Source organism: Oreochromis niloticus, linkage group LG3 (assembly GCF_001858045.2).
Source record: "Oreochromis niloticus isolate F11D_XX linkage group LG3, O_niloticus_UMD_NMBU, whole genome shotgun sequence".
In the NCBI taxonomy this organism is placed as follows: Eukaryota; Metazoa; Chordata; class Actinopteri; order Cichliformes; family Cichlidae; genus Oreochromis; species Oreochromis niloticus.
Genome location: NC_031967.2, coordinates 15,013,043 through 15,084,700, shown reverse-complemented (window position 1 = coordinate 15,084,700; position 71,658 = coordinate 15,013,043). Strand labels below are relative to the sequence as shown.

Sequence of the window (71,658 nt, the reverse complement as noted above, 5' to 3'; positions counted from 1 at the left end):
TACATAAACTCAATAAGCAGCCTATCTATCTTAATCACTAAGTAGGCTGCAGGTGTAGTGCTACTGTCATAAAAAATAGCAATTTCCTGATCTTAAAAAAAGTGAATCTTTTCTTGAAATTATATTCTCTTCATTTGTTTTTTTAAGTCTACTTCTGACTCAAGAAATGTAGTACAGTTTGGTAGCATTGAAAAAATCTTGTACTATGGCATGTTAAAAACATTTTTCTGTGTATTGATTTGTATTTTCTATGTAGTCTTCACATAGACACAATGTATACCCTGCATACCCTGGTGCTTTCCAGACTCAAGGAAACAAAAAGAGTACACTTAATTTAATATTTTCTTTTCTAAAAATAATTTTAAAAAATAATATTTTTATATTTTTGTAATTAATGTTAGGTCTGCCTTGTAGCTACCTGGAAGTGAAACAATTTCTTACATACTCATTACAAACCTACATGAGTCTACAGGAACAGATTGGTCATGGAAATCTTTGACATGAAGCTCCTGGTGCATATTTTTGTGTTGATGTTTATGCGAAACAAAGTTTAGAAATATGGTTATTCAGTCAGCAGAGCCTTTGTGACTTTCGTGCACTATGTTTTAACACTAGACAGCTGCACGCTGTAACTTTACATGATCTGTCACTTTGTAGCTAAATACTTGTGGTTCCTAAACACTTCCACTTTGCCATAATACCACTTACAGTTGATCATGTAATATCTAGAAAGCAGAAAATTTCACAAACTGCTTGTTGCAAGGGTGGCGTCATACATTTGAACTGATGTTGGCCAACAGCGAGATCAGTTGATCTGCAAAGATTGCAGCTGAGTCTGTCTGCCAGACCTGCCAGAAATAACTCTGTTCTTGATTTGTGGCTTCAGTATTTAATTAAATCTGTTCCACTTTTGCAGACTGAGTTACTGAAGCTCATTTTGTGGTTTTGAATTAGCCAAGGAATAGACAAATTATGCTACTGCCAATCAAAGCTTGCATAAATTGCCTAACAATAAGGTTCAGGACTGATTTAATAACATAAACACTTGAACAAACATAAAGAAAGGCCTTTTGTCTGGATAAAAGTAATCATCCTTCATTAACAAGCATTATTTATCCATGAATGATGTTTGAGATCTAGTATGGTTATGTAAGCAGTTGTTTTAATGTTTATTTTTAGAATTGAGCAGGTACATGTGCGTCACTTTCATTATTAGGTGGGGTTCTTTCTTGTGAAACAGCTTCATACCAGTGAACAATCGTGTAGACAAATGACATCTACCACATTGTTTTCACACCATTTCAAAACCACTCAGATTAAATTCTGATCTTTTAGTTTGTGATTTAAGGACATCTGACATCTAACTTACACTGGTAGATGTCTTGACATGTTCTACAAAGAAACATGCAACTTAATTAGATATATAGCTACATCTAGCACTTAGTACAGTTTAATTAAATCCTCTTAACTGCTGGAATGGAGAATCTTGTAAATCAAAGTGCAGCTAATCAGAGAATATGGAAGAAAAAGAAATCTGCAGATAAGCATACATTTTAACATAAATGAAAAGTCTAAGATTAAGTCAGTTTAAATCAGTAATTACAAAAGGTTATTTTTCAAATCAGGTGAACAAGACAAAGAGAACAAAAGGATTATTGTAAAATCTTAAAAAAATGAAGCAAATTTTATTGACAAGAGCATTTGAGAATCTCTAGAAATATTAATAATAACATTTTGGTAAATCAAAGGAGTTTGCAAAGAAAAGCGTCTGGACTTCTTTAAGTTGCTTGAAGACGTTTCACCTCTCATCCGAGAAGCTTCTTGAGAGGTGAGAGGTGAAACGTCTTCAAGCAACTTAAAGAAGTCCAGACGCTTTTCTTTGCAAACTCCTTTGACTACGATGACCTGGATGACTGAGAACCTTCACAGACATTTTGGTAAATAAACAGATATTCATATGAATATTAATATTTTCTGTGGTAACAGAAACATAAATGTTTTAAAGGTCATGGTCTACGTCAACTACATGCCATTGATGCCACATTCTCAGATTGTTTTTCAGAGCGGCTTCAGTAAACGTCTAATAATGGAACAGGAGGCCTCCATCAGTACATATTTTTCTAAGATGAAAAAAGCACGAGGAGTGTCAAGCACACTCACACATTTTCACCAAGTGTGTTTTGAAGGCCAACAAAGGGGAAAATGTCATCACACGAAACTGTGATTGTTGGTGTGATTAGAATTTTAAATAAGAGTACAGTCAGTCATACCACACAGTAATCCTCTTGCAGTACTGAGTTTATTAATCGTAATACATATTGATGGACATTGTTTAATCTGTGACATTAAAAGTAATAAAGTTATTACTGTATTATTTGCAGAATATATATGACAAAAGCTATAAAAATAAACTTTTTCACTTTTTAATGTGCATGCTGCGGAATTTCTCAATCAAATATTAACATGTTATTAACTTTTCAACAGACAGCAAAATGTTTAACATATACAAAACTAAACCAAATCAACTACAGCTGCAATTTTTTTTTGCAGTTTTTCCTTTAATCATTTAACAGGATCTTTTTAATCATTAAATGTAAAAATAAAATTGACACAAAAGAAATTGTACTGCCCAGACAACCAAGATTACAGAAGAGGAAGAAGACTGGGGAAATGTTTTGCTGCAACCATGGTGAAAAAAACAAACAAACAAAAACACATATGCAACATACTTTCCCTTTCTCATTTAGACATAATGAAACACATACACACAAACACTTGATCTGTGGTGCTTCAGCCATGAACCTTGCACAACCACAGACAGAACACTAAGAAAAACATAATGTTGTAAAGCTCATTGTCTTTGTCACTACACATTTGATTGATGCCTCATTGTCAGACTGTGTTTAAGAGCTACAGATTATACAATAGAAATATTCTTTTGATCATACATTCTGTAGAAAATACAATAGTCACGAGTTAAAAGTCATGGGCTAATTGATGTCCATCAACATTAAACAGCTCAGATTAATAAAGATAAAGTATATTTTTTTGCTGCACATATTTCAGAATCTTTTGCCTTTATAAGAAACTAGACATGTACACAAGATAATATGAGAACCAGCCCCCAGAATATTAATGCGAAACAAAATACTCTCTCTTACTCAGGTTTCTTCTAATACATAAATTGCACAATAACAGAGAGTTAATTGTCCCTGTCTGCTGAGTTCATCTCTGGTGCTTCAGCTCATCCTACTGGATAATGCATCACTTTTCCAATACAGTCACACTGTCTGTATTCATCCATCAGTATTTCTGTCAGTGTTTTTTGGATATGTATGGTAGCCTTGGTCAGGATCAAATATCTCAAACAATGTTAATTCTTTTAAATTTTGTGGAAAAAACAAAGCAAAACACCCCTGCAAATTTTAGTGTTTTTGTGGATTCACACTCAGTTTGACATCTAATGAATTCTATAAAACTAACATGCAAAATTAAGATGGTAAAGTCATTGTTAGCAAACTCACACTAGCATTTAGCACACTGTGCATCTATCTTGACATTGAAGTCTTAGGACCATATTTTGTGATATAAAAAGTTGCAGTGGGCCTGTCAAAGCAAATCTTGTATTTGTTAAGTGTACTTTGGTAAATGTGTTTTAAAATTGTCATAAAACTTGTCATGAACACGTTATGTGTCTGTGAGCGAGGGAGGGAGAGAAAGGAAAAGTCCGAGCTGTCACGGAGCAAAAACGGGAGCTGGAAGCATGTAAATATAATAATAACCACTGCAGCCAAGAAGAGTGCCTGAGGAGCCCATTTGTAAGTAAGCTATTAAGACTCAACTGTACACTGTGTTCGTGTTTTCCTCCGGAAAAAATAAGTTCAGTTGGAGCAGCCTTTCAACGCCTCTCTCTGTCTCTGTCGGCTACCAGCCCGACACGGAACCCACCGTATTAGCCAGAGGTCCCTTTACTACGGTTCAGAGCCGCGGACCTTCAGTAACAGTAATAAATCACAGCAATAGTACATTCACGTAGTTGTAAACAGCATGATAATATATTAAGTAATCCAAAGTATTCAGAATACGTTACTCTCATTGAGTAACGTAACGGAATACGTTACAGAATACATTTTGGGGCATGTATTCAGTATTCTGTAATGGAATACATTTTAAAAGTAACCTTCCCAACACTGCTCGTTAGCCCTAATTTCTCCCAGCTGTGTCTCCCTCCTGTTTCCCATTCCCTGATTAGGTCTCTGTGTATATAAGCCCTGTGTGTTCCTTTGGTCTCTGTCGCGTCATTAATGTCTGCTCACCATCATTTTCACCGTGTGTTCTGTTTGCTAGCTCGCCTGCCTGTTTAGTTTGCTTTGCTTCCTCAGTTTAGCCAGTTTTCTGTTCAGTCTGCAAATCTACAATAAAACCGTGTGTCTTCAGTTAACCTTTGCCTCCGTGAGTCCTGCGTTTGGGTCCAATCCTGCCTACCTGCAGCACACAGCCATGACAAACATACATTAGTATATGTTATTGTGAAAACTGTTGTCGGAACCATACTGAAATTAACCAGATAAATATTTAAGATAAGATACAATAAGATGAGATAAAACTTTATTGATCCCACAGCGGGGAAATTTGTGCGTTACCACAGCTCAGGTACAGATAGCAGAAGGAGAATACAAATAATACAAATAAATTACAACAAATACAAAATAAGTACTTGCTTCTCTCCACATTGCAATGTGTTTATTAAATCATTTCAAAAAAACTCACTGGGTGTGTTGCAGGTTATTGTTAAAATTTCCATAACAGTACCCTTTCATGTAAATGGCCTCCTTGACGCCCGCTCAAACCAGCATTCCTCCCTGTCCAGAATGTGTACATTCTCATCTTTGAAAGAGTGTCCACTGGCCGGTAGGTATAAATAGAGTGCGGAGTCCTGGCCCTACTAATCAATGCTGTCTTGTTTCAGGATACATAATACTTGCCATTATCCTTTTTTTTTTTTTAAATTATATTTTATTGAAGAAAAAAAGAAAAAAAAAAGGACTTGTTACAAAGTGCATTGATATTATTTAGTCAAAAAGGAAAACTTTTTCTCAGTCCTTTTGTTTTACATTCAGATAGCAAAAAAATTAAACTCGGTGGCCTGCCATTATCCAAAGAGACATCTGCTTACCTGTATCTTTTGGTTGTTTCTCCTCGTCTTTTCTCTCTCTTTTTTTTTTTGTAAACTGAGGACCTGATGGCTTTGACCTTTTCTTGTCCATCTTCCATCAGTAATTTTGCACTCCAGTATTAACACCCAAACCCACAACACAGTAATGGGCTTAGACTAATGGGCTTAGACTAATGGGCTTAGATTGACAACATTATGAATAATATGTGCACTATTTGGAAGCAGCCCACCCCCCTCCCCTTTCGACAGGTTGTGTGTGAGACTTCAGCACAGCAGCAGCAAGCAGGCACACCGAGGGCCCTCGCGCTCACTTTTCCCGTGTGTGATAGAATTTAGAAAACATATCGGTGCAAATTAGTCTGTATGATAATGTCTTTGGTGTTTGTGTTTGTTGTAGGGCTGTCAACATTAACGCGTTAACATTGTCATCACGCTTAACGCAATTAAATTTTTTTTAACGCATTCAACCGATCTTCTCCTGTGAGGAATTGTCCATCATGGAAAATTGTCTGGAGGGTTCTGGTTTGATCAGTTATTCCTATATTATAAATAATAGAGTCCAGCTGGGATAATAAGTGTTCAAGCGATTAGCTGACTGGAGGTAGGTAGGTGAGGATTTTGTGGTCTGTCCAAACAACAAATGGATGTTCAGGCCCCTCAGTGTGGGTGTTTTTATTCCTTCAGTGCTAGTTTTATGGTGAGCAGCGTGTGCGTGCATGTGAGGATGTGTGTCCTGAGTTCAGCATGAGAAAGTGTCCTTTCACCCACTTAAGCGAAGATCAACAGTCCGCAGCCTACGCAGGTGGGCTTGAGGGATCGTGCGAGAGAGTCAGTGTGTTCTAGTTATTTTTGTCAGGGAAGAATTGCTTTTGTACTCATCGGCGTCAACCTTCAAGCAGTATCAGCATCGGCCTTCAAGCGTCCAGCTGGTGCCATCATGGGGGTAGCCGCATGAAAGATGTTGGTTGCTGTTTTAGGACAAACAGACTGCATTTGAATTTTACAGTTGTTCTTAATGTCCATCACTGGTCACCAGGTATATCAATTTCCGGTTGAAGAGCCGTGAGCTTCTCCAAGATCTTTCCCATAATGCGTTCCATAAGAACAGTCTGAGTACTCACAGCCCTTCCCAGACCTTCGATCATCACGGCAAGGCTTGTGGGGTTTTGAACAGCTGTAACCACTTTCTTCAATTTCCGATAAGCCAGGTCCAAGCCAGCTCCAATCAGGAAGAACCCTGTTATCATGGTTCCGAATAGGTAGATGTCTTTGATGTCCTCAATAGACAGTCCGGCCAGGCACACGACGCACCACTTCTGCCACCTATGGATTGTGTATCCAGCAGGGAACGTCCCTCCAGGACACACGGGCTCTCGTGAACCCAGGCTTCTCATCGAGAATGGAGTGTCAATTTCGTTAAGGGATCAGTTGATCAAGTCCATAATTCTTCTTTAGGTTTTAGAGAACAAGAACGAGAACGAGAGGCTCTCTCGGAGTTAGTCAGACAAGATGAGACAAGGACATAGAAAGATAAGGAAAGAGAGGGTGAGAGATGTGTCCGCCTGCTCGAAGAGCTAAAAGAAAGATGACCAAAGAGAGGTAGAGAAAGCACAGAGAAAGGCTGCACAGGAGGCACGAATGACCAGGTAACAGACATAAAAAAACAACACAAATAATTGTGCATGCAAGCACACAATGTCAGAACACTGAACTGATTTGTATTTGGACGCGTGGTTTCCTCATGGAGGGTCATATGGTGAGGGCAACAGTAAGGCAAATTAGCAGGTGAGAATGGAAGGTTATATTAATAGATTCTTTTTTTATTTAACAATGTCAATAATGTTGTTAATATGTGCAATACAATCATTTAATATATAGCTATTTCAGAGAATGATACGTTTTCTTGTCGTGTTTACCAAAAGGACTTGAGCCCCATGTCAGGAACAAGTCAAACAGATTACAGGGACAGAGAAGGATTTGATGTTTCAGATGTTTCAGACATCATCACCTGCACAAAGCCTGCACAGCCTGATCCTAAGTTTATAGTAGCGCAGAAGCGAGCTAAATGTGTGTTGTCTTTTCAATAAAAATGGTTCACAACGTTTACAAGGGACATAAAAGCTAGGGCCTAAATTAGACATGACATGGACAAAGGAACACAAACGACCTGACAAAGACTGAATGAAACACAAAGACTATATACACACAGATTTTCAAAATAAAACAGGAAACATAATGAGATGCTGACATGACAGAAGCTAGACAACATGAAACACGCAAACATAAAACATAACAGGTTTAGACACATGAACCAACAAGAGACACTTAAACGCAAAGGGTGATGACACAAAGGGATCTAATAAACAGAACTATAACTGAGTACCCAAGGATCTTAAGATGACTAGATGAACTTAAACATAAACAATGAATATCAAAATTCATGGAAACTCAAAACACTGGGTCACATGACCCAGGACTGTGACACCTACATGAACACCTTGGTCATAGAAATCTTTGCCATTTTGATAAATAAACAAATATTATCTATAAATATTAATATTTTTTATGATAACAGAAACATACATGCTTTGAAGGTCATGGTCTACGTCAACTACATGCCATTGATGCCACATTCTCAGACTGTTTTTCAGAGCGGCTTCAGTAAAAGACTGATAATGGAACAGGAAGCCTCCATCAGTACATATCTTTCTAAGATGAAAAATGCATGAGGAGTGTCCAGTACACCCAAGTGTGTTTTGAAGGACAACAAAGGGGAAAATGTCATCACACGAAACTGTGATTGTTAGTGTGATTAGAAATTCAACAGACTGAAAATTTCACCCAGCAGACAGTAAGTCATACCACACAGTAATCCTCATGCAATACTGAGTTTTTTAATCTTAGTACATGTTGATGGACATTTTTCGTGACACTGAATGTAATAAAATTATTACTGCATTATCTGCAGGATATTTGACAAAAACTATAAAAAAAATAAACTTTTTCACTTTTAAATGTGCATGCTGCGGAATTTCTCAAAACAAATATTAATATGTTAATACATTTTCAACTAAACAGCTTGAAACAAAAATCTGTCACATATAAAAAATAGACTTAATAAATTAATGTTGTTTACTAGCTTACAGTTACAATTAGTTTGAAACACAAATGTCTTAATTGTTGTGATTTTCTGATGTGCTATAGAAATGTAAAGTGATTTTGTTTTTCATACTGTCTTACAATCAGCTTGTCACAGCGGGGTACACCAGTGTAGTTTTGAAGCAGACCCAAACGCAGGACACAAAACTGTGGTAAACTAAAAGCGAGCCTTTTATTGTGACTGATGGAATACAGGTCAATGCAACAAAGCAAAAGCAAGAGGTGTTGAGAACTAAAACTAAACCTAAACTGGGCGAGACTAAACTATGACTGCTATGAATTTACTATGACTCTATGATAAAACTGTGTCACTGATACCAGACCTGAACATGATGGTGAGCAGGAGCACGAGAGAAACTGTGAAGGAATAAACCCAGGACTTGAACCGTGAACATGCCCTGAACACAATCATGAAACACACTAACATGGGGTAGTACAATAGATGACCTGATGCTGACTGACTGGAAACACACAGACTAAATACAAACAAGGGATGATCAAGGGAAGTGGCCACACATGGGGAAACAGCTGACACAAATAAATCATAATGACACCACAGAGGCTGTATCCCAATTCAGGGTCTGCAGCCTTAAAGTACGCAGCCTCAACAGTCCTCAAGGGCCGCGTACTCAAAGACCGCTAAGGCCGGAAGTGCGAGGCTCGTGAAATGGGACGGTCTAGCCTCTGTCGCGCTGCCCAGGTTGCCTAGCAACCATGATAGCTGGAAACGTGTGGTTGACAGAAATGAAGGAGAACATATTCTGTTCATTTGTTTGTTTGTTTCTACACGAGCTTTGTGTGATTTAATAAGTATCTGAGGCTGAGACCACAGGACTGTAAAACGTGATTGTTGGCCTTCATATCTGTACTGAACAGTCATATAAGATTAGCTAGTAAATAACAATTAGTTAATGTTGTTCATGAGACTAAAGTCAGTGTAAATATGATATGGCCAATATTATAGTTATTATATTAATCATTATTAGTTATTACAGCAGTGAGTTTGAACTCTCAAATCAAATCACTTTTATTGTCACATCACATGTGCAGGTACACTGGTACAGCACATGTGGGTGAAATTCATGTGAGTGAACTCTGTGTCAAATATTGAACTTCAGTAAAGATTCAAGTTGCAGTCACTTATATTTCCTATCACCTTAAATCTTCACTCAAAGACAAGTGTCTTTGACAGTGTATATATAGGTGTATTATATATAAGAGACAAATGTTGTTCCTTCAGTATGTTGGCATTACTAAATTTGGCTCAATGCTTACATATATGTGTAAAAAGCAAATGTACGAGCTGTGATAACTGTTTCTGATAGAATGAAGAGTAGACTGATATATCAAATATTCCTTTATTGGGTGATAAAATCAGACCATGTCATAACTGCTTTAAGTCATACAGAATAGATATCAGAGCCTTAAACAGGCTGACGTCTGCTTAATTGTTCAAACTGGGCAGAAAGTATACAAACACATAACATCCTTATAGAATATGATGTAACACTATAGATCAACTTACCTCAGAATATATAAAGCATATAAACAATTGCAGCAATATGATGCAACAAACACAGCAGTACTACTAATCCAAAATACTCAAAGCTTCATAGAACTGAAACAAACATTTATTTTTAGCTCCATTCTGCTGCTGATACATACTTTAGGTTTCTGAATATTAAACTTGTTGCTGCCTTTCATAGTGTGTAACTTGAAGGCCCTGAGTACTTTCTCCCACACTGAAAACACTGGAATGATCAAATTATTTGAACATTACCTAATAAGACTGATTCAGGACAGACAATTAGTTCTTTTAAACTTTCCTAGCAGTCCTTCACAAACAGGGAACAGTCTGTCTATGTTACGGTCCTGAGTCTGTGGACTCAGTGTTTTTCTGTTTGTATTAGTTTTCCTTGATTTCATGATTTGTTTTGATTTCTGTCGCTAGTATCCCTAGTTCCTTGGCATTTCTTGTGTTCTAGTTCTTAGGTTGTGGTTCTGTGTTACTTCTGTTCAGTTTCCTGTTTTACTTTGAAAGTCTGTGTACTATGTCAGTGTGTTGAGTTTTGCCTCCCCTTGTCTTGTCATGTCTGATGAGTCCCAGCTGTGCTCTCCTCCTGTTTCACATTCCCTAATTACCTCAGTATGTATTTAAGCCCTGTGTTTTTCCCTGCCAGTTGTTGCGTCCTCCACGTTCGTTGTGTGTGTATTCATTGTCGTCTACCTTCAGCATCTCCAGTCTAGTTAGTTTAAGTTGTTGTTTATGTATTGCCAAGCGTGACTCACCAGCAAATAAAGCTGCCGTTTAAGTTCATGTTTTGTCTTCGAGTCCTGCACGTGGGTCCAGCCACTGACAGCCACACAACTCATCGTGACAGTCTATTCTCTCCATCTGTCAGCTGCTGCTGGCTCTTCCTCCTCCTCTTCCTCACACACTGCTGAGTTTGTCCTGGTGGATCATCAGGGGTGCAAAGCCTCACAGATGATGTGCAGCAGTGGGTCCCTCAGTCTGTCCTCACTCTGGACACTTGCAGTTGTCACACATGGAAATCAAATGTGTGATAAGCTGCAGGATTCAAACACAAGTGTAACTTATAAATACATGTTCATACTTTTATTACACAATCAGAGAGAAAGAAACAGAGAGAGAGTGCAGGACAGACAGACAGGTGACAGTCTCAGGTGTACACACTGCTACAAAACAGCACAAGAGAAGGAGGATTTAGTGTTTGTGTTATTACGAGTGCTAAACAAGAAGAGTTCCCAGATGGTACAGTGGACACATGTGTGACTCCTGTGATTAAAGCATCTTTCTTTCAGCTTAACGAGTGAACCGTCAGCTCGTTCAAACACACGTTAAAGTCCGTTTGGCTCGACACCACCGAACAGAGGCAGCAATATAACATAGCTAACATTAACAGTGCAGTGAATCCTGCTTGTGCCGTGATATTCAAGACTGCAAACCGAGCAGCATCACTGACTTTCAGCTTGTTGTGTTTGTGGATATATGACTGACTTTAATTATGCATAAAATCATCACATTCTCTGTAATATTAAGGTCAACGATATATATATTTTAAAGTAAAGGCTTTAAAACCAAGTAAACGCTGAAAGTACAAACATCGCTAATGTCCAGTGTTGGGTAAGTTACTTTAAATTAGTAACTTAGTTACATTACTAGTTGCTTCTCTAAAAAAGTAACTCAGTTACTTCAAGTTACTCGTTACTTTCAGAGTAACTAGTTACTAGGGAAAGTAACTTTGGTTTTACTCAGAATTCTCTTGTTAATGTGTTGCTTCCGTAACTGGATACCCAGCCAGACTGCCAGTCTTCTAGCTTGCTTACTTGCCACAAGTGCACTGTGCCACCTACCAATAGAAAGGAAAAAATAATGCGCACATTTCCACGAGAGAAATCCCACGCCTGGACCGTCGTTGGCCACCGCCATGATTCTAGCCTGCTTTTTACATCCAACACAAAAACTGCAGTCGTGGTGCTTTTGATTGTACTCAGAACTTGGAAATTCTGCCTTCTGAATAGGAAGATGTAGGTAACACCAGACTGCAGATGAGCTGCATCCAGGGCTGGACTGGGACAAAACAATCGCCCCGGGCATTTTGACTAGAGACCGGCCCACCATTATAGGAAAAATCATAAAGCCTTTGAATGAAAATAAACACTGTTGTGACAGTGATGTACACTGTTCTGATGGTATATATGTATCAATCTATCAATCGTTTGTTGTAAGACTCAGATAATTATTTTTTTAAAAGCGAGACATTTTAAATGAGAATAAGAAAGAAAAGTATTTCTTTGTGCCCCCCTTTCCCTGTTAATGCCCTACCTGGCCCCCTGGCAACACTTTGCTAGACCCACCCCTGCACAGTTACCAGCTGTCAGCTACATAGAAAAAGATCCTGGTGTTATTTGTCTCTCAGAAACAGTTCATAACTTCCCTTCAACTCATTCATGTCACCTAAAAGGTAAACCTGTTTCTACATCACCTGTTCAGCTCTGATGATTCAGTAAGGACATCTCCTGGTTTCATCTTCATGTTTCACTCTCACCAGATAACCAAACCGATATCATGACCAGCAGCTTTACAGCTGTGGCTCCAGCAAACATCAGCTGATACTAGAAATTAATATTAAATAAATTCTAACAACAGCTGATCAAGCTTAAACGTGCTGCTGTTGTTTAACGTGACATCCGCTGGTTTCCTCTTTCTGGCGCAAAGTGGGCGATAAATAAACAAGAGAGAAAAGCCGATCAGCTGATCATTGATCAGTTTCGTGATTGAAGTAGAAACGGGAGAGGAGAGAATGAGAGAAGAAGAGGCAGCTGTGCAGCTTCAGCTTTGTGTCTTTTTCATTGTAGCTGAAGTCCGGGACAAACTGTGTTCCTTTTCACCTCAGTACGAAACGCGTAATATTTTCTCTGAATACGAGACGATTCTGTTTTTTAGGGCACGGTTGGCAACTCTAATAATTAACCGTATGAACAAAATAAAGTTCAACATCAGTAACATAGCACCCACCCAGCTGTATAGAAACTCCGTCATGCTAGCTAGCACGCAGTACGAAAATGTCAGCATACCGAAAATAAACTCCACCTAAACTTGGTTTATATCTGACTCACATAGACTGCAGGTCATAACTTCTTACCTGAAGTTCAGTTCACCTGACACGCGGACCGGCGGCCGCTTCGGGTCTCTCCTCTTGCCTCCCTTTTCCTTCATCCACCTGCTGGCTTCCACCACTTGCTAATGTTATTGAATCTGTGGAAGCTCCGCGATATCCACCACACGAAGTAACGAGTAACGAGCCTATCTAAATCCCAGTAACGAGTTCCTGGTTTTGGCATAATAACTAGTTACCGTGCTCGTTACCACAATAATAACGTAGTTACTGTAACGCGTTACTTAATAACGCGTTAGTCCCAACACTGCTAATGTCACATAACTTTGCCGACATGTGGCCAACAGTAATGTTTTAATGTTCTTTATTATTAAACATTTGAACATAAATAAGTGGCATATTATTCAGTACTTACTTTAAACAGTTTACTCTTCGGCCGCTCCACGTCTGCCATCTGTGGCAAAATTATCCACACCGACTGCCGCGCTATAAATTGTGGGATATGTTGGGCCACGAAGTCTACACTGCCTGTCGCTACCCGATCCGTACCGGAAACCCGATCGGTACCCCGCATGCGCAAATCTTACGTCACTTCCTCTCTTTGCCAGCATTGCGACATTCAATATATTTGAATGATACAGTTAGCGCCCAGTTAGCTCCTAGCATTTCTCAACAGCTCTGCCTCCTTTTCGACTACCGGGACATTTAAACAATGGATAATCCGTATACAAACAAATTCATGCTTTTCTCCTCAACAGACAGCGTCCCCCGATTGAACAAAAGCTCCGTAAAATAATAAGAATGGCGCCTAATTACAGACTTAATAATACAGACTTTGTAATAGGTCACGTGAAGATTCATCAGCCAGATTAAGTGTTTACTGACAATTGACATATATAGCGGACATCATCATCACTATTCCAATCAATCCTCTCCACACAGACAAGCATAAACACACTTGACTATTGCTAAATCAAATTTAACACGCATTTGAAATGACGCTAATTCAGTTTATAACAGGGTTCATTCGCTCGGTCAGCAGGTGGCGGTATCCTCGTACACTGGGGAGTAAACTGCCATTAAACGAACAGAAGAAGAAGAAAACATCTGTACATGCGCGGTACGGATCGGGTAGACCCGATTTGTACGGTCGGACTGTGCACATGCGCAGTAAGGATCGGGGAGTCCTGATCCGTAACTATCTTTTTATTTTTCGTTTTTGTCTACATTGTACTGAAATGCTTCATTATTGCAAACATTTGAAGATATACTTATTATTCTTAACATCTTAACAGATACTCTGACCCGTAACTATCGTAAAACGCTTCGACCGGAAGTAGACACCTTTCGCGCATGCGGGGTATCGATCGGGTTTCCGGTACAGATCGGGTAGTGACACTGCCACAGCCTTAAAATTCAGGGAAATGAAGGACGCATTTGAGGGCTGCATTTCGAGCAGCCTTTGAATTAGGACAGCCTTCGGCGCGTCGCTGTGACTAAATCGGCCTTAAAATGCGGCCTTTAAGGCTGCATAACCTGAATTGGGATACAGCCAGAGAGTGTGTAAACTAAGCACATAGAAGATGGAAACAAGACTTTCAAAATAAACTGGAAACATGGTGGGACGCAGACATGACCCGAACTTGACAACATGAACCACCCAGACATAAAACGTGACAGGTAAGACACACTAACCAACAAGGAAACTTAACACAGGGGGAGATGACACAAAGGTGTCTAAATGAACAAAGAACTATAACTAGGCAACCTAGGAGCTTTCAACAGGATCTTTTGAATTAATTTGAATCAATCAGTCAAAAAGTCACAACAAATTTTTACAGTTTGCATAAAACAAATTGAATTGTCCAGACTAACGTATTTACTGAAGAAGAAGAAGACTGGGAAATGTTTTTCTGCAACCATAGTGAAAAAACCCCACAAACAAACACAACATACTCTGTTTTGCTCATTTAGACATAATAAAACACACACACCTTCTCTTATAGTGTTGCTTGCATGGTTGATCTGTGGTGCTTCAGCCATCAATCTTGTACAAACAAAGAACAGAACACTAACAAAAACATAAATGCTGTTAAGGTCATTGTCCTTGTCAACACACATTGTCAAACTGTGTTTCAAAGTAACTGATTACACAATCAGTTTATTAAATCTGAGCTGTTTTAATGTTTAATTCAGTCTATAATTTTCATCTCACGACTATTGTATTTTCCACAGAATGTATGATAAAAACTGTGAAGATAAATTAGACTTCGTCACAGGTTTGTTACACAGTTTTCAGAATCTAATCTTATGCCTTTTTAAGAAAGTAAAAACATGTCAAAAATATAGTGTGAGACACAGGCCCCAGAATATCAATGCAGCACGAAATACTTTCTCTTACTCAGGTTCCTGCCAATAAATAAATGGTAGCATAACAGATAGTTAATAGTCTGTGTCTGCTGAGTTCATCTCTGGTTTTTCAGCTCACCTGCTGGATAACGCAACACTTGGATGGATGCAATGGATTTTTACAATCACACGGTTCCCCATCAATATTTTTGTCCGTTTTTTTTTTTTTTTTTTTTTTTTTTTGGTGTGTATGGGAACTTTGGCCAAGAATCAAATATCTCAAACAGTGTTGTTAATTCTCTTAAAGTTTGTTAATGATCCCCACAGAAAAAATGCTGCATAGAATGTTTTCAAGAGACATTTTTCAGCCGTTCATTTGATTTGATTTGATTTGATATACCTTTATTAGTCCCACAAGGGGAAATTTCATGTTAAGGCTGCCGACCTATTGCACGCAGTGGCGGTGCCATCTTACCCTCCGACCATAAATACATTACACAGAAACATCGCATGGGGAAGACAGGTCAGAGAGGTATAACAATGGAAAATGCACCACATGAGGAAAGATAAGGAGAAAAAAAAATAACTCCGCCCAGACTGAGCTCCAATAGGGAGATCAGTTTGAGAACAGAAAAAAAACCCACCTCTGCACATAGCACATGAAAAAACTCTAATACACCAAAGAAACACATGACAAGAAACAGGGGTGGGTAAAGGGTGAGAGACAGCCAATGTAGACAGTACATCCAGGCCTGAAGCACATGCGCTGGTCTCCTTGATCCACCGTCAGCATCAGAAGGGAATAAGCGTCGAAGGTGTTTGGAGGGGGGATGAGTGTATATCTGCATGTGTATATATATGTCTGTGTGCGTGTGTGTGTATGTGTCCAGAGTTGAGCTGAGACAGTGTCCTTCGCCCTGCCAGGCTAAGTAAACAGTCTTCCAGCCAACCCAGGTGGCCTTGCATAGAATGGGAAAAACAGTCTAAACAGTCTAAACACAGTCCGTTATCAGGGTGTTGTTGTTCAGCTCCAACCTTGAGACCGCAGCTGGCGCTGAAAGGGTATCCGCATGAAGTGATGGTGGTTTTTACTTTAGTGCAAACAACTCATATGAATTTCAAAGCTGTTCTAACAGTCCGACACTGGTCTCTCAATCTCCCATTGGAGAGCTGTGAGCTTCTCCATGATGTTATCAAACTTACGCTCCATGATGTTGTCATTCTTGTGCTCAAAGAGCCGATTCTGAGAACTCACGACCGCAGTGAGCTTCTCCAAGATGTGATCCAATTTGCGCTCAGAGGTGTTATTCCGAGCGAGCCCCTCCAAGATGTAATCCAGTTTGCACTCGGAGGTCTTATTCTGAGTATTCACGGCAGCCGTAAGCTTCTCCAAGATCTTATCCATGCTGCACTCAATGAGCCCATTTTGAGAAACTCACGCCTGGTCCCATCGTTTCAATCCCAGTGGGCAGCCTTGTGGGGGTTTGAACAGCCGGTTCCGCTTTCTTAATTCTTCGATAAGCCAGGGCCAAGCCAGCTCTGATCAGCAAGAACCCTGTTATCATGGTTCCGAATAGGTAGATATCTTCAGCACTCAGGCTTCATCCAAGCCCAGACTTCTCGTTGAGAAAGGGGTGTCAATTGCATTCAGGGACCAGTTGATCAAATCCATAATTCTCTTTTAGGTTTTAGAGAACCGACTGTGAGAGAGTGTTCCAGGGAAAAGTAATACATTCATGAATTCATGAATGTATTCCAAAGTTTGACATCCAATAAATTCTAAAATTGACATGCAAAATAGCTTAGTAGACATGGTGTATGCATCTGTATCTGCCTAGGTATATAAAGTCCCAATCAAAAGTTTAAGACCACTTGAAAAATGGCAATAAATCATATTTTGGATAGTTGGATCTTAATAAGGTTCCAAGTAGAGCTTCAGTAAGCAACAAGAAGAAATGGGAGTAAGACAAAACATACTTTTGAGCATACAATTAATTGAAAATGCAACAATGCTTAAACTGAAACACGGCAGCCAATTGGATCCTCCAACTGGAGGTGCTGGTGAAATATTTTGGGGGGTCTTCCACTTGACGTCTTACAGTGTCCCACCTTAGCAGCGATGGAGTGCTGCGAGAGACCCCTACTCCCTACTTATGCAGTTCAACAACCTGACCACATTCAAAAAGAGAAAGGTTTTTTGCCTTTGCCATCAGAATGTCATGACGATGTGACTACCTAACAGAAAATGACAATGAATCCACATTTTTGAACAGATTTGGCCTTTTAAAGGTATGTGGTCCTAAACTTTGATCAGCTGTAAAACAGCCCGTTTTAGTTTAAGCATTGTTTTCAATTAATTGCATGCTCAAAATAATGTTTTGTCTCATTCCCATTTCCTCTTGCTGCATGTTGAAGATTGACTTGGAACCTTGTTATGATCCAGTCATGCAAAATGTGATTTATTTATTTATTTATTTTTTGCCATTTTTAAAGTGCTCTTAAACTTTTGAACTTTGTGTAAGATAAAAATTGCAGGGGCAGAACTTGGACTGATTTCCTGAGCTTAATATGGAAGATTATTGCATTTTGATGCCCAGTGTAGAGAACACATCTCCCAGGCAGGAGTACTGAGGTCTTTCTATGCAAATCTTGTATTTGTTATGTGTATTATTGTGAAGCTATTTTAAATCTGTCCTTAAAACTGTCTTCAAACTACATGTCTTTCTGGTGCCAGTTAACTTTCACATCAGTCAGTTAATCCAGTGTAATTATTTATTTTATTTGTAACTGTAAATTCTTATTCTCATGGCACTGCTATTGACAGTGGTGGAACTCCACAGGAAAGTCTATTTAGATTACTGCTTTTTACCCGTAAGCCATAAATGTCACGGCCCTGGGTCGGTGACCCAGCATTTTAATTTTTGTGTTAATTATTGTGCTTTGATTTCATCAGGTTCTCTGTGTGTCTTAGTTTTCTTTCTAGTCTGCTTGTAGTTTAGGTAATAGTTCTGATGTGTAGTTCTTAGTTTTGTTAAGGTGCCTTCCCTGTGCTCTGATGTCTCGTTGTCTCTGTTATGTTTTCATATCTGTTTATTCCCGGTCTTGTCTGTGCCGTGTCTTTTGGGGTCTGATCTGTGTGTTTTCCATTACTTCCTGTTTTACTTTGATAGTCTCCAGTTTTGATCAACCAAAATTGTTAATCATAAACTGAAAAAAGAACAAAAACAAAACTAGGTGCTAAATTATAACCAACATTTTACTTAAATTAGGAATTGATTGATTGATAATACTTTGTTGATCCCGAAGGAAACTGGGTTAAGGCTGCTGGCAACCAGCGCCATCTGACCCTTCCAACTATACATACATTATACAAACATCACATGGGGAAGATAGAGCAATGGAAATACACAATATGAGGTCTGTCCCGTGTTCAACTGAGAGAAAGTCTCCCTTCACCCAGTTAAGCGAAAGTCAACAGTCCTTCAGTCGATGCAGGTGGCCTTCAGCGATGGGGTTCGAGAGCCAAAACACGGTCCTGTTATCAAGGAGAAAAATTTGTTGTTCTGGAGTCGCATGAGGAAGATGGTTGTTTGGGTTAGTACGAACAACTGCCTTCCAGTTTCGCAGTTGGTCTAATGTCTGTCACTGGTCACCAGGTCTATCAATTCCTGTTGAAGAGCCATGAGCTTCTCCAAGATCTTATCCATATTGCATTAAGTAAACACACAATCTGAGTACACACGGCTTGCCCATTGTCAATCATGTCAGCCAGCCTTGTGGGGTGTTGAACAGTTGTAGCCGCTTCCTTTGTTCTTCATTAACTCAGGTCTGAGCAAGGTCCAATCAGTAAAAACTCTGTGATCATGGTTCCGAATAGGTAGATGTCATTCAATATTCTCCATTGAGAGTGTCACCAGGTTTTGTGGTCATTTTTGTTGAATGTTTATAAATCGCAATTTCTATTCATTTTTGTTTTTTCTTTAAAGTTGTAAGAATATGCTGACCTAGTTTTTGTTATGTAAATTTGTAATTAATTTTATTTTTGAAAAAGTTTTTGGAAAGTGATTGGTTTATTAGCTTATGGACCCTCCCATCAATCAAGGGATTAAGAGAACCCTGGAGGGGTGTGGTAAAGATGTTTTTTGTTTGCCAAATGTCAGATGGGACGATGGGAGGGTTTAAAAAATGATTTTTTGACCACTTTTTGAACTTGTGAAAGCAAATTAAGTTAACTTTCGTTTAATTTTAAGTTGTAAGAAGTTATTTGGTTGATTTTTTTTAATAATTTTCCACGAAATAAACGAAAATTTACGCACTTCTGACTTCTTTAGGTTTTATAGAACAAGACTGAGAGACTCTCAGAGGGTTAGAGTTAGACTAGACAAAGACATGAGAAGCCAAGCAGGGAAAGATAAGGAAGAGGGAGAGGAGAAATGCGACTGCCTCCATCAAGAGCCAAAGAGAAATGACTTTAACACAAGTAGAAAGAAAACCAAGTTGGGTGTCTGAAAGGAACCAGACTTCTAGGAAGAAAGATAGCCTTCTTTGAAGGAAACAGTCTTATACAGGCTCCCAAACAGGCATGTTCTTTATTAGATGGGAGGAGCTGAAAAGGAAGAAAACAGGTCCACCAACCAACAATACCAAGACCAAAGTCTACACATTAAATTCAATCACAGAAATCCATCATTATGCATTTTAGGGGTTGGAAAACAATGTAAACAACCAAAACAATAAAACATGACCAAGCCTGATATATTCAAGTTGTAAGACGCTATTGTAAAAATTCATTTAAGGATATGACACAACAAAGGCCAGTATGTGAACAACACTTGTTTTTTGCTTTTGTTACAGTTCCTGACCTCAAAGTTCCCAGACCATCTTTCTTTTTACCCACCTAAACTGTTAAAAATCAAAGGAGACATTGTAAATTTCTCATAAATTTTGTATTCTTGTCATTGTAACTTATCTTACAGAAAATTAAATAAATCTCATAAAATACAGATAATTATTAAAAAAATTAACTTAGTATATATCACAAATTATATGTAATAGTGCACTGTCACTTTTCTTATATATACAAAGTATAAACTTTATTAAGTGAAACCCAATTTGTATAGAAAATTAGAAATAATCAAGAGTTGTGGATAATAACAATTTCTTTGTGTATTTGTGGTCTTTTTTCATATTAGAAAGAGGAACAGTCTCGAGAACAAGGCAACATGGGATTTTGAAATTGGTACTATAGGTGCATCTGCTAAAAATCTTGAATGAATTCAAATCTCAGTGACCTCGACCTCAAAGTCAAGATTAGAGGTCTGGTTTTCTGATAATATTGTGAATGCAATAACTCTAGAAAGAGGTCACCCAGGATGTTCAAACTGATTCTGATCTGATCTGATTTTCCATGCATGGGGACCATGTTAGCAGTGCACGATTGCACACGCGCACAGCTTAGAGGGAACAGTGGTAGGAATATTTGCAGTAATGTAAAAAAACACTGATCTGATCTTCTATCCTTCACAGTGACAGACGATGCATGACTCTCTCATGCGTCACAGAGAAAGACAATCTACCATGGTCTAAGAACATATGCCAGGTCCCATATTGATGAAAATCCTTAGATTGCTTTCTACTTGAGCACTCATTATACACCATGTATTATGTTTGTATCATGCTTTTTAACTTTCACATGCCAATAGATGCATCAGAGACCAAGTTTGGCTTCAGTAACTTGGGACACCTTGGTAAGATCTCCAGACTACAGCACACAGAGATTGAACCAATAAACATCCAATTAGTAGATGACCTGTTCTACAGCCAACTCATTGACAAACAAGGATGAACAACAAGAGATGAAGGAAAATGGATCGTATGCAGCTGTAGGCATATGTGGGTATGTTGATTTTTCCTGCTGTGCATCAATCGAGTAAAGTTGCTACGGCCAGTTTATGATATCCTGAGTCTGGTAGGGGAGTTTTCATGCTACCGTGACTAACACAAGATTAATCATAGAATCTCAAAAGTGATATCGTTTAATGATAAAGACACAATAGAAGATTTTCGTTCATTACACAAATGTGCTCCCATTTGAGGTGTATGGAACAAGTGGGTGTTTCTCCTGCTGTTGATGCATGATCCAGGTACTGATATGACTGTGTATGAGTGCCTAGTCCCCTTCAGAGGACTCTGTCCATTCAAACAAAACATCTCAACATCTCAAGTAAACCAGGGAACTATGAGATAAAAACATAGGCAGTGTGTGATGCCAGGTCCAGCCAATGGCGGTCCTAGCCTGTTTGGTACCCTGGGCGAACATCCCCTCTGTACGTTAACATATTTTACTGTAAAAACTGTTGTCAGAATCATACTAAATTTAACCAGATAAACATACACACACACACACACACACACACACACATATACACACACACACACACATATATATATGAAGATATAAATGAAGAGAGAGAGAGAGTATGCATAGTATGCAAACGGCTAACAAACATTATAATTCATCATACAATGAGAATAGGACAAATCAACAATTGACAATGACTAATTAATGTTGTGCTGAACACAGTCCAAAAGATTCAGTAAGCTAACTCAGTGTCAACTGTTTACTATCATAGCCAAGTGGCTAACAAACGTAAACGAAAGTTTTCACTATCTCTACTAATTAATGTTATCTTGTTGTATCTCTGTTGTGGTTAGTGCTATCCTGTATACCAAGGGTCCCCAATCCCAGTCCACGAGGGCCGGTGTCCCTGCAGGTTTTAAATCTCACCCTGGGTCAGCACACCTGAATGACATGATTAGTTCATTACCAGGCCTCTGGAGAATGTCAAGACATGTTGAGAAGGTAATGTATCCATTTAAATCAGCTGTGATGGATCAAGGACACATCTAAAACCTGCAGGGACACCGGCCCTCGTGGACTGGGATTGGGGACCCCTGCTCTATACTGATGCATGCTGGGGTAGCAGGTTGAGGGTCACAGATGCCAACAGACTAAATAAACTGATCCACAAGGCTAGTAATGTTGTGGGGATGGAGCTGGACTCTGTTAGGGTGGTGTCTGAGAGGCAGATGTTGTCCAAGATAAGGACAATCATGGATAATACCTCCCACCCACTCCATGACGTACTCGCTAGTCACAGGAGCACGTTCAGTGAGAGACTGAGATTACCAAAAAGCACCACTGAATGACACAGGAAATCATTCCTGCCCGTGGCCATCTCCCTGTACAACTCCTCCATCTAACACACTGTAAACACTGCAATAGTTACACCCTTTTTACACACGCTCCTTTCCACTCTGTAATATTCTTGTCAATTTTCTTCATATTTACTTATAATCACCTCTGTTAATTTTTGGTATTTATAATTGAGTGATCTGTTTATATTAGTTATTAATATCTTGCTGCATTTTGTATAAGTTCATACTCAAGTTTAAATAAACAACAACACTAAAGCTATTCTGTTATACCTGTATGTAAAAAATACACTGCGCCCAAAATATTTCATAGTTCAGCAACACTGATCAATCTAATAAACTTAAACCTACTCCATCCTTCCTATTCTGGTATTTTAAATTATTTATTATTAGTCCTTTATTTATTCAGGTAAAAATCTCATTGAGATTTAAAATCTCATTTCCAAGAGAGACCTGGCATCATGGCAACAAAAGTCACATACCACATAGATATATAACATTTAAAACAAATACAATATCCCATACCAACATGTGTAAAATATACAATAACAGATCAAATTAAGAGTACATTAAAAACAATCACACTGAGTAAAAGAGCTGTTCTCTCGTTCCTTTAAGACAGACTTAAACTCTCCCAAGGTAACCAATTCTGATAATTTCAGTTCCTTCTGCAGATTATTCCAGGAAGCAGGGGCAGCGTATTTAAAAGCCTTTTTCCCCAATTCTGTTCTGATTTTTGGGACAATCAATTGTATGATATTGTGCGAACGAAGGCTGTATTGGTTGTGGTTTTTACACATATAAACACATAAATAAGATGGAACCAGCCCAAGGAGAGATTTATAGATAAAGATCAACCAATGGGAGAGTCTGCGAATATGCAAAGATGAACATTTAGCAGCAGCATACAAAGAACAATGATGTACACGATTTCCATAGCCAGTAATAAAACGTAAAGCACAATGGTACACAGTATCCAACCTCTTTAGGTAGTGGGCAGGTGCATTCATAAAAAGCAGGTCACCATAATCCAATAAAGGTAAAAAAGTTGCATGAATCAAGTGTTTTCTCACTTGGAGGGAGAAACAGGATTGATTTCTAAAAAAGTAACCTAGTTTTAGTTTTAACTTTGACACAAGCCTTTGAATGTGAGTTTTAAATGACAAATTCTGATCTATAATGATCCCTAGATACTTGTAAGATGTGACCATTTCAATTTCAGTTCCTTGAATTGTTTTAATCTTAGGAGACGTAGCTAACAACTCTTTGCCATTTGAGAATAACATGAACTTGGATTTCTCTGGATTTAACACCAACTTAAGTTGAGTTAAATGGGACTGAACGACATCAAAGGCAGACTGCAGAAATTGCAGGGTTTGTGCTACTGAAGGGGATGAACAATAAATAATTGTATCATCTGCATAAAGATGAAATGCTGCATTTGACAAATTATCACAAAAGTGGTTTACGTAAAGAGAAAATAGCAATGGCCCTAATATGGAGCCCTGCGGAACTCCTTTGGATACTGGGAGAAAAGAGGAAGAAGACCCAGCAGCATGGACACACTGTTTTCTTGCTGACAAGTAATTTGAAAACCAACTTACAGCATTTACAGATAGACCAATATTGTTTAGTCTATTTAATAAAATAGCATGGTCAACTGTATCAAAAGCCTTTGACAAGTCAAGAAAAAGAGCAGCACAGTATTTTTGCAGTCCATTGAATCAACGATGTCATTAACCACTTTAATAGCAGCAGTTATTGTGCTGTGTTGTTTTCTGAATCCTGACTGATGTTGGGAAAGAACTGAATTTTTGTCCAAAAAGTCTTTCAGTTGTTCACTAATGAACTTTTCTAGAACTTTTGCTAGAACACACAATTTAGATATGGGCCTGTAGTTATTAACATCTGAAGGATCACCTCCTTTCAGCAAAGGGAGAACATAGGCAGATTTCCATATTACAGGGATCTCACTGTTCGAGAGGCTAAGATTAAAAATGTAAGTTATTGGTTCTGCTATAAAATCTGCAGCCAACTTAAGAAAATAGGGATCAAGTTGATCTGGTCCTGCAGATTTATTTAGATCCAACAGATTTAAAGCCCTATGGACCTCAAAAACATTTAGTGGAGAAAAACTGAAGGGTTGGACCACAGATTCAGTTTGAGCGGTTGCAGAGAGAGCCTCTTGTTGATTAAGTTGTTTTAAATCTGGATATAAAGATTCAAATAGAGATCCTGAAGAAACAAAATGCTCATTAAAGCTGTTTAGAATGTCACATTTCTCTGTTAAAGTGCAGGAATCTTTTACAACAAAAGTTGGCATCTCATTTGTAGTTATGTCCCCATAAGAAGATTTTATTATTTTCCAGAATTTTTTAGGATCGTTCAAATGTTTAGTAGTTTTTGAAAGATAGAATTCTGATTTGGCCTTTTTAATTAAGGAAGTTGAACAGTTTCTGAGCTGTCTAAAAATCAGCCAATCCGCTTCGGATTTAGTTTTTCTGGCCTTAGCCCAGGCAGCATCCCTTTTTTTCAGTAGACTGGAGAGCTGAGGAGAAAACCAAGGGTTGTTTCTGCATTTTACTCTAAATTTGCGCATGGGGGCATGTTTATTTATAATTTTGATAAAAGTGTCTTAAAGAGTACTTAGCAGAAATATTAAGCAACCTAACTAATAGGGTTGCAAACTCCCAGCAAAAAAAATAGGTAACCACCCCCCACTCTCCACCTCATGATGCTTAATCGACGTAATCAACTTTAATTTGATGCAGTGTGAAAAAAAATGCACAGAAATAAATTATTTTTCAAGAATAATTAAATAGATTCAACATCTTTCTTCAACAGAATTGCAGACTGCACAGATGGTATCTTCCCAAAGGAAAAAGTACTATAGCTTACTAGGGTATATTAGACTTAACAGTTACTATATACAGTAATGGACTTCTATATATTTTACATCAGATTAAAACTTTGGGTGTAAGATTCAGATAATTATTTATTAAAAGCTAGACATTTTAAATGAGAATAAGAAAGAAAAGTATGTCTTTGGGCCCCCCTTTTCCCTGTTAATGCCCTATCGGCCCCCCTGGCTAAACTTTGCTAGATCCGCCCCTGCACAGTTACCAGCCGTCAGCTACGTAGAAAAGGATCCTGGTGTAGAAAGTAATATTAAATAAATTCTAACGACAGCTTATCAAAGTTAAACGTGCTGCTTTTGCTCAGCCGCTGGTTTCCTCTTTCTGGTGCAAAGTGGGCCAAAAACAAAGAAGAGAGACGGACTCGCGGCAGAAAAGCCGATCAGCTGATCATTAATCAGTTTCACGATTGAAGTAGCAGCAGGAGAGGGAGAGAGAGAGAGGCAGTCGGTCCATATATCGGTTCTTAAGCTTAACGCGGGAATGCTTTACAAACATTCAGAGATGAACTTACACACTTGCTTTACTTCTCTCTGGGATAACTTCCTCGGAGATGAAATGCTGGATTGCTAGCGAGGCTACAAATACACACAGCCGCTCTTTGACGTGATGCATACTGCTCCGACATGCTACGGTTATGAGCCGAGTTACACCGTGTCGCAAGTTTTGTGAGGTGCTTTTTTGATATTTAATGGATCGGATTACATTTTTTATTTCTCTCCGATATCCGATCCAGTAATTTACGTCAGTATCGGACCGATACCGATACCTAATATCGGATCGGTCCATCTCTAGTATTTACTGAACCTTTCCATTTGTATTATGGACATCATGTCTGTTACCCACAACTGAAAGGAAGGAGGGGTGGGGGACTTCCATTCCCTCAGTATTAGTCTCTTGGCGACAATCAGGCCTAGTTCCAGTGGCCTCTGCAGTTTAACCGGGAGTAGCTCTGACGTCGGAGAACATCCAAAAATTACAAGTTCAGGTTCAGGCTGTAAAGGTTTCATATATGCCTTGGAGTACCAGTCAAATATTTTAAACCAAAAGCCTCTTAATGGGGGACAAGACCAAAAGGCATGAAACAAGGTACCTTCTGCCCGTCTGCACCTGTCACACATTGGAGAGATAGAAGGATAATTCTTGTACAGTCTGACCTTAGAATAGTGTGACCGGTGGAGGATTTTAAATTGAATTAATTGATGTCTACTGTTTATAGAGCAGGAATAGATTTTGGACAGACACTTACTCCACATAGATTCGGGCACCCTCATCCCCGATTCTTTCTCCCAAGCCTGCCTAATCTCAATGGTATGCACTACAATAGAGTCGCCAAATAATTGTACAATTTTTGTGATAAGATGTCTGGAATCAGGTTGGCTCTTGAGTATTTCATAGATCCCGTGCTCCGAATGTAGAGTTGCAAAGTCTTTAAACTTAGTTTGAATGTAATGCCTGACCTGCAAATATCTATAAAAGTGTGAATGTGGCAGATTATATTTCCCTTTTAGTTGACCAAATGACGAGAATTTATTATCAATATACATATCTTTAATAGACACTAAACCCTTATCTCTCCAGTCATGATAAGTCTTGTCATGCCAAGGAGGCATAAAATCATGATTAAAACATATTGGCGTCTGTACAGATGTGTCTGGCAATACCAAAAATCTTCTAATATAATGGAATAACTGGAATTTTATTCCGTCTTCTCTCAGGGCTTGCATCACGTTCCGGAAGGAATGGCGCTGGCTCCATACTTCGCTGGTGTAATCTGGGAAGATCAGAACTTTATTCCCCTTGTACTCCATCATTTGCATCCTGGCCAGGCGTAGAATAAGCTCTTTCGTCTGAAAGTGATGTATACAAGCGATGATGGTACGCGGCTTCTCTCCCACTGCCGGCATAGGCCATAGAGATCGATGAGCACGGTCGACCTTAAGTGGATGTGGGAAGTGTTGCTTACCCAGCAGTTCAGGGATGAGATTGGAAATAAACTCCGTTGGTCTCCCTTCTTCTGAGCCCTCTTTGATGCCAACAATTTTTATGTTAAGTCTCCGAGAACGGGCCTCCAAGCCTAATAACTTAGGTTGAAACTGGTTGACAAGTTTTGCCAGGTCCTCACACTTGGCTTCAAGCGCTCCCATGCGCTCGTCCATCACGTTAGCCGCTAGTTCCTGACCTTCCATGCGGTTCTGTAAGTCGGCCTGTACGGATAGCACCGACTGGAACTTGGCCTCGAAAGCATCAAACCGCTCATCAAGTTTCTCCAGGATTGATTCAGATATTGTCTGACATATTTCCTGGCATATCTTATACATTTCACTCTTGTCATCTGGAGTGACAACTTTAGGCTCAGCCAAGGCCCTGCTGGTACAGCTGTTTTTAGCATCAAGCTCGCTAACATTGGCGTTGCTAATGTATCCGTCGATAGACTTATCTAGGGTTTGAGGCTTTCTTCGGCGGTGACATTTTAAATATACAATGCAATAATTAATCTACAGGTACGAGTCGGTTATTTCAGCTCCTAAATGATTTTGTCGTGATATCCTGCGTTTTGTAGAAAGCTGCGGTGGTGAGCTCTAGCCCGTCTACATCGCACACATGCGCACTAGCGCCTCTGTCACCCTATAGTGCTATTTCTTCAATGTCTTAAATGCATGGTCAGGCTCCCTCTGCTTCACTTATCGACACGCCGGGTACCCCCCTCGCGTCGAGAATTGATGTTCAGGGTCCTCTTATTGAATACTATAGAGCTCCCTAAACGTTGTTTATTGACGACAAGAGATTGCCGCGGAAGAGCCTGTTGTCCGTATATTTATATATTTCCGAAATCACATTGTAGTGACGTATACTGAACACAATAAATTATATAATGTAAACAACTACCTGAGAAACAGCAGATACAGCAGGTAAATTATAAATACAGCGACCGTGGCTCAGGGGGTTGGGAAGCGCATCTGTAACCGGAAGGTTGCCGGCTCGATCCCTGGGCTCTCTGTCCTGGTCGTTGTGTCCTTGCGCAAGACACTTTACCCTCCCGCCTACTGGTGTTGGCCAGAGGGGCCAATGGCGCGATATGGCACCCTCGCTTCTGTCAGGCATTGTAAAGCGTTTTGGGTCTCTTGAAAAGCGCTATATAAATCCAATCCATTATTATTATAAATTAAATACAGCTATTACTTTCGTGTCGTTTATTGTATTGATGGAGGGAGTGATGTATGCTGGGTAATGGCACAGCTAGCAACTGGGTGACTTTATTCGTCCGCTTCGGATGCTATCAGTCCCATACAATGGGCATTATCAGCAGAAATCAGTCCCATAGGTGTGGGCCAGCATGGGCCATCTCCACCTGCTAGATTGTTCAGAAGGTTGTTATCATCCATCCAGATGGAGGGTCACTAACAGGCGTGTGGGAAGACTCCAGAATCCACTCTGGCTGGAATCCAGTGGATACAGGAGTGTTTATAGGTAAGCAGGTGGCAAGTGCCACCCTAAAATGATCCCTTGCCACCCCAAGTGCCACCCCAGTTTTGCATATGACAGTGTTGTTTATTAAAATAAGATAGCATTAACAGTTTGAGCGTAGTTACAGTCAACAGTGAATATAAATGCTAAAACTGAATATATTGCATAGTATCCCCCCCCCCACCATTAACAAATGGTTCAGCCCATGGCAGGAGCAGCTTTTTTCTTGTTTTCAGGAGCAAGCAATGTTTATGATTGTGCCAGAGCACATTTTGAACAACACCATGAGAATTTCGCTTTTTACACAGGTGGTTGGATGTTACACTCTGGAAATGGAAGGAAGGTGAGTGATATTAACCCTCTGTGGTCCACGGACACGCTGCACCTCCAAATCACATGACTGATGAAAGCTGACATAGCAACAACATGCAGCCACGCTGAGTCTCTATTTCAGCCCACATTGAAAGTTCAGACTTCAAAGTTTTTAAATTTTAATTACAGGCCAGTAAATCCAGAGTTATGATAATATATATAATCCATGCTTTTTTCTAAATACTCTCGTCACGTTTTTGTGTGTGTGTGTTTTAAGCGTTTTCTAAGGACAGCGCGAAAACAGTAAAGAAAGGGAAAAAAGCCACCTCTTTCCTATCGGTGGAAAAATGTACCATGTCGACCAATTTAAAACAAAGTCAACACGTGGGATTTGGTTCTTTAGGAAGAGGGGAGAGTTTTGGGAGTGACGGTAACGGCAGACAGAGCTAGCTAGTGAGAGAGAGAGAGAGAGAGAGAGCGCGAGAGAGTTTTTAGGTGTGGGAGATTTGTGACGTTCAGTGTGGAGTGTATACTTGGTGTGTTGTGTTGTCTTGTGTAGTTGTTCTGTTGTGTAGTCGTTTTGTTTTGTGTGTCAGTGAGGGCACTAATGAATGTCACAAAGGCACATTTGCAACGTAAACACTGTCACTAAATAGAAAACCAGCGGAGTGATACACCTCCTGTTGTCAGGCCTGCAGGTTTATCCCTGTGCTGTTCTCCTCTGTCTTTTGGTGGACAAACTTTTTTTTTACTGGCACACATCATTTTTGGGGCATCTTATTGCGACACCTGATTGTTCTCTCATTTTAGTTTTAGTAATATTTTTAAATGGTTGTACAAAATGAAAAAAAAGGCAGGTGTATTGGCTGCATTTTTAGATAAATAGTTGTATATGTTTACAAAATGTACAATTTATATTTGCATTTCAAGTTATAAAAATTTACTCAACATGTCTGTGGTTTTTTTTACAGTGAAAAAATATTACTAGGATTTTAAGTTCTTTGTGCGATTTCAGATCAGTAATACTAATGCAGTATGTCAGTGAAAAAAACGACTAAATTCAGTTGAGCTGAAAAGAATGATACCAAACAAGGTAAGGGGGAAAAAAATAAAACGAAACAATCTGAGGGTGAAATACAAACGTAAACTCAAAAGGAGTCAAAAATGGCGGGTTGTATTTCAGACCTCAGTGGGTTAATCCAACAAATCATGAAAAATTAGGTTTAAATTTTTGTTCATGACAGTGCAGATTTCTGACATTTTGTGTAATTTAAGCATGTAACAATGTGATTGTTTTCTAACAAAAAACAGTGTAAAACTTAAGTTAGACCTATGTTTGTAAATGAACAGCCCCATGTTGTGTAGCTTTCTGGATTTTATACTTATCAGGGCTCTAGACTAACTTTTTGACATGGGCGCACCGGTACGCCTAACTTTAAAAATTTAGGCGTACCGGCACAAAAGTTAGGCGCACTCAAATTTTTCAACCACATCGCTTAACACCGCAGTTTTACATGTGCACTTTCTTTTGGGGGAAGTCCATACAGACAATATTCATTTCTAAATTATTAACTAACAAACTTGTGCTTAAATTGCTTTGTCAATATTGTAGAAAATGTTAAACTTAATCATCATCTCGGCCTCCTCTGACGACCTGTTTGCTGCTGCCTGCTGCTGAAAGGCAATGGGGAGAGGGGACACTTGGGCAGTGCATTTATTGCAGCATATAATGTGTTTTCTGGATATACTGCTGCTTTTTCAGCATTCAAAGATTGATGGCACCGTGTCAGAGCTGGCTATGAATTTCAGACGGATCAGGCCTTAACTTAACACAAAAGTTATCAATAGTTCTTTTCATCTTTTCTTATTACCCACAGCTACATCCACTTCTGTCAGGCCTAGGCTACTCACTAGGGCTGGGTTCCGGTTCTCAAAGTCCTGATTCGATTCAATTTAGCCTCAGACAGTCAGAAATATTATAATTCTGATCATTTATCAGTACTGATACACATGAGACTTCATCAGAATTGTGAACATCACAGCAGATGCCTTTGTGTAAAAGTAACTGAGAATAAAACACAGAAAAACATGAAGGAGATTTTCCTGGTCTGGCTTTTTATAGCAGATAACCTTAAAAATATTCTGCAATATTCTGCAATTTTGCATAATTTTAAGAAGTTTAAATTTCTTCAGTATTGAACAGCAGAAATTAGGCTTTCTTGTCCGAGGTCATTTAAGTGAAAAAAAGAAAAAGAAAAGAATACGACAGCGGCCGACAGCGCTGTAAACAACGGTAGAGTGGTGGGTAATAAGCGAATAAATAATGCAGAAAACAGAGATTTGAGACGGGAAACTGTTCTTGAAGTACAGAGAGGGAGAGAGGGAGCTGTGCATGAAGTGTGATTTTTATCGTGGTGGAAGCAAAACAGCAAAAGTCAGAGGGAATTCATGACGACATTGATCAAATGTGAAGCGTAGTTTGCTGCTTCTTTTGCTGCTGGCTCGGCGAATTTTGGTTGGAGAGACAAAACCTGCAGCTCAGAATCTAGCACAAAAAAGATAGAAACACAGCGCGGACCCGATGCATCAGAATCGCTAAGCTCCGACAGCGTGTCAGTGTTCGGGCCGTGGGGTGAGAAAGCCAAGAAAGACAAAGCTGTCTTTGTGTGGAATCCGTTAATGAATTGATATCGCTTTATTCAAGCTACTCACCTCTCTCTTCCACCTGCACTTTCAACTGGACCACGGCCAATCAGAGAGGTCCCGCCCTGACTATCTCTGATTGGTTTAGTCCACGATAGGGGCATAATGTGTGTCTGTTGTTGACCACATGGAGAGTTGCAGAGTTTTTTTTTTTTTGTTACCCGAAAATATTTGGTCACACCGGTGCGACCAAATATTTTTTTTAGTCGCACCACTGAAAAATTTGGTCGCATTTGCGACCAAATTGGTCGCACTCTAGAGCCCTGCTTATTGGGCTACATTTTTATTTATTATACAGGCTATACAGTACATAGAATCAAAACTCACATGTTTTATGTAACTAACGTGTGTAATTATGTGGGCTACAGACAATAATTAAGTTATAGACTATATATGAAAAACGTGTATACTTACTGCATTTGAATTATTTTAACCTTATGTAACCACCTGCATATGTGTCTGAAAAAAAGGCTTCGATTTTGCCACCCCATTTGATTTCTTTGCCACCCTCATGCCAGCCTAAGAAAATTTCTCTAGATCCGCCCCTGCAGGTAAGGCCATTTAAACAGACAGCATTTATAGAATGACTATTAAAAGTCAGCGAGGGTCAATAATGTTAATTTGGTTATGTTAGTAATACAACGAGTGCTAACATAACAGCTTTAAGATGCATTTGTAGATATTATTACGTGTTTTACCGTCTTTATGGTGCTAGCTTAAAGTTACAGTGTAAACGTTAGCTTATATTGTAGTAAAGCTATTACTGTTTAATTGATGTTAGGACAGAAATATTAGCTTCTGTCATGACTGATGAAGTTACTAGTTAATAAAGTTTCCAGTAGTGATTAATTGCAGCCACAGATTAACAGTAAATATCCCGATTAGCTTCAGTGCATCTGTAATAAATATGTGCAAGTTTCAGTGCTTCATTTAAACTGTGTGATACCAGGGTCATTGTAAAATACAATCCTAGCTGTGTGAACAAAGTCTGGCTCCTTTAATCCTGCATGACAAACCTAAGGATGCAGGTTTAACAGATAGTCAGTATGGGTTCAGAAACAACAGATCAACAGCGTTGGCATTGATAGATTTAATGGAAAAGATAACGGAATGTATGGATAATAAGAGGTACGCACTTGTAGTTTTCTTAGATCTAAAGCAGGCATTTGATACTGTTAATCATGAAATTCTAATAAAAAAAATGGAAAGGTACGGGTTTAGGGGAGTGGTTTTGGACTCGTTAAAAAGCTATGTAGGGAATAGGCAACAATATGTACAAATAAATGAATATAAATGTAATTTGATGGATATAGCTTGTGGAGTACCTCAAGGTTCAGTACTGGGTCCAAAAATGTTTATTATGTACATAAATGACATCTGCAGAGTATCACAGATTTTAAAGTTTGTAATATTTGCAGATGACACAAATGGGGGAAATTGGCACAGGCATTGCCGTCCTGGGGAAAGCAAGGATCAGAAAGCACTGCATGTCATGATCCTGGGCCATGTTGGCCCAGCATTCTTAGTTTTCGTGTTTTGTTCTTTATTTATGCCTTGGTTTCTAGGTTGCCCTGTTAAGATGTCCCTTATTTTGGTTACCCCCCTGTGTGCTCCTCTGTGTATCTGTGAGCCCTCGTTTCCCCTCCTTGTGTTTCATTCCATGTCTCCCAAGCCCGCTATGCCTGTGCTTTCCCCGTGCTCTCCTGTCTCTCTCTCCTCCTGTCTGCACCTCTGTACTTCCTGTTTTACTTTGACAGTCTCCCGTCAGTGTCGCGTTTCTCCTGCCATGTCTTGTTACGATTATCTGTGTCAGCTGTGTTCCCCGTGTGTCCCCACTTCCCTCGTTAACCCTCTGTGTATTTATGTGCATGTCTCTCTCAGTTCAGTGTTGCTTTGTCAATGTCTCCTCCCCGAACCTGTGTGTCTCTCTGTGTTCCCTCGGTCTTCTGTTAGCATTCCCAGTTTAGTTCTGTTTCATTGTAAGGCCTGCAATAAAGCAGTGATTTTGAGTTCAGTTCCTGTCTCCGTGAGTTTTGCGTTTGGGTCCTCATCTGCCTCCACACAGCGAGTTCATGACACTGCACATATTATACTGTGCTTTACTACTGTCATATATGAGCTACTGTGTAGCGGTCTGGGGAAACACATACAAACTGTAACACACAAACAATAACTATAATACAGAAAAGGGCCATTAGATTAATAAATAATGTGGGGTACAGGGACCATACAAATGCACTCTTTGTCAAAATGCAAGCTATTAAATTCCAAGACTTGGTGAAGCTTAAAACAGCGCAAATAATGTATAAAGTAAGAAATAAATTGCTTCCAAAAGAAATCTGTAAATTGTTAATAGAGAGAGAAGGTGGGTATAACTTAAGAGGGAAATGGAATTTAAAAATACAAAGTGCTAGACAACTTAAAAAACTATGTCTATCTCAATTGCAGGAGTTAAATTATGGAACAGTCTAACAGAAGAAATAAAAGAAAGTAAAAAAACCAGTTTAAAATAAAATATAAAAAACTAATTTTAAATAATTATAAGAATGAAGAAAACAGGGTTAACCCAGGACAGTAATGTTACTGGTAATGGTGTTGTAGTTCTTTTTTGTTTGTTTTTTCCATAACTTGTGAATCTGCAAATTTACACATTCTGTCTTTTTTCATATGAAAGGAACTATACTGTGGTGGGGCTTGCTTATTTCTTGTTTTTGATTTATGTATGTTTGTTTTCTTTTGCTTTACTTTTCCTTCATATGTTGTTTGTTTAATTTAAGACTAAAAGAAAATTAAATGAATGAGAGGTAAAACTTGAGGGCGTTGGAACAAATAAGTATATATTTCTGCCTACTCCTTTTCAAACAAATAATGGAATGATATTTTGTAATGATTGTGAAGGCACATGTTTGAAATAAAATGAACTGAACTGAACATATATATATATATTTAAACATATATATATATACATGTCTCTTTTTTGTTTACTGTATGTCTGTATAACTGGTTGGTGAGACACGTCCAGAATCCATAAAAAGTAGTTTAATTAAAACACAATTGATTGATTAAATTAAAACCACGGTTAAACATGAGAATCCGGAATTCTCATGAGCGAGCTGAGGTATAGGTGCACGCATACACACATGCACATGAACCCACACGGTGGGTGAGGTGGTGCGGTTGGAAAGAAACGTTTCTGGATAGGTCACACAACACAATAGCTGTGGCACCGCTGTAACCGCGCAAGATCGGGACTTTTGCACTCGAGGGAATTAAAAACACATAAACCACTCACTGATTGTTTATTCTCTACTCAGGCATTATCGGTAAGAAGAAGAGAAGACTCCCCACTCACCATTCATTGTGCATAGATCAGCTGTTCACTGTTTGCACTACTTTGTAAATAGACCTCACTGTTTACCTGCAAGAAACTCCCATGTTGAGTCTGCTCTTAATCCGCCCCCTAACACCTGTACTTTCTTGTTCCAACACCAATTCTGCTTGTCTTCTGTTCTTTGTCCAAAATATACACAAAACAACCTCTTGGCAGTTTCCCTCACCACACTAGTAAGACTATGGTGAATCTTCGAGTTGTTGAGGACAGGTCCTGCTCAATAACAACTAATTTTCTAGTTTTGGCACAAGAACACTAAAATTATATGCAAACTGTTGCAATTCCTACACCGTTCACCTGATTTGGATGTAAAGACCTTCAAATAAAAGCTGACAATCTGCAGTTAAAGCACATCTTGTTCGTTTCATTTGGAATCCATTGTGGTGGTGTACAAAGCTAAAAATGTTAGAATTGTGTCGATGTCCCAATATTTATGGACCTGAATGTAAATTAAACCAGATACCACTTTTAAAGAAATTAGAAGACGATCGGGCTAGATGGAAATCTCTACCCATATCACTCATTGGAATTGTCGCCTCAATAAAAATGATGGTCTTACCAAAAATCACAAGTATAGTTGTAAAGGAATTAAATACCTGGAACATAAATTAGAAGGAACAGAGTTTATTCCATTTGACAGACAGTATGGGATGACCTGGATGATTGAGAACCTTCACAGACATTAACAAGAAAAGATTTTTAGAATATCAACAAATTAAATCTATAACAAAAATGAAATTTAAACCTAAGGATTTTCAAGCTGAATTGGAAACATCATCAAGTGTGGTACAATTTCTTACTCTTTAAACCCCCAAATTACTGTCTAAAATATACAGAACATTCTCTAAAATAGATCAATCAATATCACTTCCTATACAAAATGGGAAGCAGATCTATCAGTCAGCTTAGACCAAAATTTCTGGTTTTAGGTATGCTTAAAAACCTTTTAACTAATTAGAAATCCCTTTTTTCAATTTATACATTACAAAATACTACATAGAGTGCATTATAGAGGTCAGCAGATGTTCAAGATGGACTTTACAACTTCTAACAACTGCTCACACTGTCAAGGCAATACACCTGAAAATTACATCCACGCTCTCTGTCTGCCTCCCTTTTAGTGTGCTTGTTGGGCACTTGGATGATGTCACTACAGAGATGAATACAGCACACATGGTTCTCACTGCCCTATGCATTCCCAAGAAAACAGTCCTCATAAACTGGAAAATAAAAATAATATTAAATTTAACCAATATAGAGACCATTTGATAGATCACATTAGTCTTGATACAGCCTCTGCCGCCACATTAGATAGATCTCTCTGGGCTCCTTTGGTCGGTTCCATCACCGATGGGGATGGGGGGTCGTGGTTTTGTCCCGCCTTTAATATGGTGGTTGGTGTGAGGGTAGGCCTGAGCTTGGGGCATCTGAGGTTTCCCAAGGGACGTTTTTCCTGGAGGACTGACCCGGGAGCTGTGGTCATGACCTGTTTGCGGCTCTGGTGGCTCTTGGGTGGTGTTTTCCTAGTGGCTGCATGAAGCAGGGCTGGGGGAGGGTCTGTGCTGGCAGACCTGGGTTACTGGCCATGCTTTCCATGCTCCAGAAAGGCTGAAAAAGGTGCCAAAACCATAACTAGTGTTGCATAATGAATAAACAACACTTCCAACAACCATTCATCTTGAACATGCAACTTGATCAACAACCTCCCCAACAGTTCTCAGTCAAACATAAAATTGTCGCTATGTATCTCTTGGGCCAATTTCACAGCCCTACCATTGAAGTACTTTGCAGATTTAGCAATAGATGAGACCCCACTTGTTATGCCCGGTTTGTTCAGGCCGTAGAGATTGATTCACAGAGTAACATTTTTAGCAACCAAATATATTAATTGTAAACTGAAAAAAGAACAAAAGAAAACTAGATGTTAACCTAAAACCAACATTTCACTTAAATTAGGAATGACTACAACACAAGTAGAAAGAAATTTAAATCAACAATTTGCTTGTGTATTTTTGGTCTGTTTTTATATTCGAAACAGGAACAGTCTCAAGAACAAGACAACATAGGATTTTGAAATGGTATCATAGGTGCATCCACTAAAAATCTTGAATAAATTCAAATCTCAGTGACCTTAACCTCAAAGTCAAGGTCAGAGGTCAGGTTTTCTGATAATCTTGTGAATGCAATAACTCTAGAAGGAAGTCATCTAGGATTTTCAAACTGATACAATACGTACATCTACTAAAAAACTTGGACGTGACCTACCACTTTGTGGCAGAGTTGCTTTAATTTCTAGCTGCCTCTATTACGTTACAAGCAACTAGTGGGACCACAGTGGAATGAACGACCTATTCTTTCACAAGTATAGGAGTAGCAGTCTGCATACCTAGGGGCTTGATTTTATACATTTGTGGCCATGGAAGTGACTGGAAAACTTGAAACCGATCATTTGGATGGGTACATGAATACTTTTGTAAAAACTGTGTATCAGATTGGAATAAAAATGGAAACTCTGCATCCATAGAGTAACAAACCAATGCCAAGCACTGGGGATTTACTTCTTGTTGCAGTATGGGCTCAGAAAGATAAAATGCTCTCCCGAATAAACCTCTTACTAGCCCCAATATCTTGCCGAATTTTAGAATGTCTATTTTCCATCCAAGGATACAAAATCATATGAGACAAAAGGTGCATGAATCTCATTAGTACAAGTAGGTGGCTATATACTGTTGACAGTAGTTCAGTTGACTTCACATACACTCGGAACCTACAGATATGCAGGGTAGCATAATAAATGGACAGTCAGCAGTGACAGATTTTAGTAGGATCAAACTTTCCAGTCATGTCCCCAGAACACCTTGCAGCACTGAGTGGACTCACACTACCCCTAGAGATCTCTTACATGTACACCTAAAATTCTCCTTTTGCTTCCATTCTGGGTGCTGGATCCTCATTATTTGTCAAAAAAATATTGATCATAATAGCATCTTCAGAAGCTGTGTTCACCATAATTTCTTTAATATAAGTAAACAGGTGAGCAGACAGAGTGCCCAAGCAAAATACACCATGGACAAGACATGAAAAAAACAAACAGGCTTGAAAAAAAAGACAAAAAAACAGTAATTACTCCATATAAAATAATAGCTGTTATTACCGCTCGTCAAACACAACAATGCATCCCCAGACAGAAAAAGATGCAGAATCATTGCCAAAGCTGTATAATGAATACACTGAAAAAAATGTTTTTTTGGCCCTGTAGTTATTATTTCAATTATCTATATAAATTTTACAAAAAAATAAAAATTCAGTGCTATTACTTTAAAATAGCAGTTTTTCTTGTAGTGCATTACTTGAAGATTGTTTGTAATTATGTGTCCTCAGTTTTGTATGTAAATTGAATCATTCGATCCAAGTAATATTCACTAAACCAATTCATTGGCTTAATTAGTTCATATTTCCAAGTAAAATGTAATGGAGTGACATCAGTGAATATGGCCACCTTCTCTGCATTCGGAGCATGACGTCAAAGCCCCTCCCCACATTTGAGCGGTCTTTCTTCAGACATACCATGGTCCACATTTCGACGGTTGGCAGACTTGACGGAAACGGGAAGAAGTGGAACCATGAATGTAAGTTTTAAGCGGAACAAACTTTGTACGTTCCTGTTGGCTCACCTACTTAAGTCAGTTTCTCCGCACTGAAAGAAGCTGCGCTAGCAAATAGTGTATTTTCCTGCTAGACTTGCTGACTAACTTTCCTGGCAGGAGGTATGTCCAGAATTTCCCACAGTACTTTACAGCTTAGATGGCCACCTAAACAACACACGCCTGCTGCCTTAACTAACGTCTTTGTGAATAAAACAACCACGGTCCAGTTTAAAATAATTGCTGCACCGCTGCCATGAGGTGTATTTTGAAAAAAACAAAACAAAAAAAACTCGATGTACGCACTCGATTTCACTCAAGTCTTCATATTGACCTGTTTTAAATTTGACACCGAGCTGACATATGTAAACAAAAAAAACCAAAAAAAATTAATATCAGTGTGCATCCTTGAGTTAGTAGAAATTAGTTGAAAAGCATATAGATAACCTTTTTTTTTTTTTTTTTTTTTTACAGAACATAGGACCTTCTGACTGCTAATTTGAACTCCACAAGGTAAGATCAAAATAGTAACGATTAGGTTTAACTTGTCACATAATTTCCTTGTGTGGCAGTTTGGTTTAATTTTGAGATGGTTAATTTGTCTGTTTAAGGTGCCACAACATGAGATGGATGTGTAAGATATGTAGCTTTGAGTCAGAGAAGAGGTTGGGATTGTTAAAACACTACAGACTAAAGCATGGAAATGGTGGTCGCAGCCAGTCAGTCCCTTGTCTTCACACTGATTGCCCTTGCTCGTTTAAAACATTTAATGCCCTTAAGACCCATTTGTCTCGACACCATGTGAAGATGGTCACACAAAGTGGACCTCTTTCATTTACTTGTCTACTTTGCTGCTCTGTTTTTTTTAATTCAGAGAAGCAGTATTTTATGAAACTCACCGAGTGGTCAGGGGTGTTCACTGATATGTTCACACACAAATCGCTACAAAAATGCTTTCCAACAGGTGTTTTACCATTTGTTGTAAAACTGTGGACCTATTTTTTCAAACGCCTCACACCTGTACATTCTTCCGCCGAGAGCTTGAATAATAGAATAGAATAGCGGCGGACTAATACCGTACATCACAGCACATCTAATACAAGTCAATGGAGTTGGACAAAAACTACAATAAAAACCAGTTGGAAAGTATCTTTTGCAGCGATTTTTGTGTGAACATATCAGTGAACACTCCTGACCACTCGGTGAGTTTCACGTCTTTGTAAACTAAAGTTTAATGCGTTTTAGGAAGGATTGTTCCAGTGCACCTATGCAGCCATTGTGGAGGTGGGGGTGTGCTACCACAGAAACCAAAAAAGCTCGGGCCAGCAGCATGTGTCCAAATTTCAATCAAAATCATTCGATTTCATCATAAACTGAAAACAGGGCTTTAAGTGTAAAATACTGAACTTGTCCTTTAATCTGATCAGTGTCTGTGTTGGCTGAAACTGTTTTCCTGATCCTGACACTGTGGCTACAATTAACAATTTATGCACATGATTGTCTCTATAAGTGTATACAAACCTGTCATCTCTCCCTTAATATGCGCTCAAAAGCAGAGAAATTTACAGAATTTTCAAAGTGACCCTCTGAGTGCAGCGAGATCCCTTCCTGCTGCCCATAGACTCCAATACAATTATTTCCCAAAATATTACTCTTGTGTGTGGGAATTCCTGTCCTTGACTGGTTAATATTGTGATAGGAGGTACTGATATGTTGCAAAAAATTCATTTGCATGTCCAGTGATGAGGCAGAAAACCTTCCTCACTGGGCAGAGACAGTTTCTGGACCCACAGATTATGACATGCACTGGACTCTTGTCTTAACACACATCGTTGAGAAATTCATGTTAAGTTGCACACTTCACAACGTTAGAATGTAGCTGCAGGCTTACATTCTCCATGGGTAACTTTCTGTTTACATCTGTATGTGCTGTTATGTATGTATGTTACATATGTTATGTTGTGTATTTTCTGCAATAAATTTTCTTTTTGTGTTTAATAGCATCATGTCGATGGCAGAAGGGACATTATCATTCGTTGCTTAGTTGAGTATCTTGGAGAGAGTGGAGAGGAGCTGATCAAAGACCATCAGGTATCTGATGATCATAATGACTGTATTAAAATTATTGTCTAACCTTATAATCTGGTCTTCACTTGTGATGATATATTGAAGGTCAAAGATTCTCTACACTCGCGATGTTTTTTTAAAAAAGACTCAAGATTAATATTTTTAATCAGGCTTTTAACTAATTTCTTAAATCTTTATGCTCTTACCCTTTATTTTTTAAATCATATTTAATCTTTATCTTATCTGCCTTAAACTTTAACTTGCCTTTTGTCTGATTTTTTTTCTGACTATTTAACGATCACTTATTAACTTTATTTTATGAGCAAAAGAGTATTTAATTTGATTATATCTTTATAACCTATTTTAATGATATAATGGTTCTGGTCTACCAACACGCGTGCCGTCCCATGGACAGCTCCAGGCTGGATGGCCCCCAAAAGTGATTTTCTTTGTCTCAGGGTCAGCCTCTGTGAAGCACGTTCTGTAACTTTATGTATGAAAAGTGCCATATGAATATTGTTTGATTTGAGTATACTAAATTGAGTATACCTCTTTTTTATTTTTACATTTTTTTCTCTTAACCTTTTCTTTTACTTGGAATCTATTCTAGTTATTTCTAATTGTGGTTTGTTTGTTTTCACAGGACGTCAGCCAAGAAGCATTGAAAGAGGACTGCAGTAATCACATGATGAAGATCATCATAATCCATCCCAATGTGGCACAGGAAAACCAAGATCCTGTGAACGTGTCGGTCATCATTGAGGGGACAGAAATTCTGGAGGACTGCGGAAGTGTGACAAACGCTTGCCTCCTGCTCATGGGTGTCATCTATGCTGTCAACTTAAGTTACCCACTGAAACTGAAATTGTCACGGACCCGGTTCCGGGGACTCGGGGTCCGTGAACAGTGTGGACCTTTATTATTATTATTATTATTATTAGCATTATCATTATTAGGATTGTCGTTATTATTATTATTATTATTGTTTTGGTGTGTTGTCTGCACTGCCTCTGATCTCTGTCCTCATCTGTATGTAGGCAGGTTTGTGTGTGTTTGTGTGTTGCTGTTTCTGTGGCCAAGTTACAGGCATCTTCAGGCCTGAGGGGCGTGGCCTAGCTCGAGGATTGGCCACACCCGAAGCCCTTGCCACACACCTGCTCCTCATCAGGGCTCGTCGGTGGAACTATTTAAAGGAGTGATGGAGCTTCCACCGACGCTGGATTATTGCGTTTGACTTCACGTCAGTCTTCTAGCTTGTAGGAAAGTGTGAGTGTATGCCTGCTAGGATATAGTGTGTTAACGGCTGCCTCTATTGTTTTCCCTCAGGAGGAGTGTGGAACGAGAGAGGGCAGTGAGCACGGGGAGTGCAGAGACACTGGAGCAGAGAGCACTACATGGGGACTTTTGGGAAGAAGACACAACACGGGAGTCAGGGACACTAGGGGATTTATTGTTGTTTACTTCACCACCTTGTAAATAAACACTGTTGCACTGAAGAGTCCGGCGTTTGGGTCCAATTTCCCCACATCCCCACGGTCTGCCAGCCAGACCGTGACAGAATAATCCAGCCATCATGGGCCCAGCGGACTCAAGGACCGTTTCACAGGAGGGGTTGCTCGCCCAGCTCTGGAATTACTGTCGGAGCATTATCCAGGTGGCAGATCCACATCAGAGACACATACAGGTCGTATTTTTTGATACTTTCCTGTCTTCAACCACCTTTTCTGTGAGCTTTTTGGACATTAAGAAATTAATTTCTATTATAACCATGCTGAGGGCAAGTTCCAGCTTTGAGCTTTTCGGTTTGGGCTGTCCGGGCGAGGAGGATGTGGCGACCTCCCTGGGGGCCCTTGCGGCCTGTTTCTTTTCTCATAGGCAGATAGCTTCCCCACCGTCGTTTGCGACTCACTTGTTGGACCCTCCATTGCAGGGGAAACAGCTCACACGCCCTCTGCACCTCACCACATCTCCACTCACCTCCGCGGCATCTGCTGAGTCGGCAGACAAAGGACCAGCTGCTCCAAACCACACAGCTGCTCTCCTGCCCGGCCGACTGGTGGAATCTCAGCCTTTCGCGCCGGCCCCGGCATCGTCAAAGAAGCGACGCTCGCGCCGCTGGCGCTCTTCACCGCAGCCGGATTTCCGGACTTCTCAACAGTCGGCTGTGGTGAGTCATTTGGACAATTTTTCTTTACACACCCCATCTGCCAACTCTACCTCGGACTGTGTGAATGCTAATGCTGTGACCCAGCTGTTAGCACAACCTGAAGCCATAGCACAGCACGTAACTCAGTCTGCTGCCCAGCACGAAACTCAGTCTGCTGCCCAGCACGAGACTCAGTCTGCTGCCCAGCACGAGACTCAGTCTGCTGCCCAGCACGAAACTCTGTCTTTAGTCCAGTCAGCCTTTCATCCTCATCCTCAGTTGGAGGTCGATATGTCTGCTGGACCTACTCTGCCACCATTTCACCAGTCTGTTGTTCCTGCATCGCTGTCCAGTCGACCACGAGTAGCTGCCACACCATCATCGCCTCCGCCCTCTGCAGCTACTTCTCCACCAGCGTCCCATCAGATTGCAGCGACCGCGGCACTCTCGGCTTCACCTTCCACATCGCCCGCTCAACCATCATCTTCACCACCTGCAGCTACCGCATCACCATCTTCGCCTCCGAATCGACCATCCGTAGCAGCGCCGCTGCCGGAGGGGCAGCTCAGCGAGCCGGAGGAGCTCAGCGAGCCGGAGGAGCCCGCCTCGCCGACTGTGGAGCTCAGCGAGCCGGAGGAGCTCAGCGAGCCGGAGGAGCCCACCTCGCCGACTGTGGAGCTCAGCGAGCCGGAGGAGCTCAGCGAGCGGGAGGAGCTCAGCGAGCGGGAGGAGCCCGCCTCGCCGACTGTGGAGCTCAGCGAGCCGGAGGAGCTCAGCGAGCGGGAGGAGCCCGCCTCGCCGACTGTGGAGCTCAGCGAGCCGGAGGAGCTGAGCGAGCCGGAGGAGCCCGCCTCGCCGACTGTGGAGCTCAGCGAGCCGGCGGAGCTCAGCGAGCGGATGGAGCCCGCACCACCTGAGGAGGAGCTCTGTGAGCCAGAGCCGGAATTCGGCGAGCGGGAGGAGCGGCTACCATCAAGAGAGGGGCCCGGCGGGCCGGAGAAGCGCGCACCGCCTGAGCTGGAGCTGCAGGGGCCGGAGCTGCAGCAGGAGCAGGAGCTCGGAGAGCGAGAGGAGTGCCCGCCATCGAGAGAGGGGCTCGGCAGGCCGGAGGAGCGTGCACAGCCATCGAAGGTCGGCGGGCGGGAGGAATCCGATCAGTCTACGCGGGGGGTCAGTGTGCAGGGTCCACGTCCAGCGCGCCCTCCACGCCGTCCACGTCCAGCGCGCCGGGCGTCATGGGCTGTTCTACTCTGTCACCCGCCAGAGCTGCAACACTGCTGCTACCGGACCCATGGCCGCCCGCCGCAGCTGCCACGCCACCGCGACTGGATCCGTGGCAGGCCACCGGACCTGCAGCGCCGCTGCCACTGGATCAGTGGCAGGCCCCCTGAACCGTTTTGTCGCTGCTGCCGGACCCATGGCCGTCCGCCGGAGATCCAGCGTTCCCTCCAATGGACTAGAGGTAGGCCTCCTGAACTGTATTCTGCCTCTGCCTACCCACAGCAGGTCTCGCCTGTTTTTCCGCCCACTGGGTCGGCAGCCAGAACTGTTTGCTGTCATTGGAGCGGGGTTGGACTACTGAACTGAGTTTTTTTTCATTTTTTGTTGTTTAGTGGTGTTGTCGGAGAGGTTTTGGGGCCCTCCGTCCTGGACCCCCCGCCGCCCGCCCTGGGTTGGTTGTACTGTGGTTTTTGGTTTTTGGGTTTTAGTTTTGGGGTCGTCGGGAGTCGACCCTTAGAGGGGGGGTACTGTCACGGACCCGGTTCCGGGGACTCGGGGGTCCGTGAACAGTGTGGACCTTTATTATTATTATTATTATTATTATTATTAGCATTATCATTATTAGGATTGTCGTTATTATTATTATTATTATTTTGGTGTGTTGTCTGCACTGCCTCTGATCTCTGTCCTCATCTGTATGTAGGCAGGTTTGTGTGTGTTTGTGTGTTGCTGTTTCTGTGGCCAAGTTACAGGCATCTTCAGGCCTGAGGGGCGTGGCCTAGCTCGAGGATTGGCCACACCCGAAGCCCTTGCCACACACCTGCTCCTCATCAGGGCTCGTCGGTGGAACTATTTAGAGGAGTGATGGAGCTTCCACCGACGCTGGATTATTGCGTTTGACTTCACGTCAGTCTTCTAGCTTGTAGGAAAGTGTGAGTGTATGCCTGCTAGGATATAGTGTGTTAACGGCTGCCTCTATTGTTTTCCCTCAGGAGGAGTGTGGAACGAGAGAGGGCAGTGAGCACGGGGAGTCCAGAGACACTGGAGCAGAGAGCACTACACGGGGACTTTTGGGAAGAAGACACAACACGGGAGTCAGGGACACTAGGGGATTTATTGTTGTTTACTTCACCACCTTGTAAATAAACACTGTTGCACTGAAGAGTCCGGCGTTTGGGTCCAATTTCCCCACATCCCCACGGTCTGCCAGCCAGACCGTGACAGAAATATACGTTTGAGGTATTTCAGAAGCTGTTTCTTGAGCTTGACATCCTTAAAATGTCACCAAAGGTCCAGTCTCTCCACAAGAAACTTTTAGCGCGAGTGTTCCAGTGTTATTTGTGCTTTTGTCCAGCACAATTAATTTGTTTGCATTTTGTCTGTTTTCTGACAGTAATTTCAAGTGTTGCTCAGTTTTATACAAGTTCTTTCTGTCCTGAACGTTCTGAAAATGTCTGCAAAGGTAGTGATTGCAACTGTTAATGGACAGAGTTGATGTATGTGTTCTGAAAGTTGATTAGAAGAAAGGGGACAGTGCACACTGAGTTTTTGAATAGCATGTTTTCTTTTTTTGTATATGTGTATATGCTCTGTTTTGAAATTTGCGAGCAAGAAGTTCTATGGCCATGTTTTTTGTGGTTATAATGTTATGTAGATATTTTAAATATATCTATGCCATTTCAACTGTGAAATAAAAGTGTCCCTTAAGCTGCAAATATTTGTTTTGGAAAATATTGATTTATTATTTAATAGAATAATAAAAATATTTATTCAATTTGATTAATATTAACTAGTACATTCATAATAAATATTACTTAAAAATTACATAGAATATAACAAAGAAAAGATGAGTAAGAAACACAAAGAAATATCAGCAATGTTCACTTGGGTTTTGTAATTGGATGCAATGGTATTCTGAGTAAAAGTTACAATCTATAGATGGGTATTGCCAGTGCAATTTACTTGTGTATTTCACATAAAACATAGATGGTTCTAGTAAGTAAATATTACTTAGAAATAGCCCGAGTAAAGATTACAAGCACTTTCTGTGTGGAAAAAGTTGCCTAGCTTTTTTTAAGTAAATGTCACTCCAATTTTTTTTCAGTGTAACCAATGTATTCATTATAAACTAAAAAAACAAGGCTAGGGTCTTCACATCAGATTTAATCACTAAAGTCCACCTTTATACAGTCTAGGTGTTGAAAACTAGCCATGATATCTCTGCTTATATCTTGGTGAATTCAGCTGACTAAATCCACAAAGAGCAGCAGCACAGGTCAGATGACCAGGGCTGAGCCGAGCAGCATGGAACTGAATAGCTACCGAGCTAAACCACGATAACTCAAACATGCAATCTTCCACAACGCTGCCTGTGTCTTGGGTCCTTTGTATCAGTGTGGTGTCAAAACCCAGGCTTGGCATGACATACCATTTAGCCATTTGACTACAGTGCACAGGGCAGTGCCCTTGCACACCATTTCTGCAAACAAAGAGCCAGTGGTTTCTTTCTTTTGGGGGGGGGGGTACATATATATATTTGTGATATATATGCTGTGTATGCTCTATATGAAGTGAAACCTAAAACATATCATTTGCATTTAGAAAATATGAAAGATGAACAGTTAACAGACATGTAGGCAGAGACACACTTAGAAGCAGAGGGGTCTTTGTGGGGTCTTTACCTTATAATACAATACAAGGTACTTCACAATATAAATTGCCATGAGGTGACTGTTAGCGTGGTTTGGCGCTATATAAATAAAATTGAATTGAACTGAATTGAACAGCATAAACTACTAAGCCTTTAAGATACAACACCAATATGTGTTATAATCTATTGCCTTTGTCTGTGTCATTCTGTTTATACCAGGGTCATTCCCACCCAGAAATATTTTCATATTGAAAAACATAGCAAATCTACTCTTTCTGATGTGTCCAATAAATAAAGAGTTGCATCATCTTCTGCTTGCCTTTCACATGGAAACCAGCACAGATGCTATTGCTGGCTTGATAGAAGCCATAACAGCAGCACCAGGGGTAAAACAGTGCTGGAATTAATCTTGTGGCATACTCCACTTGAAGCCGTAGTTGTAGATACAGCAGTTGTACTTGTGGATGCTGTAGTTGCAGTAGATGTAGTTGTTGGTACAACAGTTGTAGTAGTTGATGTATTAGTTGATGCAGCAGCTGTGGCAGAAAAAAATTGACAAATTGAGAAGTCACTCTAAAACATTTGAGACTTTTTGATCAAACATCACAAAATATTACTCACATGTGTCATTGACAGTGATGGAGGCCCTTTCGATGTCAAAGCCTGAAACGTTTGAGGCTGTACTGTTCAAAACATTGCTAATCGCAGTGTTGTTTGGTACAGATGTGTTTACAAACTGAAGTTCTATGGTGTTGATGACTGATCCCTGCCTGTAAATGCAGAGACAAAATTTATAGTTTGGAATATTTTGGGCTTTAGGTCAGTGCTCTTAATGTTGTATGTCAAAATACTGAAATTACCTGAAGCTCACAACATTCAAGGAGACCAAGGAAGGGAACGCAATTCTGTAAGGAGGTTCCAGCTGCAGGCACAAAGGAGAATTTTCTTAAAATTCTGTTAATATGGTTTTATATGTGACAAACTGTACAGTAAAATATGACAGTAGCCTGATGAGCACTTGACCCCTATGGCGAGTAGCTATGGTGGAACAGTCCAAAGATGGGCTTGCTATATTAGTTTTGCACTCTTTTGCCCAATAGTTTAATGTGTCTCCTCCCAAGGAGGATGATGAGAATACAGATTCAAACCCAAGACCGTCCTGCTGCGAGGCAACAGTGATAACTACCATGCCATTGTGCTGCCCTTTCTAAAAGAAATTGGGGGAAACTGGAAAAACGTTCACAGATTTTAAATTAATGCATTTTAACAACTTCATACAGTTTTATTATGTTTATTATCAATCTTCTGGTGAGAGAAATGTAGTGCTTTTTGTCTTAAATATGTGCTGTAAAGTCAAGTTCAATGTATGAGGTGGAGATGCGAAAGACAGTAGACAAGCGAAAGAAAGAGAATCTTGTATCTGTATTTGTTAAAGTAAAAAGCTTTCTTCAAATATGAAGTGAGAACCAACATCTTAAGAGTTTGTCTCCTTTGAGAGAAGAATAAAAATCCAACAATAATAATAAGACTGTGGATCAATAGCTCAAAAGCACATCAATAAATCTTTGGAAAAAGTTTTCCAAAGTTTTCCAATGGTGCAAGCAAACATTCTCTAGTTGACTTGTTCCGCCTGTAAATCAATGAAATCCTGTATTGAGCATGTAGTATTTTAATGGTCTGCTACTCGTCGCCCTCGCAGGAACCCTAATTGGGCTGTCAACCACCAATCTCTAGCCCACCTGACCAGGGCGCCCACCGCGATTAGCAAAAAAGAAAATACTCCACTCATCTTCGGCCTTCTAAACATCCGCTCACTGACAAATAAGGGACCTCTCATCCAACACTTCCTATCTGACTGTAAGTTTGACTTTTTCTGTTTAACTGAAACCTGGCAACAACCTGATGACTTTTCTCAGCTAAATGAATCTACTCCTCCGGGGTTTGTTTACTTTTCTAAACCTCGCTGCTCAGGTCGTGGGGGTGGTCTCGCGATCATTTGTCGCCAGCACTTGAAAGTCCTGCCAGTGAATGTTGACACCTTTAGTTCCCTAGAATGCCTTGCATGTGAGCTGACTGGAGCTATTCCCACAATCATAGTTACTTCCTAATTTTTCTGATATTTCTGAGTTTATATGTAAATCAAAGCCTGCCACAATGTATCTTCACCCTATGCCTATAGGGCTTGTGAAACCCTGCCTCTCTTTTTTACTCCCACTCATCTCTGCTATCATCCACTCTTCACTCACCACCGGTGTCGTTCCCTCCTTATTCAAGATCGCTTCAGTCACTCCCATACTGAAACAACCCTCTTTAGACCCTTACAATTTTAACAACCTCTGTCCGATTTCAAATCTACCCTTCATCTGTAAAATACTCGAAAAAGTAGTTGCAGTACAACTTCATTCACACCTGATCTTGTGCTTTGTTTTGTTGTTCTTCATTGTGTCATTGTTCTATTATGTGTTTTTATCTATTGTACAATGTCCTTGGGTGTCTTGAAAGGAGCGTTATAAAAAAATTTATTATTATCATTATTAATGTCTTTTCTTTAGACACATGCTTCATTCTACTTTCCACAAAGTAAAAAACATACCTGTGCCTTTATAATTGCAGCTCGAGTTTTAAAAGCTTCAGATGATGAATTCAACAAGTCAGTTGTAAAATTACTTTCAATGGATCTGAAAACAACAAGAACGGGGGTGGTGAAAGCAGTCGTTGACGTAGAGACTGGGACTGAGGTGGTGGTGGCAGATGTAGTTGTGGTGGCAGCTGTTGTTGTTGTTGTAGTTGGTGCTGTGGTGGTAGTGGCTGCCGTTGTTGTTGTTGTTGTGGCACGTGTTGTGGTGGTGGTGGCAGCTGTTGTGGTGATGGCAGCTGTTGTTTTTGTAGTTGGTGCTGTGGTGGTAGTGGGAGCCGTTGTTGTTGTTGTTGTGGCAGGTGTTGTGGCGGTGGTCGCCGCGGTTGTGGTGGTGGCAGCTGTTGTTTTTGTAGTTGGTGCTGTGGTGGTAGTGGGAGCCGTTGTTGTTGTTGTTGTGGCAGCTGTTGTGGTGGTGGTGGCAGCTGTGGTGGTGGTGGCAGCTGTTGTTGTTGTAGTGGCTGGGGCTGTGCTGGTGGTGGCTGCCGTTGTTGTTGTTGTGGCAGGTGTTGTGGTGGTGGTGGCCGCTGTGCTGGTGGTGGCTGCTGTTGTTGTTGTTGTGGAAGGTGTTGTGGTGGGGGTGGCCGCTGTTGTTGTGGTGGCAGCTGTTGTTGTTGTGGCAGGTGTTGTGGTGGTGGTGGCAGCTGTAGTGGTGGTGGTAGCTGTTGTTGTTGTAGTGGCTGGGGCTGTGGTGGTGGTTGTGGTGGCTGCCGTTGTTGTTGTTGTGGCAGGTGTTGTGGTGGTGGTGGCCGCTGTTGTGGTGGTGGCAGCTGTTGTTGTTGTAGTTGGTGCTGTGGTGGTAATGGGAGCCGTTGTTGTTGTTGTTGTGGCAGGGGTTGTGGTGGTGGTGGCAGCCGTTGTTGTCGTAGTTGCTGGGGCTGCGGTGGTGGTGGCAGGTGTTGTTGTTGTTGTCAAAGGAGCAGCCGTTGTTGTCGTAGTTGCTGGGGCTGTGGTGGTGGTGGTGGCAGCTGTTGTTGTTGTTGTTGTGGCAGGTGTTGTGGTGGTGGTGACCGCTGTTGTGGTGGTGGAAGCTGTTGTTGTTGTTGTTGTGGCAGGGGTTGTGGTGGTGGTGGCAGCCGTTGTTGTCGTAGGTGCTGGGGTTGTGGTGGTGGTGGCAGCCGTTGTTGTCGTAGTTGCTGGGTTTGTTGTGGTGGCAGCTGTTGTTGTCGTAGTTGGGGCTTTGGTGGTAGTGGGAGCTGTTGTTGTTGTTGTTGTGGCAGGTGTTGTGGTGGTGGTGGCAGCTGTAGTGGTGGTGGCAGCTGTTGTTGTTGTAGTTGCTGGGGATGTGGTGGCTGCCGTTGTTGTTGTTGTGGCAGGTGTTGTGGTGGTGGTGGCAGCTGTTGTTGTTGTAGTTGGTGCTGTGGTGGTAGTGGGAGTTGTTGTTGTTGTTGTTGTTGTGGCACGTGCTGTGGTGGTGGTGGCCGCTGTTGTGGTGGTTGCAGCTGTTGTTGATGTTGTTGTGGCAGGAGTGGTGGTGGTGGTGGCAGCTGTTGTTGTTGTAGTTAGTGCTGTGGTGGTAGTGGGAGCCGTTGTTGTTGTGGCAGGGGTTGTGGTGGCCGCTGTTGTGGTGGTGGCAGCTGTTGTTGTTGTAGCTGGTGCTGTGGTGGTAATGGGAGCTGTTGTTATTGTTGTTGTGGCAGGGGTTGTGGTGGTGGTGGCAGCCGTTGTTGTTGTTGTTGTCAAAGGAGCAGTGGTAGTTGTGGCAGCTGTTGTTGTTGTTGTTGTGGCCGGTGTTGTGGTGGCAGCTGTTGTTGTTGTAGTGGCTGGGGCTGTGGTGGTGGTGGCTGACGTTGTTGTTGTTGTGGAAGGGGTTGTGGTGGTGGTGGTGGCAGCTGTGCTGGTGGTGGCAGCTGTTGTTGTTGTTGTGGCCGCTGTTGTGGTGGTGGCAGCTGTTGTTGTTGTAGTTGGTGCTGTGGTGGTAGTGGGAGCCGTTGTTGTTGTCGTTGTGGCAAGGGTTGTGGTGGTGGTGGCAGCCGTTGTTGTCGTAGTTGCTGGGGTTGCGGTGGTGGTGGCAGCAGCCGTTGTTGTTGTTGTTGTTGTTGTGGCAGGTGTTGTGGTGGTGGTGGCAGCCGTTGTTGTTGTAGTTGCTGGGGCTGCGGTGGTGGTGGTAGCCGTTGTTGTTGTTGTCACAGGAGCAGTTGTAGTTGTCGCAGCTGTTGTTGTTGTTGTTGTGGCAGGTGTTGTGGTGGTGGTGGTGGCCACTGTTGTGGTGGTGGCAGCTGTTGTTGTTGTTGTTGTGGCAGGGGTTGTGGTGGTGGTGGCAGCTGTTGTTGTTGTAGTGACAGGGGATGTGGTGGTGCTGGCAGCCATTGTTGAGGTAGTTGCTGGGGCTGAGGTGGTGGTAGCCGTCGTTGTTGTCACAGGAGCAGTGGTAGTGGGAGCCGTTGTTGTTGTTGTTGTGGCAGGTGTTGTGGTGGTGGTGGCAGCTGTGGTGGTAGTCGCAGCTGATGTTGTTGTTGTAGTTGGTGCTGCGGTGGTAGTGGGAGCCGTTGTTGTTGTTGTTGTGGCAGGTGTTGTGGTGGTGGTGGCAGGTGTTGTTGTTGTAGTGGCTGGAGCTGTGGTGGAGGTGGCAGCCGTTGTTGTTGTTGTTGTGGCAGGTGTTGTGGTGGTGGTGGCCGCTGTGGTTGTTGTTGTGGCTGGGGCTGTGGTGGTGGTGGCAGCTGTTGTTGTTGTAGTAGCTGGGGCTGTGGGGGTGGTGGGAGCAGTGGTTGTTGTTGTGGCCGGGAATGTGGTGGTGGCAGCTGTTGTTGTTGTAGTTGGTGCTGTGGTGGTAGTGGGAGCCGTTGTTGTTGTTGTTGTGGCAGGGGTTGTGGTTGTGGTGGAGGTGGCAGCCGTTGTTGTCGTAGTGGCTGGGGCTGCGGTGGTGGTGGCAGCCGTTGTTGTTGTTGTCACAGGAGCAGTTGTAGTTGTCGCAGCCATTGTTGTTGTTGTTGTGGCAGGTGTTGTGGTGGTGGTGGCAGCTGTGGTTGTTGTTGTGGCTGTGGTGGTGGTGGCAGCTGTGGTTATTGTTGTGGTTGGGGCTGTGGTGGTGGTGGCAGCTGTTGTTGTTGTAGTAGTAGCTGGGGCTGTGGTGGTGGTGGGAGCAGTGGTGGTTGTTGTGGCCGGGGATGTGGTGGTGGTGGCAGCTGTGGTTGTTGTAGTGGCAGGGGATGTGGTGGTGGTGGCAGCTGTGGTTGTTGTAGTGGCTGGAGCTGTGGTGGTTGTGGCTGCTGTGGTGGTGGTAGCAGCTGTTGTTATTGTAGTGGCTGGGGCTGTGGTGGTGGTGGCAGCCGCTGTTGTTGTTGTGGCAGGTGTTGTGGCAGGTGTTGTGGTGGTGGTGGCCGCTGTGGTGGTGGTGGCAGCTGTTGTTGTTGTGGTGACTGCGGCTGTGGTGGTGCTGGCAGCCATTGTTGACGTAGTTGCTGGGGCTGTGGTGGTGGTAGCCGTCGTTGTTGTCACAGGAGCAGTGGTAGTGGGAGCCGTTGTTGTTGTTGTTGTGGCAGGTGTTGTGGTGGTGGTGGCAGCTGTGGTTGTGGTGGCAGCTATTGTTGTTGTTGTAGTTGGTGCTGCGGTGGTAGTGGGAGCCGTTGTTGTTGTTGTTGTGGCAGGTGTTGTGGTGGTGGTGGCAGCTGTGGTTGTGGTGGCAGCTGTGGTTGTTGTAGTAGCTGGGGCTGTGGTGGTGGTGGAGCAGTAGTTGTTGTTGTGGCCGGGGATGTGGTTGTGGTGGCAGCTGTTGTTGTTGTAGTGACTGCGGCTGTGGTGGTGCTGGCAGCTATTGTTGACGTAGTTGCTGGGGCTGTGGTGGTGGTGGTAGCCGTCGTTGTTGTCACAGGAGCAGTGGTAGTGGGAGCCGTTGTTGTTGTTGTTGTTGTGGCAGGTGTTGCGGTGGTGGTCGCAGCTGTTGTTGTTGTTGTTGCTGGGGCTGTGGTGGTGGTGGCAGCTGTGGTTGTGGTGGCAGCTATTGTTGTTGTTGTAGTTGGTGCTGCGGTGGTAGTGGGAGCCGTTGTTGTTGTTGTTGTGGCAGGTGTTGTGGTGGTGGTGGCCGCTGTTGTTGTGGCAGGTGCTGTGGTGGTGGTGGTAGCTGTGGTTGTTGTTGTGGCCGGGGATGTGGTTGTGGTGGCTGCTGAGGTTGTTGTAGTGGCAGGGGATGTGGTACTGGTGGCAGGTGTTGTTGTTGTTGTGGCTGGGGCTGTGGTGGTGGTGGGAGCATTAGTTGTTGTAGTGGCTGGGGATGTGGTGGTTGTGGCTGCTGTGGTGGTAGTGGCAGCTGTTGTTGTTGTAGTGGCTGGTAATGTGATGGTGGCGGTCGCAGCTATGGTTGTTGTTGTGGCTGTGGTGGTGGTGGGAGCAGTAGTTGTTGTTGTGGACGGGGCTGTGGTGGTGGTGGACGCTGTGGTTGTTGTTGTGGTCAGGGCTGTGGTGGTGGTGGCAGGTGTGGTTGTTGTAGTGGCAGGGGATGTGGTGGTGGTGGGAGCCGTTGTTGTTGTTGTTGTGGCTGGGGCTGTGGTGGTGGTGGGAGCAGTAGTTGTTGTAGTGACCGGGGATGTGGTGGTGGTGGCAGCAGTGGTTGTTGTTGTGGCCGGGGATGTGGTGGTGGTGGCAGCTGTGGTTGTTGTTGTAGACGGGGATGTGGTGGTGGTGGCAGCTGTGGTTGTTGTTGTGGCCGGGGATGTGGTGGTTGTGGCTGCTGTGGTGGTGGTTGCAGCTGTTGTTGTTGTTGTGGCCGGGGATGTGGTGGTGGTGGCTGCTGTTGTTGTTGTTGTGGCCGGGGCTGTGGTAGTGGTGGACGCTTTGGTTGTTGTAGTGGCAGGGGATGTGGTGGTGGTGGACGCTGTCGTTGTTGTTGTGGCCGGGGATGTGGTGGTTGTGGGAGCTGTGGTTGTGGTGGCAGCTGTTGTTGTTGTAGTAGCTGGGGCTGTGGTGGTGGTGACAACCGTTGTCGTTGTTGTCACAGGAGCAGTGGTAGTTGTGGCAGCTGTTGTTGTTGTTGTAGTTGGTGCTGCGGTGGTAGTGGGAGCAATTGTTGTTGTTGTGGCAGGTGTTGTGGTGGTGGTGGCAGCTGTTGTTGTTGTTGTGGCTGGGGCTGTGGTGGTGGTGGCAGCTGTGGTTGTTGTTGTGGCCGGGGATGTGGTGGTTGTGGCTGCTGTGGTGGTGGTGGGAGAATTAGTTGTTGTAGTGGCCGGGGATGTGGTGATGGTGGCAGCTGTTGTTGTGGTAGTGACTGGGGCTGGGGTGGTGCTGGCAGCCATTGTTGACGTAGTTGCTGGGGCTGTGGTGGTGGTAGCCGTCGTTGTTGTCACAGGAGCAGTGGTAGTGGGAGCCGTTGTTGTTGTTGTTGTGGCAGGTGTTGTGGTGGTGGTGGCCGCTGTGGTGGTGGTCGCAGCTGTTGTTGTTGTTGTGGCTGGGGATGTGGTGGTGGTGGCAGCTGTGGTTGTGGTGGCAGCTGTCGTTGTTGTTGTTGTAGTTGGTGCTGCGGTGGTAGTGGGAGCCGTTGTTGTTGTGGCAGGTGTGGTGGTGGTGGTGGCAGCTGTTGTTGTTGTAGTGGCTGGAGCTGTGGTGGAGGTGGCAGCCATTGTTGTTGTTGTTGTAGTTGGTGCTGCGGTGGTAGTGGGAGCCGTTGTTGTTGTGGCAGGTGTTGTGGTGGTGGTGGCCGCTGTTGTTGTGGCCGGGGATGTGGTTGTGGTGGCTGCTGAGGTTGTTGTAGTGGCAGGGGATGTGGTACTGGTTGCAGGTGTTGTTGTTGTTGTGGCTGGGGCTGTGGTGGTGGTGGGAGCATTAGTTGTTGTATTGGCTGGGGATGTGGTGGTGGTGGCAGCTGTGGTCGTTGTTGTGGCCGGGGATGTGGTTGTGGTGGCAGCTGTGGTTGTTGTAGTGGCAGGGGATGTGGTGGTGGTGGCAGGTGTTGTTGTTGTTGTGGCTTGGGCTGTGGTGGTGGTTGGAGCATTAGTTGTTGTAGTGGCTGGGGATGTGGTGGTGGTGGCAGCTGTGGTCGTTGTTGTGGCCGGGGATGTGGTGGTGGTGGCAGCTGTGGTCGTTGTTGTGGCCGGGGATGTGGTGGTCGTGGCTGCTGTGGTGGTGGTGGCAGCTGTGGTCGTTGTTGTGGCCGGGGATGTGGTGGTGGTGGCAGCTGTGGTCGTTGTTGTGGCCGGGGATGTGGTGGTTGTGGCTGCTGTGGTGGTGGTGGCAGCTGTTGTTGTTGTAGTGGCCGGTAATGTGGTGGTGGCGGTCGCAGCTGTTGTTGTTGTTGTGGTTGCGGCTGTGGTGGTGCTGGGAGCAGTAGTTGTTGTTGTGGACGGGGCTGTGGTGGTGGTGGCTGATGTTGTTGTTGTTGTGGCCGGGGCTGTGGTTGTTGTTGTGGCTGGGGCTGTGGTGGTGGTGGCAGCTGTGGTTGTTGTAGTGGCAGGGGATGTGGTGGTGGTGGGAGCCGTTGTTGTTGTTGTTGTGGCTGTTGCTGTGGTGGTGGTGGGAGCAGTAGTTGTTGTAGTGACCGGGGATGTGGTGGTTGTGGCAGCAGTAGTTGTTGTTGTGGCCGGGGATGTGTTGGTGGTGGCAGCTGTGGTTGTTGTTGTGGCCGGGGATGTGGTTGTTGTGGCTGCTGTGGTGGTGGTGGCAGCTGTTGTTGTTGTAGTGGCCGGTAATGTGGTGGTGGTGGGAGCCGTTGTTGTTGTTGTTGTGGCTGGGGCTGTGCTGGTGGTGGGAGCAGTAGTTGTTGTAGTGGCCGGGGATGTGGTGGTGGCGGCAGCAGTAGTTGTTATTGTGGCTGGGGATGTGGTGGTGGTGGCAGCTGTGGCTGTGGTGGCAGCTGTTGTTGTTGTAGTAGCTGGGGCTGTGGTGGTGGTGACAACCGTTGTTGTTGTCACAGGAGCAGTGGTAGTTGTGGCAGCTGTTGTTGTTGTTGTAGTTGGTGCTGCGGTGGTAGTGGGAGCAATTGTTGTTGTTGTGGCAGGTGTTGTGGTGGTGGTGGCAGCTGTTGTTGTTGTTGTAGCTGGGGCTGTGGTGGTGCTGGCAGGTGTTGTTGTTGTTGTGGCCGGGGATGTGGTGGTGGTGGGAGCATTAGTTGTTGTAGTGGCCGGGGATGTGGTGGTGGTGGCAGCAGTAGTTGTTGTGGCCGGGGATGTGGTGGTGGTGGCAGCTATGGTTGTTGTTGTGGCCGGGGATGTGGTGGTGGTGGCCGCTGTGGTGGTGGTCGCAGCTGTTGTTGTTGTTGTGGCTGGGGCTGTGGTGGTGGTGGCAGCTGTGGTTGTGGTGGCAGCTGTTGTTGTTGTTGTAGTTGGTGCTGCGGTGGTAGTGGGAGCCGTTGTTGTTGTGGCAGGTGTGGTGGTGGTGGTGGCAGCTGTTGTTGTTGTAGTGGATGGAGCTGTGGTGGAGGTGGCAGCCATTGTTGTTGTTGTTGTAGTTGGTGCTGCGGTGGTAGTGGGAGCCGTTGTTGTTGTGGCAGGTGTTGTGGTGGTGGTGGCCGCTGTTGTTGTGGCTGGGGCTGTGGTGGTGGTGGGAGCAGTAGTTGTTGTTGTGGCCGGGGATGTGGTTGTGGTGGCTGCTGAGGTTGTTGAAGTGGCAGGGGATGTGGTACTGGTGGCAGGTGTTGTTGTTGTTGTGGCTGGGGCTGTGGTGGTGGTGGGAGCATTAGTTGTTGTAGTGGCTGGGGATGTGGTGGTGGTGGCAGCTGTGGTCGTTGTTGTGGCCGGGGATGTGGTTGTGGTGGCAGTTGTGGTTGTTGTAGTGGCAGGGGATGTGGTGGTGGTGGCAGGTGTTGTTGTTGTTGTGGCTGGGGCTGTGGTGGTGGTTGGAGCATTAGTTGTTGTAGTGGCTGGGGATGTGGTGGTGGTGGCAGCTGTGGTCGTTGTTGTGGCCGGAGATGTGGTGGTTGTGGCTGCTGTGGTGGTGGTGGCAGCTGTTGTTGTTGTAGTGGCCGGTAATGTGGTGGTGGCGGTCGCAGCTGTTGTTGTTGTTGTGGTTGTGGCTGTGGTGGTGCTGGGAGCAGTAGTTGTTGTTGTGGACGGGGCTGTGGTGGTGGTGGCTGATGTTGTTGTTGTTGTGGCCGGGGCTGTGGTGGTGGTGGACGCTGTCGTTGTTGTTGTGGCCGGGGCTGTGGTGGTGGTGGCAGCTGTGGTTGTTGTAGTGGCAGGGGATGTGGTGGTGGTGGGAGCCGTTGTTGTTGTTGTGGCCGGGGCTGTGGTGGTGGTGGGAGCAGTGGTTGTTGTAGTGACCAGGGATGTGGTGGTGGTGGCAGCTGTGGTTGTTGTTGTGGCCGGGGATGTGGTGGTGGTTGCAGCTGTTGTTGTTGTAGTGGCCGGTAATGTGGTGGTGGTGGTGGCAGCTGTTGTTGTTGTTGTGACTGCGGCTGTGGTGGTGGTGGGAGCAGTAGTTGTTGTTGTGGCCGGGGATGTGGTGGTGGTCGCAGCTGTTGTTGTTGTTGTGGCCGGGGCTGTGGTTGTTGTTGTGGCTGGGGCTGTGGTGGTGGTGGCAGCTGTGGTTGTTGTAGTGGCAGGGGATGTGGTGGTGGTGGGAGCCGTTGTTGTTGTTGTTGTGGCTGGGGCTGTGCTGGTGGTGGGAGCAGTAGTTGTTGTAGTGGCCGGGGATGTTGTGGTGGTGGCAGCAGTAGTTGTTATTGTGGCTGGGGATGTGGTGGTGGTGGCAGCTGTGGCTGTGGTGGCAGCTGTTGTTGTTGTAGTAGCTGGGGCTGTGGTGGTGGTGACAACCGTTGTTGTTGTCACAGGAGCAGTGGTAGTTGTGGCAGCTGTTGTTGTTGTTGTAGTTGGTGCTGCGGTGGTAGTGGGAGCAATTGTTGTTGTTGTGGCAGGTGTTGTGGTGGTGGTGGCAGCTGTTGTTGTTGTTGCAGCTGGGGCTGTGGTGGTGCTGGCAGGTGTTGTTGTTGTTGTGGCCGGGGATGTGGTGGTGGTGGGAGCAGTAGTTGTTGTGGCCGGGGATGTGGTGGTGGTGGCAGCTATGGTTGTTGTTGTGGCCGGGGATGTGGTGGTTGTGTCAGCTGTTGTGGTGGTGTCAGCTGTTGTTGTTGTAGTTGCTGGCACTGTGGTGGTGGTGGCAGCCATTGTTGTTGTTGTGACAGGTGTTGTGGTGGTGGTGCCAGCCATTGTTGTTGTGGCTGTGGTGCTGCTGGCAGCTGTTGTTGTTGTAGTGGCTGGGGCTGTGGTGGTGGTGGCAGCCATTGTTGTCGTAGTTGCTGGGGCTGTGGTAATGGTGGTGGCAGCAGTCGTTGTCGTAGTGGCTGCGGCTGTGTTGATACTGCCAGGCATTATTGTTGTGGCTGTGGTAAATATTTGAGTTAGTGTTTTATTTATTGTTTTTCCCAATAATTTTTTCAATATCCGCTACTGTGTTTCTTACATTGCAGAAACAACTTTCCATACTGTTCAAAATGCATGTTCACCTTTCCTAAAGAAAGTAGTCACTTTGGCATTTTTTTAAAGTCTTTTTATGGTGCTTTTAATTTTGCTTTATCGTATTGCTTTGTGCTTTTACATGAATGATAAGAAAAAGATCATATCTGTTCTCATTGGATAGCTATTTGGTTGGTGTGTGGGAATATAGCCTATAGTTTTGTATTGTTAAATTCTATGTTAGAACATGTTACAATGCAAAAGTAATGTAAAGAGTCTTGTGTTATAACCTCAGGATAATGATGCTCGGAAACTAAGAGCCTTAATCAGGACATTTAATGACCACTTCTTGAGACGTCAACATTTAGTCACAACACATACAGGAACCTGTTTCCCACATAACATTCCGATGGGAAAAACCCTGAAAAATCTGTGAAGGTTCCGGGATGCAACACCTCCACACACACATTAACACAAACACTCTTTACAACATAGTGCAACAAGATAATCCTCCTTGGAGTAATTAAGTGAAACACTGCATTAAATACATTACATAATTACTTGAAGTACTTAATATATCAAGTATGCTTTTAAGTAAATGTTCTGTGTGATATATGTAATACATTACTCTTTTTTAAGTAATGACCCTAACACTGATAGGGGTGGGAATTTTGTGATTCTGATTCCATTGCCGTTATCACTCAAAGATTCTTTACTCTTTCCCTTTTTCTCCACTGTGTTTCAGGGTCTGCAGATCGTGTGGAGTGGAGAATAGTGAACCCAAACCCAATAAAGGAGCAAAGGATTATGAGGGGGTTTTAATCTTTTTATACAAATGAGTGATTTTGAAAGGAATGACCTATGGTTGCTGTGACACCGAGCATGAGGACAACCAAATGCTTCACAGACAAGGGAGAAAGAGACAGACAGAAACTACACGGTTTTTTTGGGGGGGGTTTTGTATGCAATATTTCCTCATCTCAGCTAACAAACTCAAAGTTGTTACTGGACACACGTTTTACAGACATTAAAAAATGTAGAAATTTGACTTAATCTTGTATTACTAGGTACAACTCACCTAGATTGTAATCACTACACTCAAGTTAATAAGTGCTTAACCATTAATTATCATTAATACAGTCTATATATATCTGTAGCAATTTTTGCATGAGGGTATATATAGCTATGCTAAAGCAGTTCAGTTATCAACAGTTAGTTTAGCATCACTTAACTTACCTATTAGAAGCAAGGAAACTGATATCATCAGTCCAACCCCCATTGTTTAATCAGTTAAATCTGTAAAGGTAACATAAGTCATAAGTCAAGTAGCTGTGTGAGGATTAGAAAAAAAAAGTGAAAAACCCAGTAAAATAAAATTTCACAAAAATACAAGACTTTTATTATTAACTGTACTCATCATAACACATTCTAATAAAAAAAAACTATGTATGACAATTTTAAAATAATCTAGGTAAAAAAAAAATAATTAGGATTACTTTAACAAGTTAGTGAAAAAATGAATATTCACAGTACATAAAATCTATTTTGTATATAGCACTTACCAAAACTGAGATCAGCTCAAAAGGTATGAATTCTCCTTTTTTATCTCCTGTAGATATTTTTTTTAATTATTATGTTTTAAAATAGTGCAGTTCACCTCTTTGCTCTGGTAAACCTTACACCTTACACAAAACTTCAGACCTCTTGTGGCTTTATATATTTCAGAAGAGTGAGGGCTAATGACGTATCTGAGAGATGATAGAAGAAGCTGTGACATCATGAGGAACAATGTCACATTACAGGATTCACAAGTTTGTCAAGCGATCAGTCTGAAAGTTTCCTGGCTCAGGATAACAGCCTCTCCCTTATTTTTGTTAGTGACCTCAGTTACTCATAGACGTCAAGCCAGACAAAAAAATAATGAATTCCAGTAGAGCAAAAAGCAGTTGAAAGATATGTAACATAATCAAAGCAATCAGACATCTTTTTTTATTACAGAATATGAGTTTTTCAAAAATTTCTCACTGTACCATCTAATACAGAGCTTACAGAAAAACTTACAGAAATGTTTTTGGCCTTTTTTGATAGATGCACTGAAGAGTGACAGGAAAGCAGACAGCGAGAGGAAAACAAATGGCCACGGATCAGATTCAATGCATTGCTGAGGCAAGAGTACAGAATGCGTCCAGCTTGTCAAATTTACATAGATCTTCGATCGCTAGCAGTGTGACTCTAAGGTGCTATACTGTATGTCTGTAAGTTGTCTCCCAATGTGAACGAAACATTTTGCACCATCAAAGGCAACTACGGGTGCCTTTGGTTTCACTCTATAATACTGGACTTATTTTTCTACAAAGGTTTGAACTTTGAGAGTGTTTAAACAAGAGAGAAAAGTGTGAAAATGTTCATGCCTATCTCAGAAAAGTGTATAAAGTGTGGAGTGGGGGTTTTACAGCCTTAAAACATCTAGAACAATTGTAAAAAATAAAGTTGGCTACTCCCGCGATAAACGAGGAACCACTGTATTGTAAAATCTTAAAAATAGGAGGGAAATTTTATTGAAAAGAGCATTTCAGAAACTAACTCTAAACATTAATAATGACATTTTGATAAATAAACAAATATTATCTATTAATATTAATAGTTTTTGTGATAACAGAAACATAAATGCTTTAAAGGTTATGGTCTACGTCAGCGGTCCCCAACCCTCGGGCCTCGGACCGGTACCGGTCCATGAGTCGTTTGGTACCAGGCCGTGAGAGATGAGGCTCAGGTGTGAAATGTATGGTTTTCAGGGTTTTTTATCGGTTTTCAGCGTTATTTTGTTATCGTTTTTATCGTTAACTCGGTTTTCCTGGGTTTTTTCACGTGTGTTATGAATGGCCACGGGTCAGATTCAAACCCAGGCTGCTCGCTCTCAACCATGTGGCAGCCTGCTCATCCCAGTGAGCTCAACCAGAAACCCAATACAGAACTTTTAAACAAAGTGATATATTCTAACAATATGTTGTGAACTCAGAGCATCACAGTTAAATTTCCACATATTTTTCCAAGCACCTGAAAACTTATGAAGTCAATATTATCTAGTACAAAATAATGATATTTATCAGACGGGACATCTCTGTGTTTTGCTTTTAGTCTATATAGTGAAAAATACCACATTTTTATATTTCCATTCTAATTGTGTTTTTACTGCTGTAATAGAAATATTTGTCTCAAAAGTTGCCTCAGCAATGCATTATATAAACCACACTCATTTGCCTAAAAATGAGGACTGATGATGCATTCAAATTTAACTCCTTTCTCATATTTTTAAATTACAGTTTTCTCGAAGAGTCAAAAAATAATGATAAACAAACAAACAAAAAAGAACAAGGCATTAAGATTATTGGTCCGGCTTAACATTTGTTTGTTTTTTTATGTATTTTCTCTATCGCTACATCAACTCAATAAATCATTAAATAGGCTAAAGGTTTAGTGCTATTGTCATCTAAAAAATCTAAAAATACTAAATCTTTTCTTGAAATTCCATTGTCTCCAGTTAATCCTTTAAAATCTGCTTTTGACTGAAAATTTTTTATCCATGCTACCATGGATTTTATCCATGGTAGCATGGATAAAATCTTGTACTATGACATGATAATAAAATATATATTGGAAATATTTGTGTATTTTCTATGTAGTCTTCACATAGACACAATATATGCCCTGCTTATTCTGGTGTGTTCAGAAACAAAAAAGCAGTATTTTGTACACTAAAGTAAATACCAAAATATTAGGTCTACCTTGCACCTTGACTGTCTTTTTTTAATGCCCTTTGCTCACAATATGTCAAGCTCTAACATGCACGATAATATATATATATATCTTACAAAAGATTGTAACTACTCCAGAGCGTCATTTGACAATGATAGGTTTTGGTATTCATGAGCAGAGATGGGCAGTAATGCGTTACAAGTAATGAGTTTCTGTAATCCGATTACTTTTTTCCGATTACTATTGCAAGGGTAATTAGATTACTATTACTTTCCCTTAATAACGCTGTGTTTCTGCATTACTAAAACTGTTTTATTTTTTTTTGCAAGAGTGTCGCACGTAAGCGAGTGCGACGTTTGTGGCAACAGCTGTGTGCAGATCAACAATGGATAATATATCGAGTGCGGGAGAGAGTATGAGCGTGCAGCGTTTAAAGCGTGGAAGTACTGACCTTTGAGTTTGATTCCGTAAAAAGTGACGAAAACATCCGCTGTTCACTGCGTAGGAAGAAAACTTCTTTTTACAGAGAAAAAACACCTTAACTTTCGAGCAAGCACCGAGTACGCTGCCATGTAATGGGAAATTCACAGACAAACTCGCGGATTCTTCCACTGACCGCTGCGGCACACCTGCACCAGGGTAAACCTCCGCCTACCCCAGTCCTGCTTTACAGGTGAAAATAGAGCAACAGGACCGCTGAGTCTTTGATTTTATTTATTTTCTGCTGTGTTTCACTTGCATTTATTTGAAAGACTGAGTGTAAACACAAAAAAATATTTTATTTTATGTGGTGAAATGTGCAGAAAATAGGTTTAAATGTTAAACAAATTTCTTCCAGTCAGAGAATGTTGCATATAAATTAATTTTTGCTTGATGCATAAAGTTAAAAGATTAAAACTAATAAAACAAGTTTTAAAAAGAGACTTTTCCATTTCATCACATTTTGCATGATGGATTATGCAGAAAAAGTAGAATTGGACTGAAAGATCTATTGCTTTATTACCTATTCAGGTTGTAAATCATGTTTTTAAAGAGTAACTAAGTAACTAACTAAGTAACTACGTAATTAATTACTTTTGAAAATAAGTAATCAGTAAAGTAACGGGATTACCTTTTGGGGGAAGTAATCAGTAATTAGTTACTGATTACTTTTTTCAAGTAACTTGACCAACACTGTTCATGAGTAAGCCATTGCTACTATAATGACAAATTCATTCAGACTGTGGTGGAAGGGAATCAATTTCTTACATACTCATAAAAAACCTACATGAGCCTACAGGAACAGATTGGTCATGGACGTCTTTGACATAAAGATCCTACTGCATTTATTTTGTGTTAATGTTTATGTGCAGAGCATTTGTCACCTTGGTGCACTATGCCTAAGCAGTAGACAACCACTTTCTCAAACTTTAAATGATCTGTCACCTTGTAGCTGAATTCTTGTCGTTCCTAAACACTTCCACTTTGCCATAATACCACTTACGGTTGATCGTGTAATATCTAGAAAGCAGGAAATTTCACAAACTGACTTGTTGCAAAGGTGGCATCGTACATTTGAACTGATGTTGGCCAACAGCGAGATCAGTTGATCTGCAAAGATTGGAGCTGAGTCTGTCTGTCAGACCTGCCAGAAATAACTCTGTTCTTGATTTGTGGCATCAGTATTTAATGAAATGTATTCCACTGTTGCAGACTGAGTTACTGAAGCTCATTTTGTGGTTTTGGCCAAGGAATAGACAAATTATGGTATCGCCGATCAAAGCTTGCATAAATTGCCTAACAATAAGGTTCAGGACTGATTTAATATCTTAAACACTTGAACATAAACATAAAGAAAGGCCTTTTGTCTGGATAAAAGTAATCAGACTTCATTAACAGGCATTATTTATCTATGAATGATGTTTGAGATCTAGTATGTTATGTAAGCAGCTGTTTTTGCATTTATTTTTAGAATCGAGCAGGTACGTGTGCGTCACTTTCATTGTTGTTTATAACAAGGTGGGGCTGTTTCTTGTGAAACAGCTTCATACCAGTGAACAACCATGTAGACAAATGACATCTACCACATTGTTTTCACACCATTTCTAATTCACTCAGATTAAATTCTGACCTTTTAGTTTGTGATTTAAGGACAACTGACTTACACTGGTAGATGTGTTGACATGTTCTACAAAGAAACATGCAACTTAATTAGAAATTTATCTACATGTAGCACTTGGTGCACTTTCATTAAATCCTATTACCGGTGGAATAGAGAATCTTTTGAATCAAAGTGCAGCTAATCAGAGTATGTGGAAGAAAAAGAAATCTGCAGACAAGCATACATTTTAACATTAATGAAAACTCCCACATTAAATTAGTTTAAATCAGTAATTAAACAGGTTATTTTTCAAATCAGGCAAAGGCAACAAAGAGAACTAAAGAATTACAGTGGTCCCTCAATATAACACGGGTCACCCTTCGCGTCCTTTTTTTTTGCCAATTTTTTTGTGCAATTTTGCATGTTGTTTTTAACAGTGCATTGTGTTCTGCGTCCTGATTGGCTGTAGAGTATTGTCAGTCAGTCTTGTGCCATGTCTCTGGTACAGTACAGAATGTGTCCAGCTTGTCAAATTTACATAAATCTTCGATCGCTAGCAGTGTGACTCTAAGGTGCTATACTGTATGTCTGTGAGTTGTCTCCCAATGTCAACGAAACATTTTGCACCATCAAAGGCAACTACGGGTGCCTTTGGTTTCTCTCTATAATACTGGACTTATTTTTCTACAAAGGTTTGAACTTTGAGAGTGTTTAAACAAGAGAGAAAAGTGTGAAAATGTTCATGCCTATCTCAGAAAAGTGTATAAAGTGTGGAGTGGGGGTTTTACAGCCTTAAAACATCTAGAACAATTGTAAAAAATAAAGTTGGCTACTCCCGCGATAAACGAGGAACCACTGTATTGTAAAATCTTAAAAATAGGAGGGAAATTTTATTGAAAAGAGCATTTCAGAAACTAACTCTAAACATTAATAATAACATTTTGATAAATAAACAAATATTATCTATTAATATTAATAGTTTTTGTGATAACAGAAACATAAATGCTTTAAAGGTTATGGTCTACGTCAGCGGTCCCCAACCCCCGGGCCTCGGACCGGTACCGGTCCGTGAGTCGTTTGGTACCAGGCCGCGAGAGTTGAGGCTCAGGTGTGAAATGTATGGTTTTCAGGGTTTTTTATCGGTTTTCAGCATTATTTTGTTATCGTTTCTATCGTTAACTCGGTTTTCCTGGGTCTTTTCACGTGTGTTATGAATAAATCTTTTTTTTTTTTTGGTACCGGTACTAGTTTTATTTTGTTGTATTTATCCGCGACACCTTAAAGGCCAGTCCGTGAAAATATTGTCGGGCATAAACCGGTCCGTGAGGCAAAAAAGGTAGTCAACTACATCCAACTGATGCCACATTCTCAGACTGTTTTTCAGAGCGGCTTCAGTAAAAAAGTGATAATGGAACAGGAGCACGAGGAGTGTCCAGCACACCCACAAATTTTCACCAAGTGTTTTTTGAAGGGCAACAAAGGGGAAAATGTCATCACACCCAATTGTGATTGTTGGTGTGATTAGAATTTCAACAGACTGAAAATTTAAATCAGCAGACAGTCAGACAGTCATACCACACAGTAATCCTCATGCACTACTGAGTTTATTATTCTTAATTCATGTTGATGGACATTATTTAATCTGTGACATTAAATGTAATAAAGGTATTACTGCATTATCTTCAGAATCAGATTCAGAATACTTTATTGATCCCTATGGGAAATTATTATGTTTTATTATGAAAATATGACAAAACTATAAAAAATAAACTTTTTCACTTTTTAATGTGCTTGCTGCAGAATTTCTCAATCAAATATTAACATCTTAATAACTTTTTAACAAGACAGCTTGAGATTGCTGACATGAAACAAAATGTTTCACAAATACAAAACTAAACCTAATAAACTAATGTTGTTTACAAGCTTACAGGAGAAGCAACATATTTCACACAAGGTGAGAAAATAGTTACCATCAGTGCTTTTGTTCCATCCGTACTGTCCCTCAAGTACCACCTTGAGAAAGTGAAGCCTCAAGTCCGTTTCCTGAATGGTCTGGTCAGGAGTCTCCAAGCATCTTTCAACAAAAGCCTTCTTGGAATCTTTATCAGTGTGCAAATGGCTAGAGCAGAAGATGGGATCACTGCCCACTTTTCAGATCCAGTGAGGAACATCAAGAGGCCTGTGAAGATGAAGGACTCTTTGCGGTTTACTGTAAAAGGCAGAAAAAGGATGTGGAGACCAGTCCAGCGCTACAGCTAAGTCACTACCTGGATATTGCCGATGGACCCTTCCTTCACTGTTTCATGTGGCCACCAGAGTTTTGGAAGTACTTGCATGTAGTGCTCCAGTGGTGCGAGTTTTCAGCTAAAGTGGCATCGTCCTACGGCCTCATTGTGCACAAATGACTAACATATATATTATATATAATATAATATCTTTTTATTGCATGTGTACTGCTAAGACGAGTAACTACTTTGGTTCCTTCTACATTGTTTGGTCGAGGAAGGTCAGGAATTAGAGACGGTGCCATTTCATCGTTCCTGTGCCATCTCGTGCTCCTGCGCCATTCTTTTTTGAGATCGGTGAGTTCATTGTAAGCAAAACATTCTAGTATTTATTTGGAAATTGTTTACAGTGTTTTGTGGAAAACTTCAGCAGCAGGAGCAGCAGTGACCACTCAACAGCAACATTGTACCCCATCAGGTAAAACGTAGGCTGTGTTTGCTTCACATTGTCCCCACCTGATGACAGCAATATAGACTGTGTCCAAATTCATTTGAAGGATGCTTCAAATGCCGTATTTGAAGGAAATTTTGTCACAGCAACGCGACGAAGGCTGTCCAAATTCGAAGAGTCCTCCAAATGTGGCGACAAATGCTTTCCTTCATTTCCCCGAATTTGAAGGATGGGTAGGCTGTATCCTTCGTGTTCTACCATATGCCAGGATTCATTGCAGGCCATACAGGAGATTTTTGTCTGATAATGATGGCGGACGAAGTGGGAGTTAATGCGGCAAAGGCAAACAAATGTAAGTATATGAAAATCTGGTGGTACAAAAGTTAAATTTTTATAGCGGTTGTGTTGTTAAGCTTTGGGCATCTACACAGACATGTTTTTTTTTTTTTTTTTTTATTAAAATAATCGTAAATTGGCTTGTATGGTGGGTCCTGCAGTTTTTTCATGTATTGCCGCTTACATACAGCCAATTTTGATTTTTTCTAATTAACCTTTTTTGTGATCATTTTTAGGGAACAAAGACCAAACAGCTCAATTTATTAAAATGAGGAGATAACGATCACCTCTTCCTGGGGTGGAGAATTCAGCCACTGTGGCATGGAGGTACAAGAAGTTTAGACATCATATTCATATGAGTACGGTTTTATTAACCCTCATGCTGTACAGAACCTGTGATGTCCAGAATATATCCCTCTTGTGTTCTGCTGTGAAAACTTTTGGATTTAGGGATTAACATAGTTGCCACACTCAAGAAGGAAGTCACATAGGATTTTCCACAGAAAATGCTCTCCACAACAAGGGTCTCAGTCTAATCTTGCAAAATTTTAGTATGTACCTTTTCCTTGCCATCCAAAGATTGAAAATCACCTGAGACAAAATGTGCATACATCTCACCAATACAAGTAGGTAGGTGGTGCCCTGGCAATGAGGAGCAAAGGAGAGACCACAACAAAACAGTCCAGAAAACCCTGGACCATGACACATGGTGCAATCCAGCCAAAACCGGTGTTGTATAATGAATAAACAACCCTTCAACAACCATTCATCTTAGACATGAAACTTCAAATCATTTATCAGAAAAATCAAACATAAAACGGTTGCTATGTATCTCTCACACCAATTTCACAGGATATAAAGGAAGACACAGTAACAGTTTTCATCAACCAAACTTATTAATCATAAACTGAAAAAAGTATAGATGCTAACCTATAACCAACATTTCACGTAATTAGGATTGACTATAACACAAGTAGAAAGAAAACCAAGTTGGTTGCCTGAAAATGAACCAGCCTTCCAGGAAGAAAGAGGGCCTTCTTTGAAGGAAAGGATCTTATATAGGTTCTCCAACAGACATGTTCTTTATGAGATGGGAGGAGCTGTGAATTAGCACCTGAAAAGGAGGATGCAAGACAGGTCCACTAACCAACACTAACAAGACCAGAGTCTTCACATTAAATTCAATCACAGAAAACCATCTTTATGCATATTAAGGGGTTAGAAAACTGCCTAAATAACCAAAACAGTAAAACATAACCAAGCTCGACATATTTAGGTTGTGAGACTTTATTGCAAAAGTTAATTAAGGAAATGACACAACGGAGACCAGTATTGCTTTTGCTTTTGTTACAGCTCCTGACTTCAAAGTTCCCTTTCTCTTTACCCACCCGTACTGTTAAACATCACAGGAGACATTGTTAATTTCTCATAAATTTTGTATTTTTGTAACTTATCTTGTCATTGTAACTTATCTTACAGAAAATGTGCAAATTAAAAGAAATCTCACATATTGTACTTACAGAAAATTTTCAAAATAAACTTTGTATGAAGAAAAGTGATAGTGCTTTTGGGGGGACACCTGTAGATCAGTTCCTTGATATATACTAAGTATGAACTATATGAAGTGAAACCCAATTTGTATAGGAATTTAGAAATAATGAAGAGTTGTGGATAATTTTCCTAAAAATCTAAAACAATTTATGTATTTTTGGTCTTTTTTCGTATTCAAAAGAGGAACAGTCTCGAGAACAAGGTGCATCTACTAAAAATCTTGAATACATTCAAATCTCAGTGACCTTGACTTCAAAGTCAAGGTCAGAGGTCAGGTTTTCTGATAATCTTGTGAATGCAATAACTTGAAAAAGAAGTCACCTGGCATTTTCAAATTGATACAATAGGTACATCTGCTAAAAATCTCAGATGTGACCTACCACTTTGTGGCAGAATTGCTGTTGTTTCTAGTTACTTCTATTACTTTACAAGCAACTACCGGGACCACACTGACATGAGCGACCTATTCTTTCACAAATGTTTAGAGAAGCAGTCTGCATACCTAGGGGCTTGATTTTATATATTTCTTGCCATGGAAGTGACTGGAACAACTGAAATGTGGCATCAGAATGAAATTTGTTCCACTTCTGCAGGTTCAATTATCAAACCTAATTACGTAGGTTTGAATCAGGCAGGGAATGAACAAATGAAGAGATCACCAATCAAAGCTCACATAAACTACCTAACAATAGCATAAACACTTCAACAAACAGACAGAAAGGGCTTTTGTCTGGATAAAACTAATCATCCTTTATTAATAGGCACTATTTATCTATGAATGATGTTTGAGATCTAGTATGTTATGTAAGCTGCCGTTTTTACATTTACTTATAGATGTATGCGTCATTTTCTATTTATAAAACAAGGTGTGGCTCTTTCATGTGACATAACTTCATACCAGTGAGCAGTCATGTAGTCGAAGGGCATCCACTGCACTGTTTTTACACCATTTCTTATCCACTCTGATTAAATGTTGACCTTTCAGTGTGTTGCTTGAAAACAGCTGACATATATTGTTAGATGTAGTAAAATTTTATCGAAGGATACTAATGAAAGATATTAATTTTTATTTACGGGTCTTCCAGGTTGTGTCTGTGGAAATATTCTACAAGCAAACATGTTTTTGTTCATTAGAAGTAAAATACCATAGGGTTTTAAGCTCTCAGTCCATCCTTTGCAGCTATAACAGATTCACTTCTTCTGTGTCTTTAGAATAAACTACAATAGCTCTATATTTTCGTTGAACATATACGATGAAATTGTCGGTGCTCCTACAATTTTATCCAACTGTGCTGGATAAAAATATAAATAGTAGACAGCAGGAATAAATAGCAAACAGGAGAAATGTATACAAGAACAACAGAAAGGTGTCATGAACTGGCTGTGAAGCAGGCAGGATTGGACCCAAATGCAGATTTACAGACAGGACTTGAACTCAAAAACACAGATTTATTGCTGAAGATACTAAACTAAACTAAACCGGAATACAGAAACCTAAACTAAACATACGGAGAAACACACAGGGAAAAACAGCCATTAGGGAGAATTTGACGCAGGACAGAGGAAGACACAAACATAAATACACACAAGGGCAAACGAGGGATAAAACCACAGGAGGGAACATGGTTGAACGTGATCTAACTAATAAGACAGGGGGAAATAAAACTGAACATGATGCACACCAGACAGGAGACTATCAAAGTAAAACAGGAAGGACTAAGACACAGGCTAATTACACAACATGACACAGAGTTGGGAGGAAACAATGAGGAAACAGCTAAGGGAGATGAGACACAGAGAGAGAAAGAGAGCAAAGAGCAAGTAACCGAGAAGGAAGCACAAGAGAGAGACATGACCGGCTGGGGAAACACGAATAAACATGACAGATAGGGGAGACATGGAATGAACAGGACAAGGGGGAACATGGGAACAGAAAAGGGAAACAAGACACAAGGACACATACGTGCACACAAACACACAGAGAGGCACACAAACACAAGGGGCGCCTAAATGGACAAGAAACTAAACAGGGAATATAAGACTACTAATGAACCTAAAACATAACCAATAATACAAAGTAACACCAAAACACAAGAAACTCAAACTGCTGGGTCAAAATTACCCAGAAACAAGACAAAAAAGGCACACATTAGGGACTTAGACCCAGACACCAGACACATAAAATTGATGCCGTAACAACATACGCATGACAGATAGACAGGACAGGAGCGAGAGAGACAGACAGAGAGAG

The 71,658-nt window shown here is 41.6% G+C and overlaps 3 protein-coding genes across 5 annotated transcripts; 2 read left to right on the top strand and 1 right to left on the bottom strand.

The window, feature by feature from the left end:
- Positions 1–37,552: 37,552 nt before the first annotated feature.
- On the top strand, positions 37,553–45,904 carry LOC109196490 (uncharacterized). Of its 2 annotated transcripts, none has more exons than XR_003218979.1 (4): positions 37,553–38,957; positions 39,447–39,485; positions 40,974–41,063; positions 41,683–41,903. XR_003218979.1 is itself a non-coding variant. In XM_025905400.1 (4 exons), exons 1-4 carry the CDS (start codon positions 38,952–38,954, stop codon positions 45,886–45,888), a joined length of 573 nt encoding a protein of 190 aa, XP_025761185.1. In that variant the 5' UTR covers positions 38,889–38,951; the 3' UTR covers positions 45,889–45,904. The 2 variants fall into 2 exon arrangements, 1 of the variants encoding a protein (XP_025761185.1); XM_025905400.1 differs by lacking the exon at positions 39,447–39,485 and adding an exon at positions 45,633–45,904 and having other exon boundaries at positions 38,889–38,957.
- Positions 41,915–45,724, top strand: LOC112841686 (histone-lysine N-methyltransferase 2D-like). 2 transcript variants are annotated; one of them, XR_003218978.1, is made up of 2 exons: positions 41,915–45,312; positions 45,399–45,724. XR_003218978.1 is itself a non-coding variant. In XM_025905397.1 (2 exons), the coding sequence occupies exon 2, from the start codon at positions 42,613–42,615 to the stop codon at positions 44,770–44,772; it is 2,160 nt and encodes a 719-aa protein (XP_025761182.1). In that variant the 5' UTR covers positions 41,915–42,279; positions 42,366–42,612; the 3' UTR covers positions 44,773–45,724. The 2 variants fall into 2 exon arrangements, 1 of the variants encoding a protein (XP_025761182.1); XM_025905397.1 differs by having other exon boundaries at positions 41,915–42,279; positions 42,366–45,724.
- A 67-nt stretch (positions 45,905–45,971) lies between the features above and the next one.
- Positions 45,972–53,880, bottom strand: LOC112843069 (mucin-2-like). The gene is made up of 5 exons (XM_025900794.1): positions 53,861–53,880; positions 49,650–53,004; positions 47,917–47,978; positions 47,678–47,826; positions 45,972–47,592 (listed from the first exon to the last, which is right to left on the bottom strand). The coding sequence occupies exons 1-5, from the start codon at positions 53,878–53,880 to the stop codon at positions 47,402–47,404; spliced, it is 3,777 nt and encodes a 1,258-aa protein (XP_025756579.1). The 3' UTR covers positions 45,972–47,401.
- Positions 53,881–71,658: the final 17,778 nt, after the last annotated feature.

Bases quoted from the DNA above. Each gene is read 5' to 3' on its own strand.
- LOC109196490 (XM_025905400.1), top strand. The intron at 41,064-41,682 runs GTATCTGATGAT...TTGTTTTCACAG, and splicing joins AGCTGATCAAAGACCATCAG to GACGTCAGCCAAGAAGCATT. The intron at 41,904-45,632 runs ATTGTCACGGAC...ACCGTGACAGAA, and splicing joins AGTTACCCACTGAAACTGAA to ATATACGTTTGAGGTATTTC.
- LOC112843069 (XM_025900794.1), bottom strand. From the start codon at position 53,880: ATGCTCCCACCACCACCACA. The intron at 53,005-53,860 runs GCCCCAGCCACA...AGCGGCCACCAC, and splicing joins ATGCTCCCACCACCACCACA to CACCACAACACCTGCCACAA. The intron at 47,827-47,916 runs GTAATTTCAGTA...CTGCATTTACAG, and splicing joins TTGAATGTTGTGAGCTTCAG to GCAGGGATCAGTCATCAACA.
- LOC112841686 (XM_025905397.1), top strand. From the start codon at position 42,613: ATGGGCCCAGCGGACTCAAGGACCGTTTCACAGGAGGGGTTGCTCGCC.